This window comes from Peromyscus eremicus, chromosome 23, assembly GCF_949786415.1.
Source record: "Peromyscus eremicus chromosome 23, PerEre_H2_v1, whole genome shotgun sequence".
Classification (NCBI taxonomy): Eukaryota; Metazoa; Chordata; class Mammalia; order Rodentia; family Cricetidae; genus Peromyscus; species Peromyscus eremicus.
Genome location: NC_081438.1, coordinates 1,260,892 through 1,332,066, shown reverse-complemented (window position 1 = coordinate 1,332,066; position 71,175 = coordinate 1,260,892). Strand labels below are relative to the sequence as shown.

General features: G+C 54.4%; 1 protein-coding gene across 1 annotated transcript; it reads right to left on the bottom strand.

The window, feature by feature from the left end:
- Nucleotides 1–28,941: 28,941 nt before the first annotated feature.
- On the bottom strand, nt 28,942–69,002 carry Mn1 (MN1 proto-oncogene, transcriptional regulator). The gene is made up of 2 exons (XM_059249235.1): nt 64,715–69,002; nt 28,942–29,185 (listed from the first exon to the last, which is right to left on the bottom strand). Exons 1-2 carry the CDS (start codon nt 68,475–68,477, stop codon nt 29,010–29,012), a joined length of 3,939 nt encoding a protein of 1,312 aa, XP_059105218.1. The 5' UTR covers nt 68,478–69,002; the 3' UTR covers nt 28,942–29,009.
- Between the last annotated feature and the right edge of the window lie 2,173 nt (nt 69,003–71,175).

Genomic DNA, 71,175 nt, shown 5'->3' with positions numbered 1-71,175 from the left:
TTGATAAATAAAGCTGCATTGGCCTATGGCAAAGCAGCTTAGAGCCAGTTGGGAAATCCAAGCAGATATACAGAGAGAAGAAAGGAGAGGAAAGAGAGACGCCAGCCGCCACTGAAGGAGCAGCAAGATGCCAGCAGACCGGTAATGCCACGGCCACGTGGCAACTTACAGATTAATAGAAATGGGTTAAGTTATAAGAGCCAGCTAGCAAGAAGCCTGCCATAGGCCATACAGTTTGTAAATAATATTAAGCCTCTGAATGATTATTTTACAAGTGGTTGCAGGACCTCGAGGCCAGGTGGGACCAGAGAAATCTTCCGGCTACAGCAGCCAGTGCTCTTAACCACGGAGTCATCTCTCCAGCTCCACTCACTTTTTTTTTTTTTTTTTTTTACACCACCAGCTAAGGTGGTTTAAGCAAGTCTATACTACTTCCTTCTTCGGTAGTAAAATAAAGATCTCTGAAAAGGAAAAGAAATACAACAGAAGGAAGAGAGGGAGAAGGAAGAAAGCTTGCTTCTGTAGCCTCAGTGGCCTCCAACACTGCCCCCACCCATCCCTGGCCACAAGCTGTAGGGTGCTTCATGGCCAGGGCTAGACCCTTCTGACTGCCAGGGACCCTTCACATAGAGAGTTATCCGCTGCTCTGTCCAAACACCTGTGCTCCCAAAATGTTTGTTTTAATTTGTACTGTGTGCATAGAAAGGTGGGGACACGTGGCCTGGATGAACTGGAGTTAGGAGACTGGAAGAGCCCACCCAACTTATTCTGTAGGAAGGGGCTACAGAGTTGTCCCATGACCCAGTCCAGGTCAGCAAGTCTTTTCTGGAATGTTCTTATCAGCGATGAACTGATGATCTGGCTATGGGGGCTTCTCTTTGCCTTGTGTCTACTGATCTTGCCCTCTCTCCTCTGCTGCACAGGTGTCCCTGCACATCACAGCAGCTCACATTCCTTTTTCACTCTGCAGCTCCTGTGGGATAGATACCCAGCTAAAATGTCCTCTTTCCCGAGACCTCTTCCAGCCCTGCGTGTATCTCAGGCTCTATCCTGTCGTTCTGAGCTCTGCTTTCCCCCACTGGACTGGGAGGTTCCTGTGGGTGGGGATTGGGTGCCTTATACTAACCAATGTGCCAGCCATCAGTACCAGGCAGTTTTATGGAGTCTTGCACCGGCTGGATGAAGGGATCACCATGCCAACCTCCCAGGCCTGTGGGGAGACATTTGAAGAACTATGGGCAAGAGCAATCAGTGCCTAGCTCTCCCTTGCCTCGGATCTGGGGACAGCAGTGTCAGTCCCTCCCAGAGCATCACAGGAAGAAGCAGAGGGCGGAAGGGAGACTGGAAGACACTCACTCCTTACAGTTCAAAGTCCCCTTCTCCTCCTGACCCCCCACCCTACCTCTGCTAGAACCTGTCCCCTCGCCAAGGCAGCTGCCCACCTGGGGACCATGAGGCTCCATCCTAGGGAAAGGCTTTTATCCCCTCCTCTCGTGGTCCTGTGGGCCCACTTGCAGGTCCCCCACTCAGGAGTCATCTCTGCAGCTGCTGGTGAGCCAGGTGCAGAAGGAAGCTGGACACAGCACAGACACACCCTGCTATGTCAGTGCTGGGGACACAGCCGCTGAGTCCCGGTGGATTCACGGCTCATGACCAGTATATCCATGCAGCTACCCGGAGGGCCTCCTGTAAAAAGTGGCCCTGAGCGGAGAGCAGGAGATGAGAAGGGGACAAGGGTATGGAGAAGCGCAGGAGAGGATCCTGGTGAAAGCAGCCAGCTCTCTCTCTGTCCTTCTTTATTTGGTTTTTAAGCCCGGGTCTCACTATGTGGCCCAGGCTGGCCTCAAACTCCCGATCTTCCTGCCTCTGTCCGATGAGTGCTGGGATGGCAGGCATGTGCACACCTGGCCTCCACGTCACTCCTGACATGGGTGGACACATCCGGACTAGGGTTGTGGACATATCTTGGTGCGGGTTCTTCCCCCCCCCCCGCCCCCGACACACACACTCACACATTTTTGCGTTTGTGTGTCACTGAGTGCTTTCTGCTTCCTTACATCTACCTCCGGCACAAGGACATGGAGACTCAGAGAAGCTTAGAGAGGAAAAGGTCATCCAAGGTCACACAGCCAGCCCAGGTCCCCTGCCTCCCCAGGAGTCCTTCCCTTCCCCTCCCAGGCCCACGGACACCTCAGGGGAGGGAGGGTAGGCAGCCTCGCTCCATACCAGCCCATATATAACCCTTGCTGCACACCTTCCCCACATTAATAAATGGGGAACTGAGGGCTCATAAATCCTGGGGCTGCCAATGTCCCCGGGACCACAGCTCTTTCTCCGGCCACGCACTAGTACTTTTTACAACCCATTAATTAGTCCCTCTAATAAAGTTTGACAAAATGATAACTTGCCCATGAAAAGCGTAATAAATACATTTTCCCTAACTTTCGACCATTCGAGCATGGCCACCTCATAAACCCTCTGCCACGGTTCACTGCCTGATTGTCTCTGTATTTCTCCATCAGTGTAGAAGTTGGGGACCTGGGGCCCGCTGGACCCAAGGCAGGCCTGAAGGAGGGATCCCAGCACCTCCAGGGAGGCAGCCAAGGTCAGCACCTCCCTGCTCCCAGACCTTCAGTGGCTCCCAAGACCCACCAGGTCAGAGGCTCCTAAATGCTGGCCTACCTCCCATCGGCTGACTTTAGTCACAGGCTTTCGGCACAGGGGCCCTGAAGGATCCGTTTCTGGGCGTTATGATTTCTTCAGATCTAGTCCCTTAAAAGTGTTTTGGGGTTTTTTGTTTTATTGTTTTACAATGAAGCTTACTATCCTTACAGAAAAATAGAGAGGCCGTACAACAAGCCCAGCAAAGAGAATAAACGTGAGGGGCTGGGGGTGTGGCTCAGCAAGCAGAGTGCTTTCTGGAGGCCTGCAGCCCTGAGTGCAGTCCTTAGTACTGCATACCCCCTGCACGGTGGTGCACACCTGTAATCCCAGGACTCGGGAGGTGGGGGCAGGAGGATCGGAAGTTTATGATCTTCCTGGACTACACAGAGAGTTAGAGGCCAGCCTGGGCTACACGGAAGAACCCTGTCAAAAAAGAAAGGAAGGAAGGAGGAAGGGAGTACAGTAAGGAGGGACGGAGGGTCGGAGGGAGGAGGAAGATAAAAATCAACACAAAAGCAGGTGACAAAGCCCTGCACGGCCCAACCCCGCACTGTCCTGGTGAGCTGAGCCTTACGCAGCCCCCTCCTCTCTCTGTCTCCGTCACAGAGAAATTTGGACCTGTCAAAAGCCATGAAGGACATCAGCCACAAGCTGACTTTGTAGACCAGGGTCTGGAATCAAGCCTGTGCAGGGATTCCCTGTGAGTGGCAGGTGGGCCTGGGGTGGGGTCTGATTGGAGGAGGGCACAGGGCATGCCAGCATCTCACTGGGTGCTTCAGACCAGATGGACCGGAGCCCCTCCCACCTTCCATAGACACCAGAGGACCGTGGCTCATCATCGGCCGGTGGAAGAAGAGCAGCGTTGACGAAGGGCATGCTGTAGGCGAGTGTGACGTTCACTCCGGCCCCCAAACTCATCTCCACCCCGTGTCCAGAGAGAGCCACTTTCCCTTCCACATTCACTCGAATCTGAAGCCTGGCCAGGATCCAGACCCAACCTCGAGTTCTCTATGCTTCTGGCCCGTCCCCGTGACCTGCCTGGGACTCCCGGCCTCTGTCTCTCCCTCACACCGCCTTCCTTATGGAAGTCTCTGCGGCCTACAGACTCATTCAAACTTTTGGTATTGTTACAAAACAGATGCTGTGACCCCCAACATCTAAAACCAAAATCAAACACCAACAACACCTTCATAATGATTTTGCACTGGACGGCATTTCTGGCTATCTGTGTACACGTGTGGCCCATGGGCTGCAGGTTGGACATGCCTGTTGGGGGTCTCATTCCCCCTCAGTCTGCATCCCAGCACCTGACCCTATACAAAGAGGACTCAGCCCAGTGTCAGCTGAATATGTGAGTGGGTGGGAATTGGGGCATCCGATAGTACATCGCCCCATTTCACAGATGAGGCCTGAGAGTAAGAGATTAGAAGAGCCTGAGAGTCCTGATCAGAACCAAGACCCTGGACCAGAACCCCTGAATCACCTCAGGGCTCCTCTTCTGGAGCCACCAAATCTGTCCACTTGACAAACCCACCCAGCGTCAGGGCCCCCACCCCGCAGCCTCCCGGTCACTATAGGCTGCACCAATGCGGGTGTCGACTCTTGCCTCTCCTGTCTTCTGGTCCTGTCTGGTTGTGACTGCTCGGCTCCAGTCCTGGCCTCTGTGCCCCCTTCCCTTTGTCCTCTAGAAGCTCTGCCCTCGCAGCCCACCCTGACCCAGTCTCTGCAACACTCAGGCTCCCTGATAGCATTGCTCCTGGGAACTTCTAAACAATGACTTTCTTACATCTTAGCGGGTTGCCGTGCACCCAGCAGCCATGATACAGGTGGACTCCAACAGAAGCCCTGCTCAGCTCCCTGTACAGAGCTCACTCCCCGCTGCCCACACTCACACCCTCATGAAGGGACAGAGGTGCCTCCGGGCCCCGAGCCGGCTTGCTGTCCCCTTTAATTCCAGCGGAAGTGTGAACTCCCTTCAGCAACCCTGGCATCAACCCCCCACAGGCCTGGGGATCCATCTCTTTGAAGGAATTTATGGCCATAATTTAGGAGTGAATTATGCCGGCTGGCACTGGGGCAGTGAGAATTGCCGGGCACGTTAAACCCACCCCAGACGCCCCTCGGTGCTGAAGCTGCCCTTTCAGAGCCTGTAAGTAGGACAGCAGAGATCAGGCCCGGGGCTGCAGTTCACGTGAGGGCCACTCTCTGGGTAGCTGGGACAGGTCCAGGGCCGTCCTGGTGCTGGCAGCCCCACAGACACAGATAGAAAGGGACTCAGAAACCGATGTCCAACCCAGACCTACATGCTTGCAGCCCTCTGCCTGGAGATGTCTGCCACAGGCAGGTTAGGGTCGCTTAGAGTGACGTGAGGAAGACCCAGCCTGGGGATTTGGAAAACAAAGGAAGGTTGTGGTGCACACAGGTGCTGGTCCCTCCTGGAGGCTCTCCCTCCCAACCCTGTCACCTCCAAAGACCCCACCTCCAAAGACCCCACCTCCGGAACCTCGCGCTGGCTTCTGGGTCCACATTTCGTCTCCAGCATGCTAAAGTGGAGGGTGAGGCGAGTGTGTCGTGCGTAGAGGCGAGTGACAGGCATTGGGGAGGGGCTGGGATGCCTGCAAGGGTAGGGTGTATCTCTGCACGGAACTGTGTAGCCGCCAGGTCCTCCAGCAGGACCTCTATGCCTGTAGGTATGGATGCCCCACACTTCCTTGCCAAAGGACCACCACCACCACCCCTCAGCATCCACCACGGCCACGGCCACCAATTAACGTGAAAGGACACGGGTGGCTTCCCTGCAGAGCTTGCAGATCCCATGTGTGGGTCACCCAGGACGTGAGAAACAAGAGGAAGGAGCACGCAGATCCAGAGTGTGGGCAGGAACGAGCCCCTGCGGCTGGGCTGTGCTGAGGTCTGGGGCTGCTTGTTACGGAGGCATGGCACATCCTGAACTGACTGAGATTGTGAGTCCCAGAGGAGAAGAGGGAGAGGGAGGGGGAGGGAACTAGGCAGAGCCTGACTGTGACTTCCTCCACGGTGCTGCGTGGGCCCTTCTGTCACTGCAGCACGGCCCAGCCTGTGCTGACTGGTGTAGGACTGTGAGTCCCTGTGGCTGAGAAGGTTGAAGGTAAGTGTGAATGTAAGTGTGCATAAGAGCATGAGTGAGGGTGTGAGCAGAGGTAAGGGAGGTCTGAGGGAGGACTGGGAGCTCCAAGAGGACCCTCGCCCCAAGTCTGATGTTTCTAGGGCCCTGGACAGTGGTTGTGCTGAGCAAACAAACATACACACACACACACACACACACACACGCACACACATGCACGCACACACGCACTCACATACATGCACATGCACACACATGCACGCACATGCACACACACATGCACACACACGCACACACACTGGACACCACTGGTGTGCTCCTCCTCACATCTCTTGGCCTCTCCCCCCTGCCCACACCACCTCCCTCCTATACCACATAATCTCCACCTGGATGGTCAGCTGCGGCACCTCTAACCGTACACATTACACGTGCCCAGACTTCTCTCTCCAGTCACCAGAAGGCTCTTCCTAAACCACTATAGGGCCTGCAGGAGAAACCCTGGGGGACAGAATGGCTCGGACCAGCAATGCTGGAGGCCGGGGCTTGTGTAAGAAGTCTCGAGGCAGAGTTAGCAGCTTTGTGGGGCTGGTATACCTTGAATAGAAGAGATCAAGACAAAGAAATGATGCTTGGGCTCAAGGTTCCATCGCCCACGGCCAACTGTCCTTTCCTCCTCTGAAATGGGGCTGCCACACTCAAACAGGTGATGACAGGAAAATTCGTGGAAAGAGGCAAGATGCCCACGTACTGGCTTGGGGGCCCTATGCTCTGTCTTGCTCAGGGCTCTCAGCTCTGCCAGGGTGGGCACCCTGGGCAGACTTGCAGGCAGTAGTACTTTACTTCGTTTTGTGTCTCTTTGGTCGGCTTTTGAGACATGAGGCCCAGGCTGGCCTCCAACTCAGCCTCCTCAGCACTGGGTTCTAGGATAACCAGCATGTGCCACCATGGTCAGTATTAATAATTGCATTGATGAAGGTGTATTTATCAGGCCCTGGGGCGTGACTGACAAATGTCAAGGCTTTATTGCCATCCCTGGTACGCCCTCACTTGACCCCAGATTCTTCCTACTTTTGTCTCAAAAAGTCACAGAGCAGAGAGAAGGAAAGCAGTTAGTGTTCCACGGTGCCTGGCCTGGACTGAAAGGGTTAATCTCTCAGGGCTGTGCACTGAGGGATAGATTGGTTCTCTTTGGCTCCCTGAGTAAACACAGCATTTGCTTGGTGCTAGGTGTGGGAAGTCACCTAGATGGGGAGGGTATACATGACCCTCACACATGCCGTTCCATAAGGAACGTGAAGACCTGCAGACCTGATTGTCTTTGGGGGTCCTAGATCCAATCCCATGCAGGGACCAGGACACACCAACCCATAGACAGTTCTCTTGCCCACATGCCCAATCCTGCATGGTGTCAGACACTGCTAATCAACCCCTGCACACTCAATCCTGCCTCGTGTCAGACGCTGTTAATCAAGCCCTGCATGCTTTTCCAGGGAGCACTGGTTTCAGGCCCCAATTCTCAGACCAACATTCCAGACAATCACTCTCTCCTGGCACTATCGACCCATAGAAGAAACGGAAGTTACTTTGGTCTGTTCCGTAGAAGAGGAAGCTAAGGATGCTCTGTCTTGGGGAGCCCGTAAGGCCTGACATGTCTGACAGCTCCAGAAGAACCTTGCTGCAGCCGGTGGGATGGGGAGCCATAGGGCACAGCCAGGCAGCTGGCACAGAGCACCCCGCGTTCCCTGCCCTTGCCGACTGGGCTCTGCCCACCCGCTCCCCACGGCTGCTCTTTTGAAAGCCTTGTATGGGAAGCCGTGGATGTGGCTCCCCATTCCCTTTTCAGGCCATTGTCCCCTTGCTGGCGCCAGCCATGACCCCCCCACCCCCGCCCCCGGTTGCTTAATTAACAGTATTATTAATGCCAAGAGAGAAGCCACAGATCCTCCATGGGGCAATTCCAGCTCCGAGGATGAGCCGAGCCACAGGCCTCCAGGAAGCATGGCTGGTGCCAGGATGATGCCCCCTCCCCATCTCAAGGGCCAGTCCTCTGCCAATGCTCAGCTGTTCTTCTTGGCCCCACCCTCTAGGCTGCCACCGAGGCCAGGAAGACTTAGCTGGCAGAGCAGATCTGGCTGGAGGCACCAGGCCTGGCCCATCAATACTGTTCTGAGCAATGGGTGCAGGGCAAGTATTATGAGGAGGGATGACAGGACCATCCTGTGGTGGGCTCGGAACCTGGCGATCCCACCTCACCACCCACACAGAAGCAGAAGGATGCGTGCTCTACGTGTTTGATGCTGTGTGAGCTTGGAACAACACACCACTGTCTCTGTGCCTTTCGCGTCTCCCTGTGAGTGGGGACATGGTCTGTTCCCCGCTCTGGTGCAGCACCATGAGCCATCTCCAGACTGTGCGGCCTGCAGCAGCACCGATGGCAGTCGGTATTCATGCGGGACCCTGCACCCCAGGATCAAGGTGAAAGGGACTTGGGCTCCGGGTGAGGGAGCCTCGATGTTCTACAAGACAGGGAAGACAGTAGATATTGTTATGGGCATATTCAAAGACACAATCTACCATGTTCTTCAAAGCAGGAGTGAGGGGGGTCGATTATCACTCCCATTTGACCAGGGACGCTCAGAGAAGGCCGAGTCATTTACCCAAAGTCACACAGTAAAGTGACTGAAAAGCACCCGGGACCCCGGCTTCGCGGCTTAGCTGTCTCCAGACTCACGTTGTAGCTGTAACATCTCCTCCCAACACAGTCTCCACCACAGACAGAAGGCAGCAAGAAAAGGCGAAGCCATGGGGCCCTGCCCTGCTCCTGGGTTCCCTCCAGAATCCAAACCTCCAAGGAGTGATTGACAGCCCCTCACCCAGCGGGTTGGTTTTCCTCGCTGGCCCTTGGGTCCTGTTGTCTTGTTTCCTGGTCCCCTGACCAGTTCAGGTCACTGTGGCCTCAACCCATCCCATCCCCAGTTCTGGCTGTAGATGTTTAAGATGATGGCCGAGTGGTGGTGGCGCACACCTTTAATCCCAGCACTCAGGAGGCAGAGGCAGGTGGATCTCTGTGAGTTCGAGGCCAGTCTGGTCTACAGAGTGAGTTCCAGGACAGACACCAAAACTGCACGGAGAAACCCTGTCTTTAAAAACAAAACAACAACAACAACAAACAAACAAACAAACAAAAAAAAGATGATGAAGGACGGACGATGTGGGGAGTGGTGGGTCCTAAGCCAAGTGACCATCAGACGGGGCCACGCACAGGAACAGCCGAGGCCTGAACAGGGTGACGGGGCCAGCAAGAAGACTGGAATTGGGGTGAGGGAAGAGGACTCATTCTGAGGAGGGAGGAGGGTATCAATTTTGGGAACACCATGGTCAGGTTTGATCTGTGTGTCTGTCTGTGCACTCATGATATGTGCATGTGTGTGAATGTGTGTGCATGATGTATGTGCATATATGTGTGTATGTGTGCATGCATGTGTGTGAATGTGTGTGCATGTGTATGTGTGTGTGCATATGTGTGTGTATGCATGCATGTATGTGTGTGAATGTGTGTGCATGTGTATGTGTGTGTGCATATGTGTATGTGCATGCCTATATGTGTGTATGCACTTGTGTGTACACAAGAACAAGTATGGGGGCCAGAAGACAGTCTTGGCATAATTCCTCAGATACTGCCGCCTTGGCTTTCTCACAGGCTAGGCTGACTGGCCAAGGAGCCCCAGGGCCCCTCCTCTCCCGTGCTGAGGCTCCAGCTCACACTGCACCAGCTTTTCAGATGTGTGCTGTGGAATCAAACTCAGGTCCTCGAGCTTCCAAGGTTGTCTCCGCAGCAGATCTGACCTTTTAACAGGAGTGCTGCAGCCACGGTGACAGTGGGTTTGGGGACAGGTGGAATTATAAGGTTCAGTCACTAAAGCGGGGGGGGGGGGGGGGTCTGTGCACGGACTCTGGGTGTTCAACGGTGGACAACGTCCCCAGGGCTCTGGCTGGCAGAGCAAGGGGACAGTCCGTTCTTGCTGGAGCCAGGGTCCCCGTCCTGAAAGAACTCCTCCCCACCCCAGGAACTCCGAGGAGCCGCGGGGAAGGTGGGTGACTTCGGAGCCCGACATCCCTCTGCCTGAGCGTCATTGCTCAGCGCCTGCCTCGCTCCTTCTCGGTGACTATGACATGAGCGTGTTTCAACTATAAAAAGCAGAGTTAAAAATAGCTAGCTTGACGTGAGGCACAGGGAAGAGAGACTCCCCCGCGCCACGCACAGGAGTGACGTGGAGTCACCCAGGCTGCGCCTGTCACTGTCACTGCCGCCGCTGCTGCTGCTGCCGCCTCCTCCCAACCGCAAGGATCTGCGCTTCATGGGTTTGCTGACACCCTGCACAGAAGCCCCTCTACCCCTTCACCGTCTCCAGGAGACAGTGTGGCAGTGGTGTCTCCCAGCTGCCATCTCCCTCCCCACAAGGCTAAGGAAAGCATGCTGCTGGCCTGAGGGTCAGGGTGGCAGCCCAGGGGAGTCCATGGGACGTTGCTCACAGCCAGGCTCTGGACACTTGCATACATATGCCCAAATTCTGTCCCTCTTTCTCTCCTGCTGTGTGATTTTGAATGAGTTGGTTGACCTCTCTGGGCCTCCATTTCCATATTCATTAAAAAAAAAAAAAAAAAAAAAAAACGGGGTCCAGAACACAAAAAAGATGAAAGGCATGGTAGGGAACATCACCTGGCAAGCTGGTTTTGGAATCCCTGTGGTTGCCACATAGGTCCAGTGAGCACCCACTGCCACCCACTGAGATACTTAGCAGCCAACTGCCTTCATGCTGATTGATCCATTTGGTACAATAAACACATGACTCAACTCCTGTACCCATGCAGTGAGGGGCTGTAGGGGTGGACACTGAGCCTCTCTCGATGATACAGGAGAGTGACCGAGAACATTGGGGTTACAAACCTCCACGGTGACCCCTGCAAACACCACACAGGGCAGACGGCTGAGGCTGCACTTGCTCTCTCGCTCCCCTCTGTCCTTGTCATGACAGATCTGACTGGAAAGTGATGCCACATCCTCAGGGTGCCCGGGGCTAGGCACAGTTTGCAGCTGAGCTGGGCACTGGACTGGGCTCCGTCTTGTGCCCAGGGCTGGGCTGATGCTGGGTCAGGGCCGGGAACTGTGGTCCTGCCCCACCTGCCTCCTCCATTCCCAGCAAGGCCCTCTTCGGAGATGATGGAGTCAGAGTAGAGACGGGACTTCCACAGACTGGCTTTCGGTGTCTCCTCTTACTGCACTCGGTGTCTCATCCAGGATGTCAGGACTGAGCCATGAGTACCCAGGATGTCAGGACTGAGCCATGAGTTCCCAGGATGTCAGGACTGAGCCTTGAGTGCCCAGCATATCACGACTGAGCCCTGAGTACCCAGGATGTCAGGACTGAGCCTTGAGTATCCAGGATCTCACAACTGAGCCATGATTACCCAGGATGTCAGGACTGAGCCTTGAGTACCCAGGATGTCATGCCCAGGGGAACAAGTGAAAGTCTACTTACAACAGGGGTCCTCTCCAATAAAATCATTGTGAGTTGAAAATTTTGGAAGGAGTACAGCCATCGTGGAGAGCCCCGGACTATCTCACTTCAGGATCTGTCCCCAGAGACTAGAGCTGCACGGGTACACTAAGCTCTCCACCTGCCCTTCATGAGCTGAGAGAGGCGCACACCCTCAGTGTCCATCGAATGAGGTCTGCAAAAAGACAATGTGGCACCGACACAACGTGGAATACTATTCAGCCATTAAAAAGAATATGATTGTGTCATTGTGAAAGCATGGATGGACGTGGAGGTGCTCGGGTTAAATGGAGTAAGCCGGGCACCGAAAAAGATGCATCATGTGACGTCATTCATGTGTGCTGTGTCAATGAAGTTGATCTCCCAGGAGCTGAGAGTAGAATTGTGGCCACCAAAGACGAAAGGGAGCGCGGGGAGGGAGGGTAGAGAAAAACGCTGCTTGCTTGGAGGAGTCACTCCATACCTGGCTGATCCCCACATACATTCAGTCTCTGTGTATTTATGTATCAGTTAAAAATAAATATAACGCAGGGGCCAGGGCGATGGCACAACCTGTGAAGACTTGCCACGAGGTCCTGGGTTCGGTCCCTAGAATCTTTGTGGAAAAACAGCAGGAGCCGTAGTGCACACTTGTCATCTCTGAGGCAGAGACGGACAGATCCCTGGGGCTCACCAGCCAGCTAGCCTGGCCAAATCATCAGGCTCCAGGCCAGCGAGAGAAACCCTGTTTCAGAACGGAAGACGGACAGCGCCTGAGGAACACCAGGCACAGCTGAGGTTGACCTCTGACCTACGCATGTGCCCAAACGTAAGTTAAATTAAACTAAATAAACGATTTTTTAGGAGCAAAAAAAAGAATAACGGAAGTGGAAATTTGCGGGCCACGCCTAAGCCACAGAGCACCCTAGCTCAGCAACTCAGTGCTGGTTGGCATGTCCCCGAAGGATTGCAAGTTGACAGAGTTGCAGCCACCTCCTAGGCCAAGACCAAAGTCCAAGACACCAGTCTCTGCTGACTGGGCCAATCATCTCCTCTCAAAGCACGCAGTGGGACATTGGCGATGAAGCCCTGGTAAACTGAGGCCCATCTCCAAGCCAGAGCTAACAGAAGGGCCATTATTGCAGTGGTCTCCTGACCCCGCCCCCCACCGACGGCTGGACCTACACGAAACCCTGGGGAGGGAAAAATGAGTGTCCCCAGCCTCCCAGAAAGAAGTGATTGACAACCCAAGGCAAAAGGGGAGAAAAACAAGTGGGTGATTTCTTACCCACTCAACCACCCAGAGGCACTGAGGTTTCGATCCAAGGGTCCCAGGTAGTTGGAAGTCAACAGCCCGTTAGGACCTTGTTATCTGGGCCCATCTTCTGGAGTGCCTGGGTGCATGCTGCTGTGTACCATCCATGGTGGAGCCTGCACCATTACTAGAATGTGAGTAACCAGTGTGGTCATCCCCTCCCAGGGAAGTCATGAGCTGCAACTCCAGCAAACTGGAACTTCAGCTACCCTCTGCAAGGTCTCTGGGGCAAAGAGGAGCTCCCTGAATCCACAACAGAATGAGCGGCACTGCTCCTGTTTCCTTGATGAAGCTGAAGCCACTGATGGCAGCTGGATCCAAGCCCCAGTAGGTGGATGCTGGGGTCTCCCGGAAGTGCCAGGGGCTTCCCTGCTAAGTGGATGAATGGAAACACGAGTATCCAGCTCTGTCCCCTGCAGGGTCCCACATCCACACTCTCAGCCAAACAGCTTGGCTCAGTGCTCAGAGCTGGCCAGAGGAGACACCCCTCCTCCCCACGGTCCCCACAGCTCTTTACCTGGAGCCAGGTGCAGAGATGCAGTCATGTACCAACATGGACTGCACTCTGTGAGAAAGGGCGGTCACGGCACCACTGGGTCACAGTCAGTCCCTTCACTGGCTGCAGGGAGGAACGCCTGCGTTTGGCTCACAGTGTGAAGGTATGGTTCACCAAGACAGGGCAGCATCTGTGGTCTGGAAGGAGAGGAGTGAAAGCTGGTTCTCAGCTCACTTTCTCCTTCGGATCCAGCCCTGAGAACCCCAGCCCATGGGATGCTGCTGCCTACATTCTGGGTGGGTCTTCCCATCTCAATTAACAATCTAGAAACTCCCTCACAGATACACCCAGAAGGCTTGTGGCTTTGACGAACAAACGCAGATCCTGCCAACGTGAGGATCTATATTAACATCACAATCATTCCATAGTTCAGGCCGGCCTCCAGCTGGCTGTCCTCCTGCCTCTGCTTCTGGAGAGCTGGAATTACAGGCATGTGCCACCAGCCACCATCATTTATCTGATCTGTCGGCCAAAACTGCCTGTCACCATGGTTGTGCACACTCAGCTTTGCGCCTCAAGTCCCTGGCCACCACCTCTCCTTGGCCTGACCCCCACTTCCTCACCTTTCTTAAAACAGCCGCAGTTGGACTTCTCCCAAGAACGTGTGAAAATCTGTGCAATCTTGCTGGACAACAGACCATCCCCAAACCTCCTGGCTGGAAACAAAATGTGTTTGTTTAGCTCACAGTTCTCCTGGGCTGCAGTTAGGCTGGTTCCTCAAGCGTGTGTGGTGGAGGTTGGCCTTCAGCGGTGAGGATGAGCCTAGGGACCCCTCAAGGTCCTGCTTGGAACTGGAACACACCCACATCGGCCGCTATGGACTTGCCCTCCAATCCCCAACCCTTTGACAAAAGCTGTGTGTTAAAGGGTTAAGCTCCAGTGGGATATCTGGGGGCAGGGTTAGGAGGTAAATGTTGGTGAGGACATAAGGACTGGGCCCCCGATCAGATACGACTGTGACCTTGTGGAATGTCCCTTCCTCCTGGCCCCACTTCTCCTTTATCCCCCCATTTCCTTCTTCATCCCTCCACTGCGCAATGACCGCAGTAAGATGGCCTCCTGGCCATCTGCGAAGTGGGAGGGAGGGAGGGAACCCTCACCAGAAGCCCGCTATCATGAGTGGCTGTCCTCCAAGTCCAGCAACCATATCTTGGAGGAATTAATCTTGGGGAGCTGCCCCCCTTGCCAAAGGTCATGCCAGCTGGGCTGGTTGACAGTGGATGCCCAGCTTGCAGAGTAGGGCACAAGGTCCTCACCTGAGTATCCAGCTGCTCCACCACCTGGTAGTGCTCCCCAGGAAAGTGCTCCCCAGGACAGTGCTCCCCAGGAAAGTGCTCCCCAGGACAGTGCTCCCCAGGGAAGACTAGAGGGGGGCTCTACCTGGGCTGCTACAGGAAGCCCTTGAGTAAACACTTTTTGGTGTGGCCGGTTTGGGGAGGGGCACCCACATTCCTGTAGGTAACCACTCACCTATGGTCCTGGAGGTAACCCAGTCAACTCAGTGGTGACCCAGAAGGAACTTTGGCAGAATCTGGTTGTCACTGGGACCTTGGGAGGAGGGGTAGATGTTTTACCTCAAGGAAGGAATTTTAGCAACATGCACTGCGTGGCATTTTCATTGTTGTTTTGGGTTTTCTGTGGGTTTGGAGTTTGGTTGGTTTTCTTCTTTATGAACCGATGAGTTTCACTGGGGTTGCTAACAGGAGTGTGGACAGCTCTCTGGTGGCTGTACCACTGAAGAGAATGTCTCTCCCCAGCTACCATCAGCCTCAGTAAGGGCAGGGCTTCACCTTGATCTCAGGGGTGCAGCGCCCCTTGCCCCCAAAGCAAAGGAAATGTGTTTGTGTTTTCTCCACCTCCTTGTGTGTGTTGTGACTGCAGCCTGGGTGTGCCTAGATGCGAGGAACGGAAAGCAGATGCCGAGTCTCAGCAGAGGAGCCAAAGAGCCGCAGCACAAGGAGTTCAGGCCAGGGGCGGGGGCCTTTCCATCCTAGGACCCCCACCCATGCGGCAGAACTCACACACACCAGCTTTGCGATAACACAGGAGGAAGGCTGTCATCTTCTAGCCATTTGGTAAGTCACCTCTCAAACCAAATGGGGATTAGAGGGAGTGTGTGGCCACATGAAGCCACCAGCTCTGTGAGCTACAAGAAGCTGAGGTGAGGTGGCTGGTATTCCATGAGGCGGGTGGTAAATATGTGTGCACTATCAGGGACCCCCTGGAGGAGAGCTCACGGCAGGGGGTGGTCTCAGTATAAATAAACGGCTGCCCGGTGACCTGGAGCTAATGCCTGAGAGCACTACACCTCTGTATCTATGTTTGTAAGCTGGAGGGTGGCAAACACTGTCCAGAGCTGCTACTGTAGGGGGAAAAGCCCTCAGAGCAGTAGTTCTCAACCTGTGGGTCACAGGTTGCAGAGTGAATATCGTTTTCACAGGGGTCGCAGAGCAGATATTCACATTACGATGCGTAACCGTAGCAAAATTACAGCTATGAAGTAGCAGCGAGAATAATTTTATGGTGGAGGGGGGGGTCACCACAACAGGAGGAGCTGAGAACCGCTGCCCCAGAGGGCTCAGCTAGTGCTTCGTGGAGACAGGTGGTTCTGATGAGTAGTAGAAGTACTGACGGTAATGGTGACCCAGGCTTTGAGAGGCGAGGAAAGCCAAGCGCCACCAAGGTGCTGGGGGAGCAAGAAACACCCTCAGCCGCACGCAGCAGGGTGGTGTCCCGGGAGGCTGATACGGGGTCAGTCAGCTGCGGAGAAATGGCTGGGAGTGTGGGCCAAGTGCCCGTAACCCCAGAACCTGTAACCCCTGTAACTCAGAAGGCTGACACAGGGTGGTGAGTTGGAGTCCTAACTGGTCCACATGGGGGATTCCAAAGAGACACAAGACGTTATGTTTGGGTTCTTATCACCGAAAGCTCCATAAGGGGAGTAAATAGGGTGGGGCCACTTCCGAGGACATCACCTCTTCCAGACTCTGCCTGTGTCCTCCGTTGCGTCCCTCTGCTTCACCCTTCTCACATCTCCCCACAGCTGGAGTGGAGTGAGCACTCCGGGCTCACCTCTGTGGAAGACTCCCAGAGAAGGGCTCTGATTGGCTCATTGTGAATCACGTGCCTGCCTTAGAGCCAATCGTGGTGGTGGCTGGAGAGTGACTAAGGATGCTTCTCAGCCCCCTGATAAGAGCTCTGTGAGAGAAAGGGAAGGTGGCCTGGGGCGTGCTGGGTAGATAGCGCCAGAGGCTGGACCCTGCTCAGCACCCGACATTGCTGGCCTCCTTTAGTTAGTCTTTAGGCTTAGCGGGGAGGTGGTTGTGTGTTTGGGTTGTTTGTTTTGTTTTGAGACAGAATCTCACGTGTCCCAGGCTGGCCTCTAACTTCCTCCTGCCTCCACCTCCCTAGAGCTGGAATTACAGGTGTGCATCACCACACGTGGTTTATTCAGTGCTGGGGCACCCAACCCAGGCTTTGTGCATGCTAGGCGGTACCTACCAATCAAGATGCTTCCTGGGCGCAGATGTTTTTAAAAAAAATTATTCATGTTCCTTGTCACTTGATATAAACCTGAGTCTCCTGTAAAGGTCTGTAGCAGGAATCTTAAAGAGTTCTTATTAATAAAATCAAACCCAGGCAGGTATTGGGGTGAACTGGAAGATCAGAGAGACAGAACAAGCCACAGCTAACCTCACCTGGCCAACTTCTCAGCTGGTCTTGTTTCCTCAGACTGGAAGCCTCTGAGTCCTCATCCAGAATGGGTCTCAGCTGAACTGCTGCTCGAAAGCCTGAAGCTTAACTAGCTAAAAGCTTAACCAGCCAAGTGCTTCTAGTTTCTGGTCTCCACGCCTTATATATCTTTCTGCTTTCTGCCTCACTCCCTGGGATTAAAGGCTCAGCTTTCTGGGATTAAAGGCGTGAGTCACCATGCCTGTCTGTATCCTTGAACACATGGATTTCTGCCTCTGGAATGCTAGGATTAAAGGCGTGTGCTACCACTGCCTATCCTTTATGTTTAATATTGTGGCTGTTCTGTCTCTGGCCCCAGATAAGTTTATTAGCATGCACAATATTTGGGGGAATACAATACCACAAAGGTCTTTACACCAGCCAGGTCAAGTCTCCCCACATCTTCCCCCAAGCTCATGTGTTCTGGGCAAACTCAGGGTAAGGCCACAGCACCAGTTTCCTGTTGCAGGACAGTGGCTACATCCCAGCACCGCCAGCCATTCAGCTGGTCCTGGGAGTCGCAGACCATCCGGGAAGCAGTAGTCCTGAGTTTTCAGTCCTGCAAGGCCTCCAGCCTTTGTCCAGCTCCGTTGGCTGTGTGTTCTGGGAGAAACTGGATCCACATGTACCAAGTTATCCCACACTTGGCTGCCAGAACTCAGCACTGAGAGCTGTGGGTCGTGGAAAACCCACTCCTCCTTGGACCAGGATGCAGTCACCAGCACCAGTGGAGGGCAGAACCTGGACCCAGTGTAACCATCACCTTCAAAGCCTTGGCCCATGTGATCAGGGCAGGACAAAGGCTGAGAAAAGCTGCTAGCTGGCATCGTTGTGTCCCGGGCATGGGCAGGAGGACAGCCAGCCTCTGCCATATAAACCTCAGCCTAAGCTCCACTCTGCTTTAGCTGGGTGAGCATGGTGTGCCTCAGTTTCCACATCTGAAAACTTGGATCGCAAATGATACTGATCTATGGAAAGGGGTCTAGTAACAGGCAGAGGTGATGGTGAAGAGTATCCATGTGAACTCACTGATGCTGGTGTTCACACTGTCACCACCGCCTCTGTGCCAGATAGTTTTCCAACACCATGACAAAATACCTCAGAGCAAAGCAAGTGCAGAGTGGAAGTGTTCATTTAGCTCACAGTTTCAGAGGGGTCAGTCATGGTGGATGGTGGCAGAGGGCGCGGTAGAGGAGACACATCATAGTGGCCGGAAAGGAGCGTGAGGTCAGGAGCCTGTGTGGAAGCTGCCTCCCCCTTTCCCTATGAGTCCTTCCGTCTCCTCAGCCTGTGGGAAGGTGTCACCCACATCCAGGGAAGGTCTTTCCCAATCAGCAAATCTTCTCTGGACACAGACATGTGCACAGGTGCGCTTTGGTACCTCCAAAGCTTCCCAGACCAATCGGGTTGACGATTAAGATGAACCAGAGCAACCATCGCCATTACCACACAATCATAACCATCACCACCACCACCGCCACTATCATCAGCACTAGACCATTACCTCCACCATCACAATCACCATCAATATCACCACCACTACCATCAACACTATTGCCATTACCACACAATCATCATCACCACCATCACTACCACCACCACCACCAACAACAACACTATCAATATTACCACACAATCATCATCACCATCATCAACATCAATATCACCACCATCACAATCACCATCAATATCACCACCACCACCATCAACACTGTCACCATTACCACCACCATCACAGTCACCATCATCATCAACATCAATATCATCACCACCACCATCACCACCACTATCATCACCATCGCCATGCACAAAGCCTGGTTGGCAGGCCGGCACTGGTAGCCGCACTCTGCCAGTCACCATTGCTTACCAGGGACGCTGGTGGACTCTTTCCTGCATCTGTCTCTATTCCCTCTATGTCCCAAACCGTGGCTCTTGCTCAAAGCCTCCCTGCCACCCGTACAGCGGACCCCACAGATCTTCACGTGGTGCCTCCTCTGCCTTCTCACCCTACACAAGGACTTCCGTTTTCAGACACACCCACCCCCTGGATGGTCTCCAGGATGTTGTGCCAGCATGCTCTTCCAGCTCCCATAGGTGCTGGCCTCCGGCAGAAGGGAGCCCCGGCTGACTTCTTCTGCCACGGCTGCATGCCAGGGTAGCTGCCCAGCATGCCTGCAGAGGCTTGGATGTGTTCCCATAAGAGAGACAAGCGAGTAAGGAGGTGTTATTAAAGACCTTAGCACAGGCACAGGAGGCACCAGACAGGAGCTCCCTTGGGAGTTAAAAGTTATCACAGTGGCTGGGGTGTGGCCCCATGGAAGGGCAATTGTCTGGCACACACAGGCCCTGGGTTCCATCCACAAAAAAAAAAAAAAAAGGGTACGTACAAAATTCCTCTTGTCCATCCCACGGGGGGAGGTACCCTACCCTTCAGGACCCAGTGCCCCGGCCACGTGACAGACAGGCCCCTTGGAAGAGACTCCGCTGTCCCTTCTGAGCAGGGAAGCCTGTTCTTTCAGGGCACTTGCCTTTTTATGGCTGAAGTGACATCATTTCTCCTTCTCAAGCAGACATTCCCGTGCAGATCCGCCCCCACCCCTTCCTGTCGGTTGGGAGGACCGATTTCCTGGACTAGACAATGGCTGCTTGTGCGCAAGGACTTTTAGCTGCGAGGAGATGGCAGCCTCCACAGCCAGGAGACCTGTGCCTCCCTCAGCCCAGAACTGGGGACAGGAGCAGCCCTGCACAGGGATGCTATAGCCCTTAGTTCAGGAGCACACTGGCCCTATGCAAGGCTCTTGGGAAGACAGAAGCGGGCCATCCATGCAGGTCAGGTGCGGGCGGTCCTGGGGGGCTGCAGAGGCTACTGCACAGACCTTCCGTTCCTTCCTTAGAGGGAGCCCAACCCTGGTGTGTCTGCATGTGGGGAGTTACAGAAGAGGTTGCCTTGAGTTTCACAGGAGGCTTGGGACTCCTAAGCAGTGTTGAGACTGGGAAAGGCCAGGGGGACCTTTGGACAAAAGGCATCTTGCATTACTATGTGGCTGCAAACCTGTGGGGGCCAGGCAGAGAGATGTGGAGATCTGAAGGAGAATGGCTCCCACAGGCTCATATATTTGAATGTTTGGTCTCCAGTTGGTAGAACTGTTTGAGAAGGATTAGGAGGTGTGGCCTAGCTGGAGGAGGTGTGTTATTAGGGATGGGCTCTGAGCTTTCAAAAGCCCATGCCAGGCGTCCTCTCTGTCTCCCTGTCTCTGTCTCTGTCTCTATCTCTGTCTCTATCTCTGTCTCTCTGCCTGTGGATTTGAACGTAAGCTCTCAGCTACTGCTCCACCACCCTGCCTGCCTGCCTCCTGCCATGCTCCCCACCATGATGGTCATAGATTCATCCTCTGAAACTATAAGCAAGTCCCCAATTAAATGCATTCTTTATAAGCTGCCTAGGTCATTCATGGTGTCTCTTCACAGCAGTAGAACAGTAACTAAGATGGGATGTTATTGTTAAAAGTACTATTATTTGTTCTTGATAGCTACAAATTGAAAACGTGGATCAACAGGTAACTGGGTAGCATTTCACTGTCCATACAGTGAAATGCTACTCGGCAATAAAAATAAATAATTGAGGGTACAATGTCCTCAAAGCATTATACAGAGGAGAAGGCAGACTCGCATGAGCCCAGGCTGTCCCTGCCCTTGTCTTCCCCATTAAAGGCCCCAGAACAGACTCAGCTGCTCCACAGTGATGGGAACCACAGTGTTGGTGGTGAGGGTATTCAGGAGAGAACCTTCTAGAGCTCATTGTGGTGGATTGAAAGAAAATGGCCCCCAAAGGGAGTGGCACTATTAGGAGGTGTGGCCTTGTTGCAGGAAGTGTGTCACTGTGGAGGCAGACTTTAAGGTCTCATATATGCTCAAGCCACGCCCAGTAAGTCAATCTACTTCCTGTTGCCTGCCTATCAATCAAATGTAGCAGCTCCTTCTCCAGCACCGTGTCTGCCTGCACACCGCCATGCTCCCCGCCATGATGATAATGGACTAAACCTCTGAAACTGTAAGCTTCTACCTCAATTAAATATTTTCCTTTATAAGAGTTGCTATGGTCATAGTGTTTCTTCACAGCAATAGAAACCCTAACTAAGGCACTCATTCTGATGGAGGTCTGGGCTACACAGGCGTGTTTATGAAGACAGCATATTACACACTTAGGATCTGTGTGCTTTGCTTTATATAAATTATACCCCAGCTTTCAACTCTGGCTTTTCTTTTCAGTGCTGAAATTGAACTCAAGAGTGTGCTCTACCACTGACCTACATCCCCAGTTGTAGCTCAGATTTAAAATGTGACATGGGACACCACCGTGTTTAACAAACAGAGGCTGATGAGCTGGTTGGGGGTGAAGGGGCAAGCCTGACAGCCCGACTACAATCCCCAGAATCCGTGTACAGGTGGAAGGAGAGAGATGACTCCTCAGAGCTGCCCTCTCACCCCCATAGACACATCATGGCACATTCAACTTGCCCGCCCACCCCCATCGTATTCACAAATTTAAAAACAAAAATCAGTGCCAAGCATGATGCACATGCCTATAATCCCAGCACTCAGGAGTCTGAAGCAAGAGGATTGTGAGTTCAAGGCCATTCTGGCCTATACAAAAAAAATAATAATAATCAGATGACTCAGCACCACGGATAGAAGTTAGCTCTGTCAAAAATAATATTTGCTCATATATACATATTTTTTTATTTGGAAGCATATCATGTGCTGAAATGAAAATTTGTTCACAAATAGTCATCACAAGATTCATCATGGTCCAAAGGGTAAAATATCTCCAAAGTTTATCAACGGATGATAAACACACTGTGGTATAGCTACGCAGTGGGATAGTATTTAACTATGCAAAGGAGGAAAACACTGCCCCACTTGCTCAAAGGGACACATCATGCCAAATGAACCTAGACAGGCACAAAAGGCCACATGGCACATGGGTCTCTGGCACCAGAGCAGGGACAGAAAGTGGATTAGTTGGTGAGTGAATGGGGGTGGTTGCTAATGGGTCCCAGTTCCTTGGGGGTGAGTCATTTCTGAAAGGAGAGACGCCATGAACACCATGATCTCCTCATAGCCAGAAAATGGCCGCTTTTATGTCATACTGCGGATGTTCTCTCTGAACAAGAAAACACTTTCCTGGGGTTCTCAGGACAACTCCTGAGGCTACTGTGACTGCAGACCCTGTCTCGCCCTGTCCATCACTCGGTGTGGAAACCTGAGTGTCCGGCATTTCTGGGTTTCTTGCGTTTCAGGAGCTGCAGGTGACACAGGGCTACATGGGATCAGGAGGTGGGGACCTGCAGATGCATTAGTGGCTTTTTAGAAAGAAGAATAACCCAGACTGACACCTCGTGCTGTCTCCCCAGCTGTGCCCACTAACAGCAGCACTCGGATGGGAACCCCTTGGCACGCAACCCCAGCGCCGTAAGAAAGGAGTCACCGCCCCACTGTCTTCAGTGTGAGGAAGAGAAAATGGACTGGGACACAGGGGAGGGTTACAGTCATAGAATTCAGTTCTTACCCCAACTCATCCTGGTCTGCTCAGTCCTGGTGGAGACAAAGGCTGGTCGCTGCCCACTGACCTGCCCCCTGTGGCTCAGCGCCAGGGTCCCAACACAGAATCCTCCCTGCAGAGACCCTCCTTAGATACTCCTGCTCCTGTCCAGCCTTGGTTCCCTTTTCTAATCTTTTTTAAAAGAAGTGATATGTTTTCTGTGTACCTACTCATCCCTCTGAGGCAAGAGGGTCTATTCTGTGTCCCCCATGGGGCCCCGGGGCACACTGGGGGATCACACTGGGGGACCCCCTGCTCAGGCGCTATCCTGCTTCCCGCCACCCTGTATGCACCCCACCTTCACTCTACCCTACTTCCCACTTACACTATTAAATAAAAAAACAATAAAAATAAACACTGTACATTTTAAACTTACAAAAGATCTCAGCTTGAACAAGGGTCATCTCAGCATCCAGAGCCAGCACAGGACGGACGCACAGCAGCCTCTGGACACAGGACACACAGACAGACACTGCACTACACCCTCCTGCCCCAGTCCCAGCACAGGGCAAGGACTTACTGGAACCTGTGAGTCCTGGTGCTCCTCAGACTGGGCATCTCCTGTGACCCTGAGACACATCTTCCCAGGAGGCGGTCAGCTTTTCATCTGCATCCCTTCTTGCTGCTGTGATAAGATGCTGTAACCAAAAGCAACTTAGGGCAGGAAAGGGTTGGCTTACACTTCCCGGTCACAGACCATCTGTCTCAGTTGCTTTTCTACTGCCTGGATAAAATACCATGGCCAAGGCGACTCATAAAAGAAAGCCTTTAATCTGGGGGCTCACAGTTCCAGAGGGTTGGAGTCCATGACCATGATGGCGGGGAATGTGGCAGCGGGTGGGCAGGCATGGCGCTGGAGCAGTAGATAAGATCTCACATCTGAGTGGCAGGCAGAGAGAAGCAGAGAGAGATGAGAGAGACAGAGAGAGAGAGAGACAGAGAGAGAGAGACAGAGAGGGGGAGGGGGGAAGGGGGAGGGAAAGGGGAGGGGGAAATAGAGGGAGAGGGAGAGAAGGAGGGAGGGGAGGGAGGGAGGGAGAGACTGAGGGAGAGGGAGAGAGGGAGAGAGGGAGAGGGAAAGAGAGTGAGACTGGGCCAGGCCTGGCCTTTTGAAACCTCAAGGCCCACCTCCAGTAACACACCTCCTCCAACAAGGCCACACCTCCTAATCCTTCCCAGACAGTTCCACCAACTTGGGACCAAGTATTCAAATACATAACGGGGGAGCCATTATCATTCAGACCACCACACCGTCTTTGAAGGAAGTCAGGACAATGCCTAGGGCGGCACCACCCACAGTGGGCTGGATGGCACCACCCACAGTGGGCTGGGCCCTCCCTCATCCATCATCACTCCAGAAAAGGCCCCACAGGCTTTCCCACATACCAACCTGATGGAAGCAGTTCTTCAGTTCCCTCTTCCAGTGACTCCAGGTTGTCAAGTTGACAATGAGAACTACCCGGGACAGAGTTACGCCTCCCCATGTAACAAACAAGCAAACTGAGGCACGAAGGGTGGACCCTGGGCTGTCATGCACGCACCCGCCCTTGACTCTGCATCCCCCATGTACCCCTCTCACACCCTTGCTGCTGTGGAGATTCACCCCACATCCTGATTGGAGTGGAGCGGGGCCCCTGGCCACCATCTGTCCCTCATCCCCAGGACTGTCAGGGTGGGGTGGAGGAGGGAGCCGGTCCCTAAGCTGGCTCTCTCCAGGACTAGCGTGTCCTCCTGTTGCTTGCATGTGTCTGGGGTTCCCACCCCAGTGATGTGCTTCCTGGGCCGTTTGCAGGATGACTCAGCCCCGCCCAGCTCAGGCACAAGCATGTTCCACACGTGTGCCCTTCCTCAGGTCCTGACCATGATCGCAAAACACTGTCACTGTGGAAGGGGCCCTTTAAAGGTTGAAGGATCTTTAAGATAAAGATGGATGGTCTGTCCTTGGGCTACAGCATTGAGGAGAAAACACTATGACCTTCATAAAGAAGATTTCAAAAACTCAAAAGATAAAATCTGAACAATCAAAGTCAATCTATACGGTGAGAGAAGTAGGATAAACTCTTACGCATCCTTCAAAACCCTATCCAGAATGCCCTGCTGGGGAAAGCCTTCCTCAAGACCCTTATACCACTACAGTGACTGGATTCTTCACTTTAAGCTGCCAGTTTATTCCCCGTGTTTCCTTCCTAGACGGGGATAATTTATGGACAGGGAGGCCATGGTATCTGTTGCAACAGGACTCAAAAGCAGCTTTGTAAGCTGAGCCCTTGGTCCCATCTGGCACAGGTGATCTCGGAACACAAGGAGACAACAGTGGTCATGCCTCACAGGACCCCACCTCTGGCTTGTAGGTATTTGATGGTGCCTGGCCACAGCAGGAGAAATAAACCGGCTGAGTTCAACTACAACGCTGATTTCCTTGGGCTAGTGGGGTCCTTCGCAAGGGGATTCGGATCTCCTATCTGTCCCCACCCGCATCTGGCTCTGCTCCCCTGTGCCCAGACCAGCTCTGTGGGGTCAGTAGTGAGTGCTCTGTGTACACTGTGCCACCGAGGAGAGCAAGGCACCGCCTGCTTGAGGGCCAGGGAGCCTCCAGGTGTGTGGGAAACAGCAGTCTTTGCTCCTGAGGTGGAGGGATGGACGACCTATCTCGGGATCTGCTAGATAGTATGAACTTCCAGGGAGGGGGAAGCAGAAGAGGAGGCAGGGGTGGCCGGGAGCACGCTGCTGGGCTCTCGGGAAGTATCCAGTGTCTCTGCGGCCCGGCCCGTAGCAGGCTAGGAGAGAAACCCAAGCACCATTATAACGCTACGGAGTTCAAGGTCAGGGTCTGGCTCCGGCCAGCAAGCTGAAGTTAACAAACCCTTCCAGGTTTCTGCTGCCACATTTCACGGACCACACTACAGGGGACACCATCATGGAAGATGGGAAGGGGACAAGGGGCGGCTTGGTGACACCGTAAAGCTGAAACTGGAATTCCGGGCCACAGAAGATGACGGGAGACCTTCAAATTGGATGCTACCTGTACCCCCTGGAAAATGGGGGTGGTGGTGGTAGAACCCAGGGCCTTGGCACGTGCTAGGAAAGCACTCCTCCTCCTCCTCCTCCTCCTCCTCCTCCTCCTCCTCCTCCTCCTCCTCCTCCTCCACAGGCAAAGAGCATGTCTACAGCCCACCTTCACTCCATTTGGAAAGAAGGGAATGGCGGCCGCCCTAGGTTACCACGCAGACATGCAGCTCTCCCCAAAGCAATGCCAAAGCCGCGACAGTGGATCCAGAGCCTTCTTCCTCATGGCGTCCCGCTCACCGAGGTGACCCCCACACTGCACCCATTTCACCCGTGAGAACAAAGAGGTGCCCAAGGCCACAGCCGCGTTCTTGGCATCAGTCACACGGCTGAACACAAGACTCCAGAAGGGCCACCATCCCACAACCCGCCATGGCTTCCCACACCCCTGGCCCCATCAGAAGGGTTCCTGATGGGGGCAATCCTTCCACACCGGGCAAAACTGGAGACATTCCGGCTGTCACTACGGGGGGGGGGGGGGGGGGGAATGAATCCTGCTGAGGCCCAGTGGGTAGGAGCCTGGGATCTGTGAGGAGGTGTGAGTACCCACCCTGCCCTGTAAGAGAAAAAGTGACCAGGCCCAGAGGGGGATACATCAAGGCTGTGAGGCCCTGGGGTAACCTGACTCAGGACATATACATGTGCACACACGTATGCATATGTATACATGCACGTGCACAGTGTACACACGCGTTCTGGATGACTGACATGTGAGTCGGGCAGGTGTAGTGGCCACCTGTAACCCCCACCCTTAGGAGACACTGAGCTGGGGGATCCTCAGGGCCACCTGGCTAGCCAGGCTAACCAAACCGGTGAGAGCTGGACTCTACAAGGGACGGGATGTTGGAGGAAGGCCACCCGATGTCAACTTCAGGCTTCCCCAAGTGCACGTGCACACACACACACACACACACACACACACACACACACACACACGTGAACACGCAGGCACACCAAACACAATACGTGTGCCAAGAGAGCAAGGATCCTGTGGAAGGAAACAGGTCCCGCCCACAAACATGCCCCAGACACCATTAACGTTGTATTTATTGTTATTTAAGCCGCTCAGCAAAACATATACACGTATATACAGTAATGCGTGAATACGGAAGACTCAACTTTACATATTTTTTTTAAAAAAAGAAAGAAAAATACCACTCAGTTTCATGAGCTTCTGTCACTGTCTTCCCAAGCATTTCAGAAACGGTTTTTCCTTAAGAGTCAAAAAAGCTTACAGGCTCACGCACCGCAGGGTTAAGGGTTCATATTTTACATGTGCAATAGCAATTTCCTTCTCTCTACTGGAGCTGGCTGCATACTGATTACAGTGTCCCCGGGCTCTCGTGCACTTCGGACGTGGTTTTCGTCCACCTTTAAACTCTTTCCACTAAAACCAAGTTTAATGACATGGCATCCTTTTGCTTAAGGCTATTTTAAACGCTGTTTCACCCTGGGGTCGTGGGGAGTGAGAACATGAGAACACTGGACACTTCCGGGGTTTTGGAGGTGGCCTGAGCCATACGCCGGTGGCTGCATGTGGACTTGATGCTGGGACGTTTGTTGATGGATGCTGGGACACTCGTTCCCCGGCCTTAAGCAGTGAAGGAGAAGTCATTCTTGTTTGGGGAGGGAAAGGCTGGCTCTCTTGGACAGCTAGACATCGCAAACTCTGAGGGTGAATGTAGAGTCTGGACCAAAGCCTGGAGGATGCTCCTATGGCCATCCCCTCACCGCTCTGGGCATAGAACAGAGGGCACTTCTTGCTCACCAGCCCATGTCACCTGTTTCTGTCTACCCTCTGCGCCCCATCACACTGCCCAGACAACAAGTGTAGACCCTGGGGGTTCAGACCTCAGCCAAGAGGAGGAGGAGGAGGAGGAGGAGGAGGAGGAGGAGGAGGAGGAGGAGGAGGAGGAGGAGGAGGAGGAGGACAGGAGGGAGAGAGCCAGCTTTTGGCAAGCGGCTCCCATAATCAAAAGTCCCTCGACACAAACAATATGGGTATCTGGAGAGCCCCGAGCCTTCAGGCCTCTTGCTTAAGGAAAGGAAGGGGGTTCTGTCAAGTCGGGGTGGGGGTTCAGAAAGGAGCAATTGGGAAGACACACTAACAATAAAAAGTGAGCTGAGACTAGAGGGCTAGCTCTGGCTTACCCTCCCAGGGACGGACGGCCCCACAGCAGTGGGTCACACAGGCCGGTAGGGTTTAGACCACACCCTAAGGCGTCGTCTACATCAGCACCGCAATCTCTGTTCCTCTCTGCTTAAGGGGGGTGGTGGGGGGGGGAGCGCCTCTCCCAGGGGACACATGGGGCAGGGCTCTGCTTTTTAAATCTAAATGAAATGAAATCAAAAGGGCAGGAGATATCCCGTGAAGGGAACGGAACGTGAGGCCCGGGAACGGACATCACGAAGCCGCTCATTTTATCCTTTTTCCCTCCTACCCCCCGTAAGGGAACTGCAGGATCAGAGAGGGTGTCTCAGCCTGAGTCTGGCTGCCTTAATCCCTCCTCCCAGGGATGGAGTCACTTAGAGTGGGCTAGAAGGAAGTGTGAGATCTGGGAGAGCAGGGCCAGGAGGTCACTGGGACAACTGACCGCTCCTCTCCCGTCCCCTTGAAGGGTCACAAGACCACCCTGCTCAGCACAGAGAAGCCAGAGTGTGCAATGGTCAGGTCAGCGAAGGGGAAGGGAGTTCATGGCCCCGGGAGGCTCCTTCCTCCAAGTGGCTGGTCCCAGCACCCCAGCATCCAGCACACAACCCAGGAGGGACCAGAGGAAGAGTTCCCAGTGGGAAGACTAGAAGCTAGCCGAAGGCTAAGGGCCAGTGAGGAAAATACCTCTCCAAGTTCTCTGGGAACAGAGACGACCCAGTCCCTGGCCGTTCCTCAAGCTGCTCATTGTCTTTGTCTCCTAACTGGTGACGACAAGAGTAGCCAACGCTACAGAGACCCTGCGGCTTCCAACCCGGACGATTCCAGAACACTGTTCTCCAAGATCTCCATCTTAGTCAGTGATGAACAGAAGCGATGGGGAAGGAGAAGGGGGAGGAGGAGGGAAGAATCAAAGAGAATAAAAAAAGAAAAGGGGTACCAGGTGCACCCCGCCTTGGCTTAAACAAGGCAAGGGCCTTCTAGAACACACTCCGAGTACAGAAAGCAGGGGGCTCTCTACCAGGAAAACGGCTTGAGACAGCGCTCGCTGTTGGCTGAGAACGGACACTGGTGTCGGCACGATGTGGCACGCGGTCTCTTTAATTATTTTCTGAGGTTTTTTTTTTTAATCAACCTTCCCCAGCCCCTTTCCAAACGAACCCTTTCCATTCCGAGTGCCACTAAGCAGGTACCAACCTAGACAAAAAAAAAAAAAAAAACATGAGTCTGCTCAGCCACAGAGGCCCTTCACGGGTGGGCAGGGCAGGGAGGGACTCCCATAGGCTCAAGTCAGGGCGGCCACGAACGTCCCGAACCGGTTGGAGATGTCGGAGTGCAGAGACCGCCAGGTGGGTACGGAGGCGCGGGCCTTGGGGTCACCGTCTGTGCAGTGGACGCTCAGGCATTGCAGGTGACTGCCGGGCTGGGTGGCTGAGGCCTTGTTGGTAGGGAGGTCGTGGGCTGTGGAGAAAGGAGACACGAGTTAGTGGCCAGTGGGAGCCCCTTCGGGGTGATGATGGTACAGGGGGTGATGAGGCAGCATCTGGCCCTCTTTCGTGGCTGGAGACGATCTCAGAGGCTCAGCTGTGAAGACTACCTAAGAAAAGCCCACCCCGCCACACCCACACCATCTCTAGGTCTGTCGCTCCCTGGGAGGCAGAAGATAGGAAATGACGTCGGAGTTTGCCCATCTCTGTTTGGACAAAGACTACCAGACACCATAAGAGATAAAGGCACTTCTAAAAGCTGCGTCTACGTCTGAGGGTGCACAGGACTTCATAGACACCGTAAAGAAGAGGGGGAGACTGTCTAGTCCCCTGGACAGACACTTGCTGTGGGCTTACTCTGCACTTAGCACATCCTCAAATAGACACTCTAGAGCTAAGGGTGGTCATCCCACTTTTATAGCTAAGAAAACTGAGGTCCAGAAAGGGGAATGGCCTGCCTTGGGGGACATGGAGGAGAATCCTATTGGCAGGATGGAGAAGGAGCCAGGAGGAACCAGCCTGGAACCACCCATGACAGGTAGAGCTCAGAGTGCTCTGTGGTCACAGCCCCATACCCTCCTCCCATCCAGAGGCTTCTGCTCCTCTTAAGGCACAGGGGATGGGCTCAGAAGCGGTGGCTTGGGGGTGGGCTGGCAAGGGAGGAGCCCATAGACACCTACTATGTCCTTCACCCCCCCCCCCAGCCCTGCACTTTACAGACAGGCATCTGTGGCCCAGAGAGACACAGAAACTTGCCTGGAAACATACAGTTCTAACTGAGACCCCAGTTCTACAAAGGAACCCAAGTCTCGTCCTCTGAAAATGGAATGACCCAGGCACGTGGGCCTCACATGCATCAGTTATCAAGGCTATTACTGTGTTCAAGTGTTTGTGTAAACTGTAAAGTGCCATGAAGCGCTCAAGTTCACTCAGCTGATTACACAGACCCAGAGCTACCACACGTCACAGTTGTCTCTGTGTCAGAGATATGCCTGAAGGGAAAGGCATTGAACAACCACTAACATGTTAGCAGGAGTTAGGACAGAGTACGTGTGTGTGTGTGTGTGTGTGTGTGTGTGTGTGTGTGTGTGTGCGTGCATGCACGCGCGCGCGCCCTCCTCCTCTGCTTGAGGTAGAGATGGGACAGATCAGTTTTCAGAGCACACTGCCAAGCCATGCTGGGCTCTGCCCTACTATGTTTGAATGACAGTTTCCTGATTCTCCTTTGTCAGACGGTCGGTCGGGTACCCTGCCTAAGGCTCGGCTGCCAGGAAGGCTCAGAAAGCTAGGTTTGAATATGGGCGAATGGTGAATTCAGCAGACAAGCAGTAAGATGAAATTGGGGTGGGGGCCCAACTAAGACTAAGGAGGCGCACCCAGATACTGACCTCCATGACCCGCTCACCCTCGTCATTACAGCAGAAGTTGCCCACCCAACCCGCCCAGTACCTAGGATTAAGACATGTCCTCCGCCAAAGCCTGGCCCTAACAGAGTGCTAAGCCCCACCCCCTGGGCCAGGCAAGCCTCTAGGACTCCCGGGCTCCACTCCAGGGCTTCAGGACCTGCAAGGTGGGGAGAGAAACCTGCCTTGGCTTCTGCTCTCCCTCATTCAATTAACGAGCACACGACCTGTTATATCCCGGCATGGCGGCCCAGGGATCCTCCTGAGTGACACCAGGCAGCACCACTCTGTGACCAATCAGGGCGGCTCAGGAGTGGCTGTCCCTTCTGAGTGACACAGCTCTACTGCTGTCTCTCTCGGGACCTTGTGATGGCCTGGTATACAGAGTGGCATACTGAGTGTACGGAGGTCCCCGGTAGGGCTGCTGGGCATGACCCTGAGAAGGTCACAGGGAGCCACCCAGAAACCCGTGAAGCCTCTCCTTTCCTAAGTCTTGGTTAGGTGGTCTCCCTCCTACCCACCACATGGAGTCATCACTCATCTTGTAAAAGAAACTAAGGTTTCAAGCTCAGGTAGGTGTGGTTTTTGCCAGTGGATCCAGCCCCAGTGCACATTAGGATGGCAGAGACAGAGGACCCGGGTCCCTGAGCACGTGGGCCCCAGCTTGTAACGATACAGTCCTAGCTCTGTTTGAGCCCACACATGCCTCACTCCCAGCAGAACCCCTGCTTCCTGCCCCGAGTTATATTACTCCAGAATACAATGTCCCACAAGGGACCGGTCATCCTCTTAGGAGATGCGCAAAGCCACGTCTACCTGCATCCCTTACACACACAGAGAGAGAGAGAGAGAGAGAGAGAGAGAGAGAGAGAGAGAGAGAGAGAGAGAGAGAGAGAGACAGAGAGAGACAGAGAGAGACAGAGAGAGAGAGAGAGACAGAGAGAGAGAGAGAGACAGAGAGAGAGAGAGACAGAGACAGAGACAGAGAGAGAGAGACAGAGAGAGAGAGAGAGAGAGAGAGAGAGAGGAGTGGGGCAGGCACTGAGGAGTAGAGCAGAACCCCTCATCAAAGCAGAGACGAGCCAGAGCCAGGTGGGGCTCAGGACAGAAGAGACCCAGGCCCAGGTCTGATGGCAGGCCCCAGGCAGGTGACAGGACATAGGTATTTCTTAAGCATGTATGACTCTCAGGCTCCGAGAAATCCATTCTCGGGTCACCCCCTGCCTCCATTCCCAGGCCTGACACTTCCTAAACTCTACCGTGATCTCAGAGCCAGGCAGTTGCTGTACCTGGTGTGGAGTCCAGTGTTATCTAATTCCATCCCCTAACAAGCCAACAATGCACCAACCTTCCTCCGTTTTGGCAGAGAGGAGGCGAGGGGGCTGGCCTAACGCCACAGATCACGGGTACAGAATTCCCCAGTCTCAGCGGGACCTTATGAGGCCATCAACCCCAGTCTACTATCCACACATGGGCCTTTTAGGAGAGAATGCTGTTCTTCAGCCCTTGACTTTGCAAGCATGGTTATATCACCCCATCTACAGAGTCATTACAGTGGAGGGACCCATCATGCCCTAGGATGGCGGCCCCCTCGGGCTGTCAACTCACGGATGACAAATCTATCCCACAGAAGCTGTTCAAGTCCCAGCCTGTCCCAGCAGAGAAGACGCTGAGTCCCCAAGCCTCAGGTGGTGAGCACACCCAGGCCTCTATGTCAGCAATCCAGAGATAACACTATCCCCTCACCAAGCCCCTGGGGCTGAGGGACACCTGGGATCCCTGGGTACCTAGTGCTGGCAGATGCCACAGATTGTCTCTTTCTAGCCTGGGGTTCCTGGTAGGTGAGGGAACCCCCACACCTAGGCTGCTGGCCTGCCTGAAATACTTATTCTTCCATCTGTCATTGGAAGGGCCATTGTGGGTGAGCCAGGCTCACAGCAGCTAAGGGACCTTGGAGCAGAAAGGCGGGCCTCATGCATACAGGTGAGGGTCGGTGTCCAGAGGGGAGGGGTACCATCATACCACATACCTTGCATGAGCCTCACTGACAGTGGCATTTCAGAAGTTGGGGGCTATAGCTGACTGGCCAAGAAAGGCCAGGAGAGTTTGAACTGCACCTATGAGACACCATAGATTACTCATGTCCACAGGCAAGGTCAAGGCTGGCTCTAGGCGGCCCCTGCAAGACCTCTCAAGGCCCTTCCTCACAAGACCAACCCTTGATGGCCACAGACCCTGATGGCTTTGCCTCATGGCGTTGAGGTCAGAGCCCGACCAGCTCACTCGCGGTAGCCACAAAGACCCATGAGGGCTTCTGTGTGCCGGGCTTCAGGCCACAGCGAGGCCGCGAGAGACATCAGCCACGGAAGTGAAGGAGAAGCCACGCAGTGAGGCCAGGAGGCGAGTGCCGATGTCTCCTGGCTTCTCCTGTGGGTCCAACAGCAATGGCAGGCAGCACCCGTACATTGGGGTGTCTCTGTGTGTCACCCCTGGGCATTAAGATCCTGGAGTCTAAGAATTGGGGAGCAGCCAGGCAAAGGGGTCAGAGGAACCAGGAATGTGAAGGGCCTGACTTGCCTCCAGTGGCTACTGGAGCAAACTGGCTGTGGGCCTGCCTGTCTCCTTCCCTCCCTCCTTCTCCCTTCCCCTCTCCTCCTCCTCCCCTCCCCTCCTCCCCACTCCTCTCATCCTCCCCTTCGCTTCCTCCTCTATCTTTCCTTTCTTCTTCTAGGTCAATAGTCCTGGCTGCACCCTGCTCTCTCCTGAAGCCCCAGCCAGGATCCAGAGTGGGGGGCCATGCTCCTGCCTCGGTGGCTCTCCAGACCCATTCTACCTTGAGTCCTGGGATAGGGATTCTGGCCTGGACTTCTGTTCTCTGCCCACCAGAGGGATGACAGAGATGGGAAACACGGGTGGAGTCCAGCTGCCGCCCAGATCAAGGACAGGCACAGAGGGGTGGTGGGTGAATCCACCTCTGGGCAGGTCCGCCCGATACCCAAGCCTCCAGAAGGCCCAGGGCCTGTACTTGCTACTCAATAACCCAGGATTTGGGGGCACCAGACCTAGAACAGTAGTGCTTCCGTCTCTGTGGGGGCTCCCTACGGCCAGCGTGAGGCGGAGCGGGTATTTTTAACTCATGGCTTATGTAAGAGGGAGTGTGGGCCTGAACAACAGCTAATGCCGCCCCCCACATTCACCTCGCCCGATTCCCACAAAGGGAAATATATTTTAAATTTCCTTTATTTGGACCCAGGAAGGGCAAAGGGAGAGGTGCTGTCTTCTGTGACTTCTGCCCTTGGCAGGGGCAGAGCTGCTGGGTCTCAGGGTTGGACCACTTCCTTTTCTCGAGACTGGCCACACCAGCTACAGCCTGCAGCCAATTTGCGCTCTCTGAATCTACTTATCCGTAGGCCTAGACAGACCTCCCTCCTGCTTAAACCTTCCATGGCTCCCCAGTCCCCAGGACTGAGCCCTGACTTAAGCCCACCTCTTGGTCACACTGGCCACTTGGCCTCTGGTACCATCTGTCTCTCTCCTACTGTGTGCAGTCCCTACACAAAGCTCTGTCCCTACCACACCCACACTCGTCCATCCCCTCTGTCTGCAGCACCCTCCCTCTGTACCCCTGCTGAATCCCACCTTCCTGCTCAGCTGTCAGACCCATGGGGAGTCCCCAACCCAAGGTGCCCTGCTGGCAGGCACAAAGGGAGGAGGCAGTTGTGTGTCCAGGCCCCTCCCCACAGGCTGCCACAGATCAAACACCTGGAGACACAGGGCTCAGGGGGACAAGTTCCCTACAGCAGAGCCAGTCACTTGCTTAAGATGGATGATGCCAACACTACCAGCCTCTTGGGTCTGCCCAAGAGCAGGTGCTTAGGAAGGGCTACATGGTTCAAGGCTTTAGTCCTTGGAAGAGCCATTAAAGTTATATGTGTGTGAGTATGTGTATGTGTGTGTGAGTGTGTGTGTGTGTGTGTCTGTTTGCATGTGTGTATGTGCCTGTGTGACTCTATGTATGTGTATGTATGTTTGTGAGTATGTGCCTGTGTGTGTGACTGTATGTATTTGTGCCTGTGTATGTCTCTATGTGTATATGTGTAACTGGGTCTGTTTGTGTGTGTATGTGTATGTGCCTGTGTGTGTGTGTGTGTGTGTGTGTGTGTGTGTGTGCATGATGTAGAGACCAGAATCCATATAGGTATCTTCCTCTGCTATTAGTTTTTGAGATAGGAGCTCACTGTTTGGCTGTACTGACTGACCAGCAAGCCTCAAGAATCCTCCCGTCTTTACCTCCCAAACACTGCGGTTACAGACATATGCCACCGTGTCTGGCTTTGATGTGGGTGCTGGAGACAAACTCAGGTCCCCATGCCTGCATCCCCAGCATCTACCACCCGAGCTGTCTCCTCAGCCCACAGCTCCCTTCACCACAGTGCTAAGGCTTGTCTCCATGAGGCTGCTTCAGGACCTGGTGGGACAGGCCTATCACCCAACACTCAGGCTGAGGCTGGATGACACCAATTCACACTCAGTCTGGGCTACAAACAGAGCTGTAGAGGAGCCTGAGGGCAAAGAGGACCACCTCTGCAGCCGGAGGGACCCAGCCTAGGAAGAGGACCACCTCTGCAGTCCGGAGAGACCCAGCCTAGGAAGAGGACCACCTCTGCAGCCAGAGAGACCCAGCCTAGGAAGAGGACCACCTCTGCAGTCTGGAGAGACCCAGCCTAGGAAGAGGACCACCTCTGCAGCCAGAGGGACCCAGCCTAGGAAGAGGACCACCTCTGCAGCCAGAGGGACCCAGCCTAGGAAGAGGACCACCTCTGCAGCCAGAGGGACCCAGCCTAGGAAGAGGGCCACCTCTGCAGCCAGAGGGACCCAGCCTAGGAAGAGGACCACCTCTGCAGCTGGAGGGACCCAGCCTAGGAAGAGGACCACCTCTGCAGCCGGAGGGACCCAGCCTAGGAAGAGGGCCACCTCTGCAGCCAGAGAGACCCAGCCTAGAAAGAGGGCCACCTCTGCAGTCGGAGGGACCCAGCCCTAGGAAACAGGCCCATGGCTCAGCCGTCTGGGTTCAGGGACAAGAAGCACAAACCTCAGCCAGATGTGGATGGCAGAAGGTCCAGAGGCCCCCGCATGGCAGAGTCAGTCAAGAGTCCTACGGCCCACCCTCCCTTGACTCCACAGTGGGGTAGCTTGGCTCCCGGCTCAAGACCTGGACCCCAGACCCTGAGTCTGAATCTTGGCTCTTTCCCTGCCCAGCTCTGCAACCTCAGGCAGGGTAACTTGCCGAGCCTCGGTTTCCCAATCTGTAAAAGGGATAAGAAATGGAGTTTCTTGGAGACAAAGGCCCTCTTGCTCCTGGCGCAGAATGAATGCCTATTAGGTATCTGCTCAATATCTTCATGACACCCTGCTCATTGTGTGGCCTTCTACAAATCACTCCCCCTCACTGGGCCTGTTCAATCATCTCTGATGACCATGACAGGTGGATGTACATCCTTTCTTTTTATAGGAGGGAGTGCAACATAGCTCCTTTGTGCAGCCCAGGCTGACCAAAACTTAACAGCCCCTGCCTCAGCATCCTGAGTGCTGGGGTCATGGCTTACACCCCATGCTAGCTGTGGTTAGCTCTGATTGCCAACTTGACAGAATCTGGAACCACCTAGGATATAAGTCTCCAGGATACCCGTGAGGGATTATCTGGATTGGGTTAATTAAGGAAGGAAGACTCGCCCTAAATATGGGCAGCACCATCACATGGGCTGAGGTCCTGGACCGAACAAAAAGGAGAAATCAAGCTGAGTGCCACCTTCCTCTCTCTCTGTTTCCTGACTGTGGTGTGGTGTGACCAGCCGCCTCACGATCACGCCACCACACCTTCCCCACCATGACAGACTGCATCCCTGAACTGTGAGCCAGAATAAAGCCTCCCTTCCATCAGGGTTTCCTATCACAGCAAAAGGACCAGGAACTAGAGCACTGGCTGACCCACAGTCCTTCAGTTCCTTGGGAGTGAGTCCATCTTACAGGCAGAGGTTGGGGCAGGACTGAGACTCCCCGACACTAGGGCCAGAGTTCGCGACCTACTGATTCAGGGACAGTTAACCTGCTGGTGACACCACATGGGATCTCACGAGGACCAGGGCAGGCAGCACCTGACCTCAGCCACCTGCCCACCCCCACATTCCAGCCTCGGCTCTCCTTCCACAGTGCCCAGCTCCCAGGGTCATGTGACAAAGGGAAAAAGGAGGGAAATCAGCCATGCCTCTGTCACCGGCTGGAACAGCGACAAGAGTCACTGGCTCTGCTGACCTTGGGCCACCTCCACAGCCAGGGCACAGGAGCCCAATCAACAGCCCATTCCACAGTACTGGAAACTGAGTCTGGGGAGTCTAAGCTCACAGCACTACAGCCACAGAGCTGAAGATCAGTAGACCCACACTGTCTGGTAGGGAGTCATCTGCAGAGATAAAAAAAAAAAAAAATGTCCCTGCCTGGGTGGCAGAGGCTGTGGCCGCAGTGCCTCCCTCACAGGCCCTCCCCCCTTCTCTTCCTCCATCACCCTCCTCAGGACAGTACCCTCCTTGCTCTCTGGGAAGGATGCCCAGGCTCACACAGTGAGTTAAGAATCACCCAAGGTAGACAAATGCAGAGCCCCCTCGGAAGCCTCCTCCTTAACATTGCCTCACGCAGGCTACACCCTTTGTCACGGGTCCTGAGAGAGGGCCCTGCACGCCCTTCAGCCCCAGCACAGGGCCAGGCTGGATAAAAGCCTCACTGAGGATCAGGAGTCCATGAGCCCAGCTTTTCAGGGCCCAGAAGAGTAATGACAGGCATTGTGGGGAAGCTGGGCAACCGATTCACACTGCCTTTGGGACAATGGCAGCTGTCAGTCAGATGGGCCCCACTGAGGGCAGAAAAGGGCAAAGTTGGGAGGGGAGGGTGCTGGGAGAGGGGACATAGGGACACAAGGACCACTGTCCACAGGCTGAAGCTCTTCTGGGAGGTTCTAGCCTAAAATGTGTCCAGTTGTCTCTTGGGACCTAGCTCCTCCAGCCAAAAGTTACCACCCCCCACCCCCCCAAGTGTCAGTTCCTCATCCAGGATGCAGGACAGAGAATGCACGGTTCCCAAAGGACAACCTCATGTGTGCACCAGGTAAGCTGCCACCTGTCACCACTACTGCTGAGTCCTGACCCCAGGGACCATGACTGTGCCTTTGGTGGTTCTGCCTTTTACTACATTGATGGAGACTGAGTGCTGGGTGACCTCAGACATGATGCTGCACCTCTCTGAGCTCTGAGGGTCTCACACTCTGCCTGGATGTGGTAACTTCAACAGTAGTGTGTGTAGAGAGTGGGTGATGTATGTGTGTGGTTTGTTTGTATATGTTGTGTATATGTATGTGATATGTATGTAACGTGTGTGTGCGTGTGTGTGTGTGTGTGGTTTGTTTGTATATGTTAGGGGTTGTGTATATGTATGTGATATGTATGTAGTGTGTGTGTGTGTGTGTGTGTGTGTGTGTGTGGCAGGGACAGGGGAGTGGCAGTGTGTTGGGGTATGTAGAGGGTGTACCTGCAGGTATGCATTCCTGAGAGCACATTTATGGAGGCCCGAGGAGGATGTCCAGGTCCTGCTCCATCATTCCTGCCTTATTCCCTCAAGACAGGGTCTCTTGCTGGAGCTAGGCTGGCTGGTAACAAGACCCATCCATCCTCCTGTCCCAGCTCCCCATGGTGCTGGAGTTGCAGCTTTGTGTTTATCTGCCTAGCTCTCCACCTGGTGCTGAGACCTGAACTTGGGCCCTCAAGATGATGTACTCACTGAGTGTCTCCCCAGCCCAATGACATTCCATCTATCAGGACGGACAGACATGCCCATTTCTTTAGCAAACCAGCCTCATGGCTTTAACTGCAAGTATGGATTTCAGAAAATACATCTTCAGAGGGCTGATGTTCCAGATTGAGATGCCTGCTCCTCTGTGTGGGGTACCCCTCGGGGGGACAGTGGGGATGGTAACTGCCTGCCACCCACATACATTCCCATAGCTCAGGTGTTTCCCCAAAAAGGGGGTCTATGTGGATAGTCATTCACACGCGATGCAGACAAAGGTCTGGGTAACCGATGCATAAGTGCCAGACTGTGGGGCTAAGGCCAACACAAATCAGCTCCCTGAATCTCTGCATCCTACCCTGAAAAGTAGGATTGGTTATTCCTGCCTGGCAATGAGGGGACGTTAGGTCTTGGCTGTGCTGTGGGACCTGTGCAAGAGCCGGGACTCCAGGAGGACTGGGGTTTGGGGAGGTGCGGGGGACAGATTTAAGGACAAGCACAGAATTTTGCAGGAGAGGAAGAAGAGGGACATTCGAAGCCCCTTCACACAGCCTTGGACATCCAGGGCGGGGACTCGGATTTACACTCGGGGGGTGGGGTGGGGTTGAGAAGAACAGGCTATAAGCTCAATGGGCTCGTCATGGGGGTGTCTAGGAAGGAGCCTGGTCCTCCTGAGAGCAATGGGGAGCCAGGCAGGATTCAGAGCAAGGGCAGAATATTGGAAATATGTCGAGGTGGGTAAGAGCTCGCGTCTTCCTTACCCCAGTCTTGGATCGGAAAAACACACAATCCCTGGTATCTCTCAACTCTGAGCAGGCTGGAGATTGAAGCCTCTGTCACACCACCTGAATGACACTCTGGAAAAACTCTTGCCTAACTAGGCCAACCAGGAACCCTGGGCAGTTTCCAAGTCACACCTGCAGCTCTGAGTCCCTGGGTCTGCTCCCCAGCAGCCACACCACACCTCCCTGTGCCTCTGCAGTCATCATGGCTTACACCAGCAAGTCCTCCTTGAAGTTACAGGGAGGGAGACGGAGGCCCAGGAAAGGGAGCGAGCGCTAAGATACCCAGCATGGCGCACCAACAGGGTGAGGTGGGCCTGTGTGCGCAGGGAGAGCAGACACAGGAACAGGGCAGCTAGGAGACTCACTCATGCAGATATTAGCAATGACGGGCAGCAATTGTGGCTAACAGCACCCCCGTCTATTCCCCAGCACTCACCAAGGTCCCTGTCTTGTCTCCTGACCCAGGTCCCAGAGGCGCTTGCTTACCCCAGGCTGGCTGATCTCAGCTCACATCTGCAAGTTTTGCTAGCACACTGCCTTGTTTGTGACATGAGTCTGGGCTTTCCAGATAAACCATAGTTAACCAAAAATCTGGGCGTCCTGTGACCCAGACAAAATGAATCACTGCATTGTATAACCCACAAACGCCAAATATTAACTGGCACCTGTGCAGAGAAAGTTTGCCAACCTTCAAACCCGAGGCTCAAGTCTATACAAGGAGGAAATCACCAGCGTCCAGTGGGCACTTAACACATGCTCTAGACACCATGTGAGGATGTCACACCATGACACTTAGGGGATCTGAAATACCCTTCTTGGTCAGTATGGCCCCAGCTTTCTTCTGACTGTGGACACCTTCCAACCTCCCACTGAGGAAAAATAAATAAATAATAAATGAACTGGAACTGCTCTAAAAATGCTTTTGAATTAAAGGAAGAAGAAAGAAAGAAAGAAAGAAAGAAAGAAAGAAAGAAAGAAAGAAAGAAAGAAAGAAAGAAAGAAAGAAAGAAAGAAAGAAAGAAAGAAAGAAATCATTCCAGGAGTTCCCACAGAATAAGAGAAATGGCTTCTCTGAGACACGGCAAGGCTGCCACACCAGGCCAGAGAAATCACCCTGGAAGCTCAGTCCCAAACTATAAGGACAGTGATGTCCAGACAGCCTAGGAGTTGATGAGCAGAGCACTTCCCAGACCAGGCACTAATCTCTCAAGGCTGATCTCCTTTTGAGACAGGCTCTCACACAGCCCAGGCTAGCCTTGAGCTCCTTGACCTTGTCCGCCTAACATCCACCTCCCCAGGGCTGTGTGTGTGTGTGACCAGGCCCGTTTATGTTTTATTAAAATTCGAACCCAGGGTTTCGTGCACGCGAGGCTGGCATTCCGCCAACGGAGCCACATCCACAGCCCCGGCGGATCCTCCTGACAGCCTGTGAGAACCAAAGCCACATGACCGAAAGTGACACATGACAGGCTAGATTTGAACACAGGTCTGTGGGAGCCCATGACCTGTCCTGCTAAACGGGACCCTGGACTTGGAAGGAGCCGTCACGTCTGTCCATCACAGCAGTGAGGACGGACATTTCTGGATGCTTGTGTTCTGAGCACTCATCCTGAGCTCCTACCCTCCAAGGCCTCAGTGACAGCCAGGCTCTACGGACCCTCTGGGAAGAGGAGTACCTGGTCTGATTTCTCTCTCACCCGGCTCTCCTCTCCCACTACAGAAAACCAGGTGCCAGCTCTGCCAGAAGCTGGCAGCGTGACCTCAGAGACGCTGCTTGCCAGTCTCTTAGCTGCTAACCCTTTTGTAAGAGGAAGGTGAGAGTCAGCTGACAGAACCCTGACTCCATGACCTGCAGAAGCCTCCAGTGGGTGTCTCCCACCCCCACCCGCCCTGTGGACTGCTGGGAAATGTTCCTTAATCTCTCCCTTGGGGGTGGGAGAAAGCTTGAAGGATGGAGCCCTGGTGACTGGCTTAGCTCTGAGTTCCTAACTGGGCCTGCAACACCCAAGTGCAGTTTCCGGCATAACCCAGGAAGGTGGGGTGTGGACTCCTAGGGGAGCAGAGGCCTCCGAGGGAAGAGGCAGGTACAGGGGTGGGGGCCCGCGACTGAGTCAGCCTGTCCTCGCCTTCTGTCAGATGTCCCCCTGGACAAGACACATTTTTGTTAACACCCACGCTCCAACTCGGGATTTTCTCTGTTTGGCTTATGTCTCTAGGACACATGCACCGGATTAGAGCCCAGAGCTTCTCCTCCAAGGGCAGAGGTCCCAAGTTCCTTGTCCCTGGGACCTTCTAGAGAAGACAGAGAAAGACCCCCGAAGACAGTGGATAGGTGCTGTACAGCGAGGGTCAGGCCGATTAAGTCATGGCAGAAGAGTGACTAGATCCATCAAAGACACTCTGGGAGCATGATCACGGGTCTTCACAGCCCACTGTCACCAAGGAGTGGCAGCACCGTTCCAACCTTTATTCACCTTGCCGGGCCCTGCTGTCCCCTCTCTCCACCTGGCTCATTTTCCTGCGTGCCCCTTAGCGAGGCTGTCCACGGCCCTGGCTGCACCTGGTGTCACAGACTGTAACAGGGTGCCCCGATATCTCATACTCGCCTGTACAACCCAACAGCGTGACTTCTCTATACCAAGGGCCCTGTCTTCCGCTCCCTGGGCTCGCTTCGGACCTACTGCACACAGTAGGTCTTGTCATTTGCCAATTCCTGAGGAAGCCCTGCCACCACTCTGGGCCTCCAGGCCAACATGAGTGGGAACTTGCAGAGGAAGTTGCTGCCGGGGGCTGAAGACACAGGACTTCCTGAGGGGCCACTGTGCTGCCCCAGGCTCACAGACAGGGGGACACCCTGCTTCAGAGCCTGGATCCTAGAATGCTCCCTGTGGGCTTTAGATACAGAGAGGAAGAAGAGTGGAGGCTAGACCTCAGCACGGGCTGAAAGGTGCCCTGGGAAGACCCTGTGCCCAACCCGCCTGGCTGTGGCATGGTTGCCTGGGATGACGTTCTCTGAGTGATACTTAAGTTGACTTCAGGCAGGAGAATGAGTTCCCCAGCTTTGGCAGGGTAGATCTGGGGGTGGGGGAGGGGCATTGGTTCTGAAGGACAGAGAGAGGAGAGGAGAGAATAAAAACAAGGATGAGAGGGAGGGGGAGAGGGAGCACACGCAGCCGAGTAGAGAGCATCCATTTAGATGTCTTTGCCAGGAACGGGTACCACCTTCCCCACTCCTAAGCCTCATGTACATACAGCCGTAGAGGGAGAACTCTGTTCTTTTCACAGTCTTCAGACCCCCATTCAGAGAGACAGGACAACTTGCTCAACGCCACCCATCTCCACCACACACTGACAGGAGACCCGGCCAAGTCCTTCCCCACACCTCTTCCAGCACCATCCCACACCGGAGGCAGGCGAGTGAAAGGGAAGCTGAGAGGCAGCCATGGGTCTCCTGCTGTCCTAACTCCAGGCACCCTCCTTCCCTCGCAGCTACCCACCTACCCACCGTACAGCGGGAACCACCTGGCTGTTTCCTGGGGCCCTGGGAAATGAGCGCCTGCACATCCAGTCTCCCACACTGAGCATCAAGCCCCTGCCCAGTGCAGCTCAGCACTCTGGAAAACAGCTCTCATCCCCAGAAGAGGCCACGTCCCAGAAGAGAACAGCCCCAGGCAGGCAGCCACCCACCCAGGAACACACGCAGAGGAGCTGGCTGTTGGGAGGCAGAGCCAAAGCCAGGACTGTCTATCTCTGTTGCCAAGCAACAGACTCTCACCTTAGGACCCACCTGAGTTCTTAGAGTAACACTAGCAAATCACCTTGGGATCAAGTCAGGCGGTGGTGGCGCACGCCTTTAATCCCCGCACTCGGGAGGCAGAGGCAGGCGGATCTCTGTGAGTTCGAGGCCAGCCTGGTCTCCAGAGTGAGTTCCAGGACAGGCTCGAAAGCTACACAGAGAAACCGTGTCTTGAAAAACAAACAAAGAAACAAACAAAAAAAAGAGAGAGAGAGATCTTGGAATCAAGAACCCCTAGAGGCCAGAACTGGGGTATCCCGAGGTTACCCCTCCATCCCTACATGCACACACACTAATTACTCTGACATTTCTAAATTAAATGAAATTTAGGAATGAGAATCAACCCAGCCATGCCAGCCAGACCCACAACTGCAGGAGGCCAGTGGAGACTACACGGATTGTGGTAGCAGAGGACATTTCCACTAACCCAGATCACTCTGCCAAGTCCACCCCAATCTGTATCAAGGGTTAGCATGACAAGTGTTCTTCCTACAAAGAATTGTTACCATTTCCTAACAGGAAGATCCTTCCACTGAGCCACACCTGAGGCCAAGAGGCCCCGGGGGCGTTTTCTAGGGTTATCAGACATCCTTATAAACCACGGCACTGGCTGCTATGGACCCTAGACCCAGCTTCATTTTTTTATCCACATGGTGTTACAGGCAGTCAAGACTAGTCAACCTAGATTAACGCATGGCACTGACTCTGAAATATCAACCTCTGCCCATCACAACAAAGGGGAAATGGAGGTCCAGAGTAATAAAATGACCAAGCCAAGGTCATCTGGTAGGGACACACTTCCTGCACCAAGTGTCACTGGCAGAGCATTCCTATAGTCCTAGCACTCAGGAGCCTGAGACCGAAGGGCCTGGGCCACACACTGACCCTCTCTCAAAGCAAACAGCCTGACCTCTGCCTCCTAGTACCCCATCACGCCTGACTTGTGAAAAGTCCTGGGTGACTTAAATCCACTCAGCAAAGAGTCTTGGAGATGCAGAGGCTGGAGGGTGGTGGTGATGATGGTAATGATGATGGTGATGATGGTGGTGGTGGTGGTGGTGATGATGATGATGATGGTGATAGTGGTAACACTGATGCTTGTAAGGACGGAATAATAATAGCAGATGTCATGCTATCACCTGCCAGGTACAACTCAACCAGTTTCATGGTGCCTCCTCTATGCTCATGATGGCCTCTGATGTACATCTTTTGAGGGAGCTCAGGGGGAAATCATGGCATGCAGGAGCTACCGGGTATAGGAAGGGAGAGTCCACAACTGTTAAGTCATCAACTAATGACAATGGCCAGCACTTAAGCAGTGCCACTGTATGCCTACGAGCTGTCCCCCACTTGACCTTAGCACAACCCTGGGTTGGTACCAAGACTGGAGCACGGGTGGCCAGAGTTGGGCTCTGATTGCTACTCTTCTTTATCACCCCCTAGCCGTACGACCTTGAGCAAGCTGACTTTTGGGGGCCTCGGTTTTCTCCTGCATCAAATAAGAATCAGGGGAGCAGATAATCCCCGGTGATTCTGGGGGAGTCACAAATGGCACAGAATCCACTGCCATCACCATCATGGTTACCATCATAATAATAATCACTACCACATCAGTGTCACCGTCATTGTTGACATCCCACCACCACCACCACCACCACCACCACCACCACCGTGTCTTAGTTAGGGTCTCTATTGCTGTGACGAACACCATGAGACCAGAATCATGAGGGAAAAGGGTGTGTTTCATTTTACACCTTCACAGTTCATCATCAAAATAAGCCAGGGCAGGAATCGAGGCAGGAACTGAAGCAGGCACCATGGAGGAGCACCGCTTTACTGGCTTGCTCCTCGTGGCTTGCTCAGCCTCCTTTCTTAGAGCATCCAGGACCACTTCTCCAAGGGGTGGAACCTTTCATAGTGGGCTGGGCCCTCCCCCATCAACCATCAATCAAGAGAATGACCCCATATTTGCCTATAGGCCAACCTTAGGAAGGCGTTTCTCAATTAAGATTCCCTCTTCCAAGATATGTCTAGGTTTGTGTCACGTAGACAAAAACAAGCCAGAAGAATCAGTACCATCGCCACCTAAATTGCTACCACCACCCCACAACCACCACCATCACCATCACCACCATCACCACCATCACCACCATCACCATCATCACCACCATCACCACCACCACCACCATCATCACCATCATCATCATCACATCACCACCATCATCATTACCACCATCACCACCACCATCATCATCACCATCACCACCATCATCACCATCATCATCACCATCATCACCATCATCACCATCATCACCATCATCACCACCATTACCATCACCACCACCATCATCATCACCATCATCACCATCACCATCATCATCACCATCATCACCATCATCATCATCATCATCTCCATCATCACCATCACCAAGCAGTATAGTTTGTAGGCTGGGCCTTCCTGCCTACACTGGGCCCAATGTAAGGCTGGATTAGGGAAAATCCTGAGACTGGGGAAAGCCCAGCTTTCTCAGCCTGCCCCAGGAGGCCTCACACACAGAGCCCTGTAGCCCAAACAAGCCCCCAAACAGGCCGCCCAGCCCAAGCTGCAGACCCTTTCTGGCCCTCCAGGAACTCCATTGGGGAAACAGGTCCCCTGGGGGACCAGGAAGAAAAGGGGACCCTTGTCCCAGAGCCACGCTGTTGCCAGCCTTCCCCGAGGGCGGGGGGCGGGGGGGGGGGTCCAGAGCCACTCTGAAAGGCTGCTGGGGCTCATTCAGCGGCTTGCGGGTGGCTCCAATGAGTTCATTTTACCACAGCAGAATATTAAGCAGTTCCCAGGGAAACGTGCTGAGCTTGATTTCAGAGCAAGCGAGGGGGGAGGGAGAGAGGAAGAGAAACCACGGACTAGCCAGGGGAGAACTCGGTTCTGTTTCTGCCGCTCCAGATCCACCCAGGCTGAACCAGGCCAGAGACTGGCTGCGTCCTGGGAGGGCACAGGCTGGCCTCTCACACACCACGCTTCACCCAGTCCTCCTAGCTTCCTGGGTAGGAAATCCATGGGGCCCACGTCACAGGAGGGGAAACCGAGCCAGAAGGGAACAAGCGATTTGCGTGGCGCTTCATAGGAGAGTGACAGGATTCAAACCCAGGCTTGCAAATACCATTTTGGTCCTTCTGTTGACACACCTCTCTGCAGACCTTGAACTGCTAAATCTGGCGCCTCCTGCGTACGCCGCCACCCCGCACTCTGTTATTTAAAGTTTAAGCCCTTTCATCCAGCCAGCCTACCTGAAGGTAGCAAGCATGTCTAGGTGTTTTACTACAGCTTCTCCGTTGTAGATGGGGAAACTGAGGCCCAGCTTATAGGGTACCTACTGCCCATAGTAAAGGGTGGAGACTCAAAGCAGACCCCTCCCCCCTCTGCCACAAATTCGCCACCGGCTCACCAAGGAAGCCAGCATTTCCTCCCCACGCTGAAAAATAAGGCAGTGAAGTGACTTACCCAGGGCTACACAGCCCCAGTTTAGAGACCAGCCCAAAGCCTGGACGAGGTAGGTCAGAGTTTCCTATCTCGGCTCTCGCTGGCTCCCACTGGGTCCCTTATGATTCTGGCTATCCACAGAGGGACTAATCCCCACAGGACCTTCTTCCCTTGAGACCCAACACTGCTGTGTTCCCAGTGCTCGGATGGGAAAACTGAGGTCTGAGGAACAGCATCCATAATCACATAGAGGCTGCTGTACAGAGAGCGGCTCTACCAGATATTGGCCTAAGCCACTGGCAAAGCCCGCCCCAGATTCACCCTGGCAATGCTTCCCCCCCCCCCCGAACTCTCCCCTGAAACACATTTCTTAGACTGCCCACTTCCAACTTCCCTTTGGTGCCATGTGCAGGCCAGAGCTTAGTACTGCCATAGGCTGGTCATAGTCCTCTCACTGGGGTCAGCATCCTCATCTGTAAAATGGGTCTTGGTATCGAAGACACTGAGGGCAACGCCATGCGTCCTGTAACCACACTGGCCGATTGCCCACTGAGTAGCTACAGAAGAGCTATGGTGTCCGTCTGCAAGTCACGCCCCCCTTACAGGATTCAGGGGGTGGGGCAGTCCAAGAGAGGGTCTGCAGATTGAGGGGAAGCTTCACTCAGTCCCACCCTCACTCGACATGCCGGGAGACTGAGCCCAGCACCACCCTGCCGGGACCTCAGTTTCCCTACCTGAAAGTTGAGACACAACATATCTTCCAGTGAGGGGTGGACTTCACCTGAGCCATGCATGTGGCCCGACAGGTTGAAGCATCGGATGTGGCCATGTCTGCCCTGCACCGCTGCCACCGAGTCCGAGCGGTGGCCAACGGTGCCCAGCACATGTGGGGACCTTCTGCTAAGGTGAGCCGCTGTGCCTGACACTCCCACTGCAAAACTGATTGACAGCTCAGACTCAGGTCAGTGCCAAAGGACAGAGACTAGAGAGGGGGACCCTGTGTTCCAGAGTCACAGGCAGGGCTGAGCTCTCTCCGGCATACCCAAAACACAAGCATATTGGGGAGAAGGGAAGCGGAGCGTGGGGTGGTGGGGGGAAGAGAGGCGACAGATTTCCTTCAGCAGAGCTCAATGACCTGCCCCAAGCAAACTTAAGGAATATCTGGTATCAGGCGTCCTCTGAGATCAGCCGGTGCTGGTGTGCTTTCGAAGAATTCACCCTAGCAGGGTCCTTTCCCCTGGATCTTCCAGGACAGGGAACACCCCTTTGCAAGCCAAGATGGCCCCTCTGATGGAGAAAGCTCACAGTCCTAGGGTTGGGGGTGCTCACTCTGCTTGGGGCCATCTCCAGTTAGAACCAAACCAAAGACAATGAGGAAGTCATCAAAAGTGATTTCTGCAGCCCCCCCCCCCCCCGCCCTTGATTAAGCTATAGGTCTTGGTTTAATTGCCTTCAAATGCAAGCAGGCAGGCCCGGTCACATGGATTTCAACCTGACCCTGTTAGATAATAATAACCAATAAAATGCACAGGGAAGTCTAACATCCAGGAGGAGGCTGGCCAGCTCCAGGGCAGGCAGGAAACAGGGCCTAGAGCAGTGGTTCTCAACCTTCCTGATGCTGTGACCCTTTGTAATACAGCTCTTCATGTTGTGGTGACCCCCATCCATAAAATTATTTTTATTGCTACTTCATAATTGTAATTTTGCTATTGTTATGAATCACAATGTCAAGATCTGTGTTTTCCAATGATCTTAGGTGAGCCCTGTGAAAGGGTCATCCAACCCCAAAGGGGTCGTGACCCACATGTTGAGAACCACTGGCCTGGAAGGAAGCATGGGAGTACCCCCAGTCCTTGGGCTGCGCATCACTGGGCTCAGCCTCCTCCTTCTTGACACTGCATGGCTCCAGGCTCCTCAACAGCCCTGATCTCTTCCAAGCCATCATGACAGTCACAACGATACAGACCTGGTCATCTGGGATACAGATCGGTTCTGGAGGAGCCCAGAAGAGTATGCTGGGATGGCTGCTGCAGGAGGAAGAGAAGGAGTCAGGGTGGGGGTCTAGGGAGCATCAAAGACACCCAGTCGGCCGGCTCAGCCCCAGCCTTGAGAGTGTGAGCTTGAGGCTAGCCTGGGCTATGTCTCAATAGAGGGAAAGATCTGCAGGGTGCTTCTCCCATCCGGCCTCGGTGGCCAAAGCTGATGACAGAGCAGCAGGGAGGCCCTGTGACTAAGGGCTGACAGGCCTGTCTCATCACTGCCCACACCCACACACAGGCAACACTATTCTGTGAGATGTTCTTAGCAGTCTCCCAGGGACTTTCTACAACAGTGTCCTCAAATTAGCAAGGGGCAGACATCCCAGAGCCGTACACAAGCAGGCATTGAAGAAGCAGCTACATGGAGCAGAGAGTTTTCAAACTCACGGATGTGGCCGGCAAGATGGCTCAGTGGGTAAAGCCACTTGCTGCTAAGCCCAATGACCTGAGTTTGATGCCCAGGACAAACAGCAGAGGGACAGAACTGACTCCCAAAAGCTGTCCTCTGACTTCCAGGTACACCGCTGTAAAATATGTACACACATACACACAAATAAAAAATGAACGACAAAAATAAAACACCAATTTCCATGCCTCGGCAGATGCATCTTCTTACTGGCTTGCACTTGAAAACACACAGTAAACTTGGGGACTCCCACAGCCCCAGCACCTCTCTGCTCTGCCCAGCACCTGGGATCACCCCCACCTACAACCACAGACTGGTCTCCTCCTTGGTCCTGCCCAAGATCACTGGCTCCCTTCTTTCTGTGGCATCCCTGGGGTGCCCACAGGTTCCAGATTCTACACATCAGTGACAGAAACCATGTTTCTGCCAAGGCCCTGGAACAGATGAGCCATGCCAGGCATTAGGATGAGAACTCTTCAAGAACATCACCGAACTCTACGTAACCCAAAAGATGGTTGGGAAAACTGAGGCTTGGAGAGCTGAAGGATCCATCCAGTGGGATGCCACAGCCTTGGATTCTTTCACTGTCTTCCTCCCCCAGGTCTGGGTGGGACACACAAGCCAATGCCGATGATCAGCAGGCTCCAAGAAAGACAGGAAATCCCACCGCAGTCAGCCAAGTCCCAAAGACGGTAAGAAGCTGAAAGTGGAAAATGGCATATCACAGGAGGAGTCGTGAGGGGCAAGGTTGGGATAGAGAAGTGGATGGGCTGGGATGGAGAGTACCTCCCTGGCAAAGATGGATGACACTGGGTGCTGGCCCAGCTCTCTGGCTTCGGGGGTCAAAGATGGCAGAGTGCTGGGGCCGTTGTGCTCAGTATTATCTGTGACAGACACTGGGCCCACCTGAAATCAACAGGAAGCAGCCCTGCCGGGATGGCCCTGTGCCCCTGGACACACAAAAAGCTCCCTGCTCATTAGGAGAGGCCAGGATCTGTGTCTTGGATACCAGAGGCCCAATGAGGAGGAGATAAGAACTGTCTTTGCCCCAGTGACACTGATGCCCAGGGCTCTGAGCCCAGCTCTGTCACCTGTGGGGAATACTCAACAAAAACTGGACTAGCCCAGGGCAGGGAGTGTGGGAGAGCAGTGTTACCTCCAGTGTTACTGCTAAGGAAGTACAGCCTCCTCCTGTGCCCTTGCCTAAGCATGGCTCATAAAAGTGAGTGTGAGTCTGCACACCATCCCTCCAAGACAGATGGACTTGGGCAGGTCACACCCAATCACTGAGCCTCATTTTCCTATCTGCAAACTGGGGTTTAGGCCGAGGGTGCCGCATTCCTTTGCCACACGGGGAGGAAGCAAAAGAAAAGCTTCCAGAAGGTAGAGGGCAGGGCAGTCACCTGGGTGGACGCTGTGCCGCCCTGCTGGTGACCTCTGTGGGCCTCAAGAACAATGGTTGTGGGACAGAGGAAGCAGACACCCTGGACCAGCAGATCAATTCTAGCTTGCCCTGAACAGAGGACCACAGACTCCCCAGGAGAGGCAAGCTGGGCCCCACCTTAGTGCCCCAGCTCCTCCTCCTAGGGGTGGCAAGGATATCCCCTGCCCTAACTGGTGGCCTGGCTTGGAATGAAGAGAACATTCTGGGTCATCTTGAATGCAAATAAACCCCAGTTAACTGAAAATCTACAGTGACATGGGCTCTCACCTTCCAGAGCCCCAAACCTCCCCAGCTCTCATCAACGCTCACAGTAAAACACGGCTGTACTGACCATGTCCACAAATCCTCTGGACACAGCCATCATACCCCTGAACCTGCACAATTAGACATGACTGACTTCAGGACACAGGAGTCCATGTTACAGATCCAGGAATTCTGTGGCTGAAACATCAGCTAAAGAGCATGTACATCCCAGGCATCAGCAGCTTCGATTTTACCCCCAGAATGCCACGGTTCACTCTTTCCCACCATCCAGAACTCAGCATTGTGTCTACATCTCCCGCAGACCTCCCTGCAGCCCAGACTAGATTTGTGCATGTCCCCTCCTCGTTTCCAGGCTGGCCCATCCTGTGACACTGTCGTTATTGCTATCTGTGGTCTATCTCCTAGAAGGCAGACTGCACCAGAGTGGGGCTTTGGCCCCTGAGGCTCCCCTCGAGGGCTTGGGGTGTGTGTGTGTGTGTGCCTGTCGAATGATCTGAGGTTTATTCTAACCCCAGGTCACTCGCTGCTGCCCAGGAATTTCTTGGTTTCCTGGGCACTACTGACGGGTGGAGCTGGATGGTTTTATTGTTGTGGGGAAGGGGCCACACCTCCTGTTTAACAGCCTGCCAGCCCTCTGACCATTAGACTCCAAGAGAAGCCAGACTCGGTGTGACAACCAGAGCTGTATCTAGATGCTCCGAAAACCCCCCTGGGGGACATCACCCTGGGTGAGACCACCACTACAGCCCAGTCTGCAGCCACAAACACTGAAGATCAGAGAGGCATAACTGGGTTGGGGGTCAGAGAACCATCCCTCCAAATTCAGTACCCCAAGCTCTCCGCCACCTCTCTGCCACTCAGCCCACACCCACCTTTGAGAGGACCACAGGAGTTATGCCTCTCTACAGGGGAAGGAACCAATGCTCAGAGGATGTGCTGTTCCCACCCAAAGCCACACAGCACAGGGGAAATCCAACTCCTAACACGCCGATCCCAACAGGAGCAGAGACCTCACTGTCTGTCAGCACTCTGCCCCCAGGTCACTCTCTGCTCAGCCCCAGTTCTGCAGGTTGCGGAGGCCCCACCTGAGGTACTAGACACCAGGGTTTTGCGGGTATACTGTCAGCTCCCAGACTGTTTATGGCTGGCTCTGGCTCCTTGCCCAGAACTGGGAGGCTTAGGGTCGGGGTAGCTCATGAATTCCTCCAACAGGAAGGGTGACCGTTATGCACACCAGGGACGGCTTCCCAGCCGGGTATTGCTGTCAGAAGGAAGAAAAACACCTCCATGCTCCCAGCTGGCGGCGGCCAACAGTGCTTGACAGCCCCTGATAGCGGCCGCCAGCCCGCCGACACCGGCATGAGGTCTGTCCAACAGCCTCGAACGAGAGGGTCTGTACAGGGCTTATCTCCCACCCTCCAGCCTGACGGTGAGGCTGAATTATTGCGGCCTCAGTTTCCCCAACCCTCAGATGGGACAAACAGTAAAAGCAACGCTTTGTGTATGTCTTACATCTCTGAAGGTCTTAAACGGGAAGCGGCGAGCCGAGCTGGCCGTCAGTAAAGGCTGGCGCTGTGTGGACGGCTCCTGATTGCTGCTCACTGAGGGAGAACTATTATTAGCCTCTTCACCGACGAGAAAACAGAAGCACAGAGAGGCTGAGCAACCTGCCCAAGGACACACGGACAGGAAGGAGAGTTGCTGGGTTTTGAACCCAGGAGGTCTGGCTTTGGAGCTTCTGCTTCTACATTGTCCCAACACCTGTCCCCATCACACTAGATGGTTTTTACAGGATTTCTGTGGGGGGATTCTCTTTTTCTCCTTTTTCTCTGTGTCAAAGATGCCAGACAGGGAGCGAGGAACTGAATGTCTGAGATAACATGGCTCAGAAAAGCCAGAGATCCAGGCCTGAGGCACAGTCTCTCATCTGGGAGGATGAGGTATCCTACAGCTTCCCCAGGATCCGGACCCATCTGCAAGGGCAGAAAATGCTGAATGCCTACCCCCCCCACACACTCCCAGGAGGGTGTCCTGGGGCAATCTAGAAAGGTTTGGAAATTTCTAGTTCGAAACCTGGCTTTGGGCTGTACAACATTTAGCTGGATGAGAGAAAGCCTAGCTCCCCAGCGAAAAAGAAAAACCCACTGGGAGCTATGCTGTGTGACCTTGGCTGAGTTGCCTGCCCTCTCTGGGCAGTTCTCTCAGTGGAGGGAAATGTCTCAGGACAGGGACATTAAAGACAGGAATAAGTTTCTCCCACATTAGAACTTTTGGGTTAACCCTATTTCGCACGTGGGAGCAGCACAGAGGTGTAGTCTGAGCTGCTCTTCAGTAGCAGCAACACCTCCCAACAGGATCACCTCAACAAGGCAAGCCCACGAACCAATCCTAGGGAAGCCCGTGACAAGCTCCCAACACTTGTCGCTGTAAGTTGCCTACCCTGTACCTGATCCCCTGCCCAGATCAGTCATTCAGGCAGGCGCTGCTGGACCTGGGCCCTAGAGCAGCCCCTTGCTGGGTACTCAGGACAAAACAGTCCCCTTCCCAGCTGCCACCTAGGAAGGAGCTGGCCTGCCCTGCAGGCAGGCAAAGACAATCAAAAAGAATCATGGGAACTCCCCAAGCTGGGGGCGGGGCAGGCAGGGGGACTGGGGGGTGATGGGAGAGGGCCTTGGGGGGTGAGGCCACTCTCAAGGGCCAGGCCAGAGCTCAGCCTCCAGAACTCAGGCTTTAGGGCTAATTGCTTTATGCACAGAAACCACCAAACACCCCAGGCCTACAGCAGGAAAAAGGAAGGAAACAGACGGGCAGATGCATTCTCTGCTACCTGTCTCAGCCTACTCAGGCACAGTCATTCCCCAGGCTCCCCAGCCGGGAAGGGCTGGGGCACCGTATCTGCCTGCTACCGATGAACACGTCCGTTCTACCCCCAAGTTCAAAATGAAACTTGCTCCTGTTTGGGAAAAGAATTTCATTAGGGGGAAAAAATATAATATGAAAATACCCATTTAGAAGGAATGTGCTATTAATTCTTAGTACTCCATGCAGAAGGGAAAATTGCATTTTTATCTAAATGGTTTTTCTGCATAAGCCATTTACAATGTACTTCGCGTCTCTGTAATAGGCCCTGCTAACCATTAGTGCCGGGACACCCAGGCTGAGAGCTGAGATCGCCCTCAAACACATTTACTCTAACCCCTGAAATGCTATTCAGAGGGGGACTCGGCAAAACGGGCCCCAAATCCTTTTAAAGGAAGAAACAAAATACTGCTGAGGAGAGGAGAGGGTGCCCAGGAAGAGAGGAGACAGTTTAAGCCAAAAGCAAACGTCCTGGCTGCCTCTCACCGGGGCCATGCCAAATCACCACCGCTTCTTGGTTGTGTGGTTCCAACCATGCAACCACTCCCTGTCTGTACGCGATGCACCACAGTATGCACGTCTCCATCAGACAAGCAAATAAGGATAGGATGAAATTCAGAACATCAAAACAAACTATTTTTAAACGCTGAGCAAACAGCAAGATGGTAACACTGCCGTCTCCCATTAAACCACATTTCTCTAGATTTGGAAGGCGAGGGTGTGCAAACAGCACTACCTAATGCCTCACGGAGGTGCCGGGCTGCTCTGAACCACGGAGAACACTCCACTGAGAGAAGTGGGATTGGTGGGGCCTCGTGGCACCGGCCTGTCCACACAGTCTCCACAGCATCTCATGTCAAGCCAATGCAAACTTCAAAAGCAACACTTTTTCTTTTCTTTTTCTCAAATACTACTTCTTCTCCTTCTTCTCCTTCTCCTTCTTTTTAATCTTCCAGCTCTTTCTCCCTTGGATTCCCAAAATAACTACTGAATACCAAGTGTGGGGAGCTAGATTAATTCATTAAAGAGACGTGAGGCTGTGGCAGGAGCTGGGCGTGGGACTCCTTCATGGCCGCGCCTCTGGCTGCTGTCTTCTGGCAAGACCTGGCCCATAAATTCTTACTACCAACCAGGAGCTTAAAATGTCATAATCACATTTGAGAAAGGTAACAGGTGTGCCCCCCACCCTGACATAGCACCCCAGACAAGGGAGATGGGTACTGTAATCACAGGAAATGACTCTGGTTTTTAAGGGTTAGATAAAGACCCTCTCCAAATTTAAAGCCAGACACCAATGTCCATTAGATTTTAACAGACCCACATAAAAAAGAAATCGTGTTCTCATCATTCCAAACGCTCGCTTTCTCAGAGCCTCAAGTTCACTGAAGGTTGGCACAGTGCCAAGAACACTCAGGCTGGGCCTGGCTGTGCAAAGAGGGGCCTTGGAGGAAAAGGACGGACGGGTGAGAGTTAACGCAAGCGGGGACCTGGCTGGGGGGGGGGGGGGGGGACACGGGATGCCCTCAGGAAGATGTTGGCTCGAGAATTGCCATCACCTAACCTGGCTTCACAGTGGCAGCAGCTTTTAAAGTGTGAAGTTTTCAAACACCACCTTAGAGACGGGCACGTCGTGGGGAGCCTGCGGACAAAGAGAGGGGCAGCAGGTGAAACGCCCACCACCAGCATGACATGTGCGTCCTGTGGAGTCAGTGTTCAGAAGGGCTCTGGGTCAGTCTGCCATCTTCCTTCTCTTCCCGGCTTACGAGGCCTCGGCATGGTTTCCCTTCCTTCTTTGGAAATCGACCCACACATTTCTGAAGTTACACGCACGCACCGAGGCCCACACGCCACCATCCCCACTGCTTGGCACAGCAGCGGGGTGATACAGGGAGCCCCAAAGCACTGTGAGATGCCTCGGCTCAGGGTCACGTCTTCTGCTTCCCAGTCTTTTAGGAATTCATGCTCAGAAAACTTCCCAGGGTCCCAGGTTGGAAGCATTGGAAGAGGCCAGGTTCTATGGCTGCCTCCAAGGCCCGGGGTAGCAGAAACAACTGAATAGCTAACTACCTTCTCTCCAACAGGGTACAGCTGAGGGCCACTTGTCCCCTCTTCCCAGCTTGTGAAGGGATGGGGGGTTATTCTTCTGTGACCAGTGACTGGTCTCCTCCATTAATGCATACATGCACACACGCGCGCGCACACACACACACACACACACACACACACACACACAAACACACACACACAAACACTTCTAACCTCACACAAATGCTTCTCATAAATCAAACAAAATAAATGCTTATTAACTAAACTGAGCCAAAATAATGAAATACACAAGGAAATTCACCAGCCCTTTCCCAGAGGCCCAGCAGATAGCCAATTCAGCAAAACCTGATCACAACAACATCGGTGAGCCTCTACCTCACACTGAACGGGGCCAAAACTTTGTCTGAGCTTCGAGGGGCAAAAACTATCTTTTCGTTTCCTTAGTAAGAGTTCTCAGGCCTGAGCTCAGAAGGACACAGACAGATACAACACACACACACAGTACATACATGTGCCCAAAACACAACCCGCAAAAGATGCCCAGAGCCAGGATCATTTAGAAATAGTCACAGCATAAGGATCATGCAATCGCTCCCCTTCAAAAAAAAAAAAAAAAAAAAAAAAAACCCGATGCCAGCCTCTCTCGCCTCAGCCACTAGCCAGCTAAGCAAGAGTCGGCTGCGGAGATGAAAGGCCACTTGTTCCAACCAGCCAGGCCTTTCACCAGGGCATGACGGTCCCTAGTCCCTGAAAGGCCGAGCATAGGTCTCTCTGCCATGGCTCCTTCCTATGCCTGGCTTACCCCAAGTCAGGAAATGTCCCGTCTGCTAAATCTGTCACTAATTTGAGTTCCCTCTTGCCTTACCATTCAGAAAAAGGATGAAAATATCTACCGAGTGGGAAGCCAGTGAGGGTGTGCTGGTTCCTCAAACTGTGATGGACTTGCCACGGGGATTGGAAAAGGCAAGACCAGCTCACTTGGTCTCCAGGGGAAAAGGCACAACCCACCCCCATCCCATTGTCCCGGGGTTATGGAACGACCCCAGCACATCCTCAAATTTCACTGCATCTGTAGTCTTGGCTAGATAGGCATTTCTGTGGCTCAACCCACCCAAGGCCTGTCTGCGGTTATCACCACCCTGTGCTGGTTTGGCAGCTCACTGTTAATAGACCTTCGAAGCAAGACCCTCTGTATCTATGTCCTCCTACATCTATGACCCTGTGGGGAAAGTTCGGCTCTGTCATCTGTGATAGTTATGGCAGTCTCCAAGCAATCCCCACGTCCTCGCCTTGTCCAGGAGGCAGAAATGACTCCCATTGTTAGAAATTCTTTTCCACATCTAAATCTTGAGATACAGTAAATAACACTGGACTCTTAGGGTACACCTCCCCCCCATCATCTCTACGGCAGCCACTCCTCCCACCTAAGAAAATAAGCTGTACCCCAGTTTTCCAAATTGGGAAAGGCTGTTTCTTTCTCTCTCTGCCTTCTGGCTCCTGAGACAGGGGGACACCCACATCAGGTAAGCCTCAAAACAGTTAAGAGCTTTCAGGCAGGAAAGGACCCATCAACTTCTCAGCAGATTCTCTGCCTAGCCTAGCTTCCTCTGTAGGCTGCTTGGAGGTCTCTGCAGCCTCACCCACCTCCGCTGATCTAAGAGATTGTCAGAAGTATCTTATTCCTGGTGGTCACTGTCAATCATTTAACAATGCTGTGTTCCAAGATCCAAGGACGTCACAGTAAGTAAGAAAGGTCCTATGCCCTGTGCCCTGAATGACTAAAGGAGCGTGTGTGTGTGTGTGTGTGTGTGTGTGTGTGTGTGTGTGTGTGTGTGTTGGGGGGGGTGACATGAGCGTATGCGTGGAGGAATTCATTAACTGTCACCTCACATTCCAAGAACTCCCAAATACAACCAGGAGAGCTAGACAAAGCATGCTGGGGTCCCCAACTTCAAGACAGACTCATGGCCCCAGTCACTCTACGTGAAGCCCAAGGCATCAGAAAAGCCAGAACATCCTGTCAGCCCGGGGGGGGGGGGGGGGGGGGCCTTTCCCACGCCTTAGGGTCAAAGAAACCCTTTCTGCCCAAAGACTCTTTACATACATATCAGCACCACAGAGGAAAAAGTAATTTTAAATCTTGGAGCTCAAACACAGGGATGGGACACTGGGTTGTTGCAGGCCAGCTGCGGGATGAGGGGCCAGAGCGAGAGGCTCCGGAGTACCTCCAAAGTCAGTTCACAATTCCTCCAAAGCCTTTGAGATCTGGGGGGGAGGGGGGGTTGGGAGAGGTTCTGAAACACAGTTCTCCTCTGAGTGCCTTGAAAGCATCGAGCTTTCCAAAGTCCCTCAAAGGCAACATGTCCCCACCATGCTTTTCCAACTCGCTTCATCTTACTCAGAGCAAATGCCAGGCCAGGTAGAGGAGGCTACAAACCCTGAACCAGTGGCTGTCAGGGCCATCTGAACCCTAGCATAAGCGTTTTTGTGAAGAGCCCAGAACTCTCCGCAGAAAGGCCAAAAAAAATGGGAAGAAAGACAGAGATTTCCAGTCACACAGCTGATCCCCAAGACAGAGGGAATGTGGCATGCGGGCATGCCGAACCCCAACGCTGTAAGGGCAAGACTGTGAGAGTCCTACTTCTGCCGCCAAGGATGCGGGCTACGTTGGGCTAAACTGACCGGGTGTTTTTATCCTTCTTTTTCAGAGCAGTTCATTTCATATAAGATGTCTCTTCCGGGACATTCAGAGAGAGTCAGCAAGCGAGTAGGAATGTGTTAAGACCTCCAAAACCGTTCAATTCAATCGCCTTCAGTTTAAAGGGCATTTGGGTCCCTCGGATGATGTATATAAATCGTGGAAGGATTCGCAGACGATCACTCTAAAGGTCTCTCTCTCTGATCTAGCTCGGCAAGGGAACAGCGGTAATACAGACCACCCAGCTTTCTCAGCCCTGGATGCTGGAGCTGGGATGGAGCCCCGCTCAGTAGGTTCAAGGGTGTCTTCAATGAGACTCCTAGGTCGAAGCAGAAATGACTGGCGACTTGAAACAGTTGACAAGACTCGGGAGAACCTGTGGTGCCTCCTGGACCTGGTGCTCCAGTAGGGTACCACTGCCTATAACAGGCACTCAGCTGGCCTCCGAAACCTCAACCCTGCTCATTTAAATGCAGATTAAAAAAAAAAAATACAGCAGGCCTCAGCTCCTTCTGGTCACAAGAAAATGACAGTTTTTAAACCTGTTCCTCATCCAAAAAAATATAACTCAACTCCACTCTCCACTTCTGGGCACATCCCTGTAGAGTTTGGGCCCTGGGAAGGCCACACCCACAAGGCATCCTGACATTCATACCCAACAGAACAACCAATTGTCCCCAAATGAGACTCGCAGGCCATTGTCCCAGAGGAGACTGGTTATTACATGCAGGCCCTTGGAAGATGGCAGGAAATGCTGGCCACCTTGGGTTGGCAACCCCTCCAGACAGATGTGTCAGGATTCTAGCAGCTGCCTGTGCTTGGAGCCTCATTCTGGGCTTCACAGTCCCCAGAGCAGCTCAGTGTTGGGCATGTGAAGTGACTGCTGTGCCTTTGGACACAGAGGGTCCCTGCAGGCTGAACCATGGCTAACTTGAAAGCCAGGCATTGTCTCTGCCCCATCATCGGTACCAAAAGATTACAATAAAGGAGAAGAATTCCCTTAAACAACCAGCAGTGTATGGTGTCCACAACCGGGAAAGTGGGGGGGGGGGGGGCATCACTGATTCAAAGATTCCTCCCCTCACAAGAAACCGGACGTGGCTGAACTTGGCTGGGAAGACTCTTCCCCACACCACATGCTCACACACAGAACCCAGGGAAGGGTGCAGGTGTCTATTGCTGAGATGCACGGGTCTAAGGCCACCCACAGACCAGTGGCAGAGGGGTTTGTAATCAGGATCTTCGACACGATTGATTTTGAGATTTGTGCCCATGTCGTCCCTTCACAGAATCGGAACCTGTCAGCTGTGGCCACTGAGATGCAGACTAGCACACTTCTGGGAAAGTAGCCTGGGGACAGCAGACAAGCTGCTACAGATCTGAGGGAAGCACGCACAGACAGACATGTGCCTGTCAGGGTATGGGCAGACACTGCACAGAGGGCCCCCCCAAGACTGGACCACACACTGAACCCCACTCCGGCTACATTCTCTCCAGCAAACCCCCAGACTACTTCATTGGTCTCCGTGCGTGTGAGGAGGCCAGGAAAACTCCTCTCCATCACACGCTAAGGGATCTATCAGTATGTCTGCCACGCGCAATCAAATCCTACACTCAAATCTATCTACCCAAGACACACCTAAAAATAGCTGCTCCCTAACAAACCTACCCTCACCAGACAGACGCCGACTTAAGCGAAGGTGAGGAAGGTGGACTCTTCCAGCTCTTCCTGGCCAAAGAACAAACAGAGAATTAGTCAAACAGGCTGGAAAGCAGGCAGGCAGGCGTGCTGGTTACGGGATAACACGCTAGCTGAGGACCCTTGGGCAAGGGAGGAGTTGGCCGTTTCTCCTGTTGCCTGCATGTCCCCACACACTCCCCAGACATTTGATCCCATTATCCAAAGCTGCAGGCTTTTCATCTCTAAAATTAGCCAAACAGAGGTAAATACAGTATTCCTAACTGACAGTATTTATCTCCTAAATGGTTTTGGCAAAGCAGATTGCTCCCTGGGCAAGGAACACAATCCAGTGTTATTGTCACTCGAGTGGAGAGGAGCGGGCCACTAGCGATTCGCTGGATTCCACAGCGCTGAAGAGCCCCTGATCCCCTCCAGCCAGCCCTTCCGCCCAGAGGAGAATTTCACTCCCCTCATTTCACCTGGTCCTCCAGCACGGCGTATTAAAGATGCATATTTTATATCAGGAGAGTGGATCAAGTAGCTTGTTGGTGAGGGCAGGTGTATTCTCAGGACCGATTAAGATTCTTTGTAGAAATTTAAATACCTCTGTCAGGCAAACCAAATCATATCAGGAATCATAGAATTGCATTGCTAGAAAGAGAAATGAGATTAAGCCACCCACGCTCCTTTCCTAGAGCCCTCAATAAAACAGGAGTGCATTTCAACAGCCTCTCACTTCCGGTCTGAAGGGGCCTCGCAAGAAATCTAAATGAATTTATGTGAGAGAAGGCTATCAAGAGGAATGGCCTTTCCATCAGCATGAGTTGTGTGTAACTGTAAGTAAACGGTGCCTACTGGAATGCACTGGTGCTTAAAATAAAAAAAATAAATTTAAAAAACAACAACAGAAAGACGCAGGAGCAGAGACCATGGCAAGCTCAACTCTACTGAGCTTCAGCCCCTTAAAAATCCGTTGTCCTTTATTAATATTTAGTAGAAATGTATAATTGCAGATGTGTGCTACTTGGGGTTTTATGTTGGGAGGCGGGCAAGGAAGACAGGTTTATTACAGCCATGAAATATTAAACAAGCGTGGAAGAACAGTAGTTATATGCCCTTCACTAGCCAGGGAGTGGGCAGCCAGAGCACGGGCCGCACAAAGGGAGCCCCTATCCGTTTACAGTACCCTTGATTAGCACCTGAGGAGCTTGGGGTTACATCTTCTGAAGGCACAGAAGTCACGTGAAGGCGTGCAAAGTGTGCTGGGTGATGTTGCAGAACGGCAACCGCCATGCCGGCTTACTTTCCCAGGGCAAGTCCAGATGAGACTTCAAAATTCTCTCTCTAGTGCAGGCATGATGGAGCCAGGGCTCCATCAGCCAGGGCTTAGCCAGGACGAGCCTTGCCTCCTCAAGTCCACCCTACATCCAACAAAACCTAGCATCCCGTTCCCGCCTACCTAGTACTTTCTCAGCCCTGCCTGTGTTCCTACGGGAACACAGAGGAGCATGCAATTCCAAAAATTTCTCCCAAGTCTCTGTAAAACACACAACTTCCAAAGTTGGGGGGTGGGGGGCAAGGATGGGGTGGGGAGCGCAGGCAGGGGCAGCTCCACCTCACCGTGTGTGGAAGACCCTCTGGCCACTGGGTTTAATTTGCAGGGCTACCAGCATAAAGAAGGAAGTTTGGTGAGAACAGACTAAGATCATGGAAAATTCCCGTCCTGAAAACCGTGTGGGGCAAAGGACGAAAGAAAGCAGGTTTTTCCAAGTCGGTACCAACTAATTTTTCCTTCCTGTGTGCCTTGAAATTCCCCCCAGATCTACACTATGCCTATTACACACAGGTAGAGGTCTGGCCAACGATCTTAAAGCCATGTTATCCTTGCTGACATAACAGATGTCTGAACCACCTCAAACTCAGGTCGGCTCACCCCGCCCTGTTCTCCAACTTTGTGCAGGAAGCATCGTGGGTAGAGAAGTGGAGTTTCCTTATGAAAAGGTATTTGTCTGGCTGGTTGAGAAGTTAGAGCCATGTCATCTAGAGAAGCAAGCTTCTCGCGCTCCTCATCACCATATGACCTTTGGCCTAGACTTTTTAGGAACTGTCATGGGCCAGTCAACTTTCTCCCCCTCCCAGGGACCATCTACAGCCCAAATAACAAGCGAGACACATCCCCGCGGCTCCGTACTTGTGACATCCCCGAGACTTCTTCCAGCATGGATCACTTTGTAACACACTGACTAGTAGTCTGTCATCTGAGCAGAGAATTCCAGAAACGGAGTTAATATTTAATCACATTAGTACTGGCATGTTTTACAGCGAGACAAAATAAAATATCATTACAGAAATGGCCTTTGCCTGAGAGGGTGGTGGAGGGAAACACTTTCTGGGCTGGAAGTTCAAGGCCCATCAGCCTCACTGGATATCTGCACACCAGTTAATGGGACCTCGGGACTTTTAGGAAAACAGACTTTCTTTTTTTTTTTTACTTTTTTTCTATTATCTCCCCCCTGCCCATTTTTTTTTTTTTTCTGAATTATTTCAAAGTGGCTTTTGCTGGTTGTCAGCTAGGGCTCTCAGAGGCTGACAGAAAGCTGTGTGTATTTATTTGTACAACCTGTACAGATGGAACTGTGGGGTGTTATCATAATGAAAAGTTTAATCATCCTTGTTTACTGCCAGTAAGGGAGACCGGAGTGTCCCTATGAAGCCCCAGCTTGCAGCCAGAGCAGCGCATTCACAACCCTCATTTCCTCGAGCTATCTAGGGGACTGTCCTTCCCACATCAGAGTGCGGGACAAAGGGGTCAAGTGGGTATCCCCCACCAGGCTCAGGAGAAAGCCAGCCCTTAGGGCCCCGGGGAAGTCTGTCTCCTCACAGACAGGAGAAGCTTTCCTCGAGTTTACAGGGGGAATCAACCCAAAGACAACTGGCACATGTTTGACCTATGGATGGTACCGGGACACTGAAACAAGCTGAAAAAAAACATTTCTGTAATGAAGATTCAGCATGCAACCTGCACCTCTCACATTCAGGATGAGGTGGGAAGATACATTAAAAAAAAATCATTAAAACCCCAATATTTCTCCACCTAATAGGGTCCTTCTAAAAAGACTGGAAGGAGAAATACTAACTAGTTTTCTTTATCATTTTTCTAATTTTTAAAAACTTTTCTCACCCCATTCTGACCAATATGTTTTTAATTACTGGGGGGGGACGGAGGGTGGCCCGTGCTGGACCAAGAGAAGCGATAGCACTGAGTTCTGTGCTGACGGACTATCGATTGGGCTAGATCGGGATGTTATATACAAGAAAATAAGGGGGTGGCAGGAAACTGTGTCCAACTTCATTTTAAAAGCGCGAGCCGGGGGGGGAGCTGAGGGTCCCAAACTAACCAATTTCTGGCCTTGCTCGGGAGGAGTCTGTAGAATGCTGATGTCGGCCTCGGTGTCTGCCGTGCATGCTAAACACCCGGCTTCAAATGAGAGCGTGCGTCTGGGCATCCCAGGCTGGGCAGTAACAAGGAACAAAGAGAAAAGCAGCCAGACCACACTCGTGAACCAGAAACCTAAGGAAGACTACCCAGACAGAGTTCCAGCACCCCCCACCGCGACTCCCGCCTTCCTCCTCCCGAAGGGGGCCTGTCATATTTTCTGAAAACCTACCCTCCCGGATCCACACTTAAGACGCAGTAGGCTGTGAGAGGCTCAGCAGAGAACTGAGGAGGAGAGTAGCAACCAAGGGTTCATTTTTTTTTTTTTTTTTAAAGACGGGCTTAAAATTGCCAGCCACGCCACAGGCACCATGGTAATATTCTGTTCAGCAAAACCCAGTGATGCCACCTCGGACTTAGAAGCACCATGGGGAAAGGAGGCAAAATGATGTTACCAATTTTCAAAAGCTACCAGCTATGTTTCTGTGAAGAAGAAGTGGGGGGAAAGCCCCATTCCTATAAAATGCAAACTTACTGTAGCCTGCTCATCCTTAGATTTAGGAGCCCTTGGACTTTTGACTGGCTCTGTCCCTTCTACCTTACAGGCCTCCAGGCCTGGTGGGGAAGGGGTGGGGTGCTCAGAGTGCATATGAGACAGACCTGAGACTGGACATCTGTCACCAACACCAGGCGAGATATTGACAGACGAAGGTCCTTTGTGTGTTAGGAACACACCGTCATATCCCCAAGCACAAATGATGTCCTGAAGGAACGATGCGGTCACTACTGCCAGGAGGAAGCCAGCCCCAGCCCTCCTGCCCCATGTCAAGCAGAGACACACCTGGGATTGTGGTGGTTGCCTCGAACCCTGGCGGGTCCCCAGGTGAAAGCTATTCTCTCTAAAAACGAATGTCCAATGAGGCCTGGCCTCTGAGTGACGCTGCCTACACCAGGGCGGGGACTCTGCGAAAGTACTGCCACCTAAGCCAACTCGGGCTGAAGGCGACGGAGGAAAGGGTGGGGGCGGTGTAGCCAGGTGTCCTGCCGGAGAGGGGACCCAGAGCACCTAAGCAGTGGGGCGGAACGCAGGGGGGACAGCTTCGCCAAGGCCTGCACCCTGAAAAACTCGGGTAATCGGGAGGTTAGAAGACATAACTACAGGTTATCCTCCTCCAGAGGGGGAAGTCCAAGATCCTGTCACCAGGAAAACCAAAATCTACCTGACAGCCCAGCAGGGTGCAGCCAGAGGGTGCCTGGGTCTGTGGAGATGGAGCAGGCCGGCCCACACTAGGGCCGGCCCCAGAAAACAAGGAAGGCGGGTACATATACCTTCTTTGTTGTTGGGGTTCTGGGGCTTGGCCTTCTCCCAGGGTGCCAGCGTCGTCTTGTCCTCATCGCCACCGTCCACCAGGGCCTTGTCGGGAGGCATGTACCAGGTGGTGCTGTGCTCTGCCATCAGAGAGTCCAGGTCGATGGTGCTCATGGCGCTCTTGACGGCCTCGGAGCAGCAGCTGCCCAGTTCGCTGTCCCCGTTCTGTGCCCCCGAGGCCCCGACGACGGCACACTCGGCCTTTTTGCCACCCTTGAGCCCCAGGGGGGGCTGGTCCTCCGAGATGCTGAACTGCTGTCTCTGCAGCTGGATCTGGGCCTGGAGGATCTCCAGGGGATGGATCTCGTCGGGGGGCGGTGCACCGCTGCTGCTGCTGCTGCTGCTGCTGCTGCTGCTGCTGGTCGGGGTCCGGACCTGCTCCAGGCCTGGAGTGCCAGGGTGGCCGGTGCCCACGCCACCACCGTAGCTGTCAGGGGTCGAGGTAGAGGTAGACAGGATACCCAGGCCGAGGGCGGGAGCCTTCGGTGCGTGTTCCCCAGCACCCACCCCTCGAGGAGGGAGTTTGGGTGAGCTGGTGACCAGGGGGCTGCGGCTGGCTTTGGCCAGGGCGGCGGTGTTATCGGAACTGGAGGACACTTCGTCCTCGTTGGCTGCATAACTTGTGCTCACCTCATCGGAGGCGAACTCGCCCACGTGCGGGGAACTGCCGTCCGATTTGGCTGTGCTGTCCAGGGACGCCATGAGGTCTGGCTGGTCCCCGAGGAGCAGCTCGGCTCCCTTCCCCCACGACGGCGACGTGAGGGCCTTCTCGTGGGGCGTGGGCCCGCGGGCCTCGTTCACTGAGCTTCCCGCAGCAGCAGCCGCGGAGCTGGGAACCTGCTGCTGCCCGGGGCTCACCCCTGGTGCACCCCCACTGTCAGGAACTGTGGAGTACTTGTCGAAGAAGGTCCCGGGGCTCACGTGACCGCTGTCCCTTTTTCTGCGTCCCCTTCCCCGGCCACCGCCCCCTGGGACAGGCTTGCCATCGTTCCCCGATGTTGACTCCAAGGTATAATTGGGGGAGAGACTGGTGCCATCCCCCTGGATGGGTGGGTTGGGCGGTCCTGAGGATTTAGAGCCGCCGCCACTGGCCCCGGAAGGGCCTCCGGGTCCAGGGGCCCCAGCAGTCCCTCCAGGGAAGTAATCCGAGCCCGGGTTGCCGGCTGCGGCCCCGCTGTCGGGCTCGTTCTGGCTCAGTTTCCTCTTCCCCTCGGGTGGGTTCTTCTTGTTGAAAGTCACGTTGAGGTTGGGAGCACCCAGGCTGGCGATCATGTTCTGGCAAGCGGTGGAGAGCGCAGCCAGGCAGCTCTGGCCGAACAGGTTGTCCTTGGAGCTGGGCTTGTTGAAGGACCCCAACGACAGCGCGCCCAGTTTACTGGCCGAGTTGCGCTGGCTGGGCTGGAAATCCGGCTGCGGCGGGTAAGCTGCCCCGCCAGCGCCGGAGCTGCCGCTGCCCGTGCCCGCGCTCGGGGGCGAGTTCACGCCCGGAGCGCTGTGCGGCGTGGCCTGCCGGCTCCCTGAGCCAAATGGAAAGCCTGGCTGGCCCCCGAGAGCGGGGGCAGGGAAGTCCGGAGGCTGGGGCCGCCGCTCCGAAGGAGCGTTGGGCAGTCCCACACCGGCCCCAGGCGACTGCAGCTGGCCTAGGCTAGCCAAGCTGCCCCCAAACTGCAACCCGGGTGAAGCCAGCGCTGGCACGTGGCCTTCCCCCGGCATCCTCAGAGGCTCCTGCAGAGAGCCTCGAAACAGCACCCCTGAGCCACCCGGAGCAGGGGGAGGTGCCAGGCCAGGGTCGTGCGGGCCGCAGTCTGCCGGCAACCCCGCGCCGCCCATCCTCCGGGGCAGCAGGTCTCCGGGTGGGTGTGGACCCGGGAACCACGCGCTCTCCTGCGCTAGGTGGGGCGCCTGCTGCTCGAAGCCGCCCAGGCGCCCCGCACCCGCGCTGCTGCCTTCGCGTTCAAAGTTCGTCTGAGCCAAGCCGCTCACCGAACCTCCGTGGACCAGGCCGCCCTGGCCCACGTCCCCAGGATGGCCTAGCTGGGCTAGGTTGGGCTGTCGTAACCGCTGCTGCTGGTTCCGAGACGCCATCTGTTTAATTATGAGGGCCGCGTTCTGGCGTTGCTGTTGTTGCTGCTGCTGTTGCTGTTGCTGCTGCTGCTGTTGTTGTTGCTGCTGCTGCTGCTGCAGAGACTGGTGGTCGGGACCTGGGTGCTGCAAGGGCGGTCCCGAGGGGAAGCTGTCCGGCACAGGCGGTGTGAACTCGCCGGGAAGGCCTGGGTAGGCAGAGGGAGAGAGTTGGTTGTCCAGGGCGCCGTTGTGCATGCTGCCATTCCACGAGGCACAACGGTCCACGCCTGCGCTGCCCGGGAAGTCAAAGCGCGGCCTCTTGGCCACGTTCATGTAGGGGGGCGCGTCGAAATGCTGCAGCCTCTGGTTGGGCGCCTGCTGAGGAGGGGGATGCTGCATGCTGAAAACGGGCTCAGAATACGGGTGCATGCTCCGGTTCTCTAGCCGGTGGATGGGGTACTCGAACTGCGCGTGCTGGCTGGGCAGCATGGGGCCCCCGTCCTGCAGGCCGCCGCTGGGTGTGCCAGCTTCGCCCTGCTGGGGCCGCGGGAGAGCAGGAGGGCAGGAATTCTGTCGGACCAGAAGCCCGGGTGGTGGCGGCGGCGGCTGCTGCTGTGGGGGCTGCTGCTGCTGCGGGGGTGGTGGGGCCTGCTGGGGAGGCTGCATTAAGGGGTGCCGGGAGCCCACCGTAGGCTCCAGACCCACAGGCATCTTCCGGGCCCCGCCAAACCTCTCGAAGAATACTCCGTGCTGAGGTTGCTGCTGTTGTGGCGGAGGCTGCGGTGGCTGGCCGTGCATTTTGGACAAACCCACCATGCCCGCGGCCCTGGGCAAGGCTGAAGCACCCGGGAAGGCGCCCCCGGGAACCTGGCGACCAGCCGCATAATGTGGCAGCTGCCCTTCGGAGTCAGAGGGCGAAAACATGTCAAAATGTCCTGAGGGCGGCTCGCCCGGGTAATTGTATTCCAGCGAATCTACAGCTCCTTGGTTCGTCACCCTCCGGGGCTCCAGACTGTGAGAATCCGAGCCGCTGGAGGCGGGCAGGCCGTGGAAAGAGGCGGCCCGGTTAGGGCTCTGGTCCAGCGGCAGGCACGGGGCAGGCACGGCGTGGCCCGAGGTGCCCGAACTGTGGAAGTCCGGGAGGTTTCCTGGCCGCTGCGGGCCGAAGCCCTCTGGCCCCTGGCTCTCCGCCATGTGCTCATAACTCTCTGCGAAGGGCGGCTGGCTGCCCAGGCCGCCCGCTGCACCTCCGTAGCCAAGCAGCCGGCCCCCGTGCAGACACGAGGCACCTGGGTCCGGACCACCGAAGTTGCCCCCGAAGTGGGGGTGATGCTGGTGCGGGTGGTGGCCTCCGGGGTGGCTATGGTGAGGCTGCTGGCCACCGAAGAAGCCATGCACAGGCTGCGCCTGCAGCCCCCCTGCGTGCAGCTCGGAGTGGCCGCGCGCGTGGAAGCCGTAGGGCTCCATGTTCAAACCCAAGATCGGGGGTTCACCCAGAGCGCTTATGGCAGGGTCCACAGGGCCAGGAGGGGGGCCGGCGTGGAAAGCAGGAGCCTTAAAGTGGGCGTTCATGTTCAGTCCGGCTTCGTTAAAGTTCCCCTCGCCCTGGCCAGCGTGCCGGCTGTTGATCTGGGGCTCGAACTGGTCCAGCCCAAACATACTTGGCGGGGGGCGGGGGGATCAATAGGGCATGACAGCCTGCTCCGCCGCGCGCCTCGGGCCAGCTACTCGCTTCAGCCGCGGCTCCGGCGCTCCGGGACGTTCTGCACCGCGCGCGGGGCGCAGCGCTCACCGCCACCCGGCCAGGCGCGCGGGCGCTGGCTGGGAGCTCTCCGCTGCTTTCCGGAACCTCGGAATCTACCCAAGCGGGCCTCTCACGTCTTGTGAGGCCGCGGCGCCTCCTGGAGCCTGGTCGGGGGGCCCATGCCCCGGGCGGATGGCACGGCCGCGGGTGGGTATGCGGAAAGGAGACCTGGCGGCCGACGAGCTGAGACAAAAAGTTAAGTCGGGGGGAGGGAAAGGGGCGGGAGAGCGGAATGATCACCTTCTGGAGTCCGCGGCGCGGCGGCTGGGGCCGTAGGGGAGCCCTTTGGTCCCTCCCCTGCCCCGAGTCCCCGCGCCCGGGTCGCACGGGCTCCCGCACCTCCGGGCGATCGGCGGCGAATGCTTCAGCGGCTCGGAAGACAGGCGGCTCCGCTCCTCATCGCCGGTGCTGGCCCCGCAGCAGGAGATGCGGGCGCCGGAGCGGGAGCGCAGGCTGCGGGAGACGCGCGGCTCCGCGGCTCGGGCTCGTCCGCCAGTCGCCGCGCGAGTTCGCGGGCGTCTCGGGCCGCGCGCGGGCGGGCGGGGAGGCGTGCGGCCGGTGGTTCCGAGGCTGCGGTTCCCGCCTCCGCGCTCCGCGGGTCCCCTCGGACCCGGGAAGGGGCCGCGCGGGCGAGCTGGGCGCGCGGGGCGGGCGGGGCGTTGCGAGGTCCGGGCTCCCGCTCCGCGTCTGCCTCTAGCCGGCGCCGGGAGAAGCAGCAACAAGTTTTGCGTTTCAGCAATCCATTCCAGCCATTACCTCTGCACCAATCAGCGCCGCCCGAGCGGGCCCAGGGGCGGGGCTCGCTCTTAAGGTGGTCCAGGGTCCCGGCTGCGCAGGCCTGGCCACCGACCCGCGCTACTCCGGGTCCAGCCTACGGCGATGGGGGTGCGCCCTGAGTGCCCCCGGCTGGGGAGGGCGCGAGCAGAGGGCTACGGCGGGAGCTGGGCTTTGTCCGCCCCTTCCCATTCACACTGTTCCCAACTCCCCACCCCCAACCGGAGCCAGCGCGACCTGCCGGGTGGGCAGGGGGCGGGGAGGTGGGCGGCGAGCTGTGCGGGGCGCACAGACAATGGGGTCGCCTGGCAGAGCCCCGGGACTCGCCAGGGAAAGTCGCTAAGTGTCGCCTGTGCTGCAGCCCGGGGCGGCGCCCCAGGGAGCCGGCCCTGGGAAGTTCACGATGTGATCGCCGAGGGGGAAACACGAAGTAAGGTTGTCTCCGGGAGCCGGGACTGGTTTGCTCCTTCCCGAGTCTCCCACCGTCTGCAGCTTCCGGTTCTCTGCCTCTGGCTCCACCGGGAAGAAGCCACGCACATTCGGCCGCTTTCTGAGGACACTTTGGGTGAGCCCGGCGCGGGAGCAGCGAAGCGAAACAATGCGGAACCCCGAGAAGGAGCGACGCGCAGAGCGCACACAGGGGGGGCCCGACACCTTGCGGCGGCCACAGGCGCACAGGCCCAGGCCCTGGAGGGCGCGAAGTCGGACTCCTTAAGAGATCAATTAAACTGAAGAGGTCAAGGGACGGAATTGGATTGTGATACTAAAATCAATAGGAATAATTTAATATCTGCCCTGTTTCCTATGAAATATTTATCCCAATAATGTTAGTTAAAATGTTTAAATCTTCCTGATCCTCACGGAGGCTGAAATCTGTCTTGCAATTAAAAGTTGGAAGTTGGAGGTGATGGGAGGTGGAGGTGTTTATTATGTGGACGCGCGCGCACCCTCGCGCCAGCACGCGTGTGCGTGTTTTCCTCTCAAAGCGTAAGTAGGGGAGGAGGGCAGAAAGGCCTTTAATTTTCCTTGCCATGAAATAAAGCGAGGCAATTTTGCTGGCAGGCCAGGATTCTTAAAAGAGGAGGGGGAAAAGGAAAAAAAAAAAAAACTTTCGTTGAAGTGCCCTGATATCGCTATTAAATCTAAATAAAATTAAGCATGGTGTATAAAAATGCCTTTTCCCCCCACAAAAGAAAGTGTTTATCGCCCAAGTCTGTCTAGCGTTTGCTAAATTACGCATGAAATCTGAAATGAAATAAACGTTATAATAAAACCAACCCGGAGCCCTTTTTATTTAAAAACCTCAGATTAAGCACTCCACTGTCGCGGGCGTGAGTTAAAAGTTACCGTGTCATTCGTGGCCGATTCATTACTCCCTGGAGCTTCTAGTTGGAAAAAAGGGGGGAGCAGGAAGCCCCAAAGGACTCCTGAAGCAATCACCCCCTCCACACACACTCACCCCCCCTCCGTCTCCCACACACTCACCCCACCCCCACTCCTTCACCCCCCAATTCATTCCCCCCCATACACACACACTCACCCCACCCCCACACGCACTCGAAATAAAGCTCAGAAAGCTGCAACAAGCTCAGGCCTTTCCTGCAGTCTACAGATTTTTTTTTTCCTTTTGAAATTAAAAATGAAAATTACCCCCACCAAAAAAAAAAAAAAAGGACCCATAAATAAGCATTGGGAAGAAGTATTTGTGCAGGGTGGTGGAGTTTTAAAAGGATTTTTCTGCAGGATCAGGTTGTTGGTCTGTGATTAAATATTGATTTT

Coding starts and splice junctions, on each gene's coding strand:
- Mn1 (XM_059249235.1), bottom strand. CDS start 68,477: ATGTTTGGGCTGGACCAGTTCGAGCCCCAGATCAACAGCCGGCACGCT. Junction 29,186..64,714: donor GAACCCCAACAACAAAGAAG/GTATATGTACCC, acceptor CTTTCTCCACAG/CCCACGACCTCCCTACCAAC.